At 42.5% G+C, this 50,834-nt stretch overlaps 3 protein-coding genes across 4 annotated transcripts; 1 reads left to right on the forward strand and 2 right to left on the reverse strand.

Moving 5' to 3' along the window:
- The first annotated feature begins 3,709 nt into the window (after positions 1 to 3,709).
- elp1 (elongator acetyltransferase complex subunit 1) lies at positions 3,710 to 22,006 on the forward strand. Of its 2 annotated transcripts, XM_072395144.1 has the most exons (36): positions 3,710 to 3,793; positions 4,442 to 4,627; positions 4,706 to 4,858; positions 4,996 to 5,077; positions 5,811 to 5,891; positions 6,027 to 6,112; positions 6,198 to 6,388; positions 6,455 to 6,578; positions 6,686 to 6,779; positions 7,115 to 7,345; positions 7,424 to 7,594; positions 8,207 to 8,285; positions 8,389 to 8,544; positions 8,668 to 8,774; positions 8,850 to 8,953; positions 9,046 to 9,099; positions 9,180 to 9,285; positions 9,449 to 9,564; positions 9,662 to 9,735; positions 11,281 to 11,359; positions 12,036 to 12,115; positions 12,205 to 12,342; positions 12,580 to 12,665; positions 15,267 to 15,415; positions 15,920 to 16,043; positions 16,198 to 16,295; positions 18,060 to 18,261; positions 18,348 to 18,409; positions 18,493 to 18,555; positions 19,012 to 19,072; positions 19,216 to 19,329; positions 19,493 to 19,592; positions 19,665 to 19,792; positions 21,123 to 21,274; positions 21,769 to 21,844; positions 21,918 to 22,006. In XM_072395144.1, exons 2-36 carry the CDS (start codon positions 4,478 to 4,480, stop codon positions 21,983 to 21,985), a joined length of 3,939 nt encoding a protein of 1,312 aa, XP_072251245.1. In that variant the 5' UTR covers positions 3,710 to 3,793; positions 4,442 to 4,477; the 3' UTR covers positions 21,986 to 22,006. The 2 variants fall into 2 exon arrangements, with proteins under 2 accessions (XP_072251245.1, XP_072251246.1); XM_072395145.1 differs by lacking the exons at positions 19,012 to 19,072; positions 19,216 to 19,329; positions 19,493 to 19,592; ... (2 more) ...; positions 21,769 to 21,844; positions 21,918 to 22,006 and adding an exon at positions 18,651 to 18,880.
- On the reverse strand, positions 21,992 to 31,837 carry LOC140317668 (probable carboxypeptidase X1). Its single transcript, XM_072395146.1, has 12 exons — positions 31,775 to 31,837; positions 31,459 to 31,543; positions 31,142 to 31,301; positions 30,970 to 31,061; positions 29,419 to 29,542; positions 26,532 to 26,728; positions 26,274 to 26,453; positions 24,876 to 25,073; positions 24,702 to 24,798; positions 23,288 to 23,427; positions 22,712 to 22,814; positions 21,992 to 22,438 (listed from the first exon to the last, which is right to left on the reverse strand). The coding sequence occupies exons 2-12, from the start codon at positions 31,534 to 31,536 to the stop codon at positions 22,128 to 22,130; spliced, it is 1,680 nt and encodes a 559-aa protein (XP_072251247.1). The 5' UTR covers positions 31,537 to 31,543; positions 31,775 to 31,837; the 3' UTR covers positions 21,992 to 22,127.
- Positions 31,838 to 38,452: 6,615 nt separating this feature from the next.
- Positions 38,453 to 46,303, reverse strand: smu1a (SMU1 DNA replication regulator and spliceosomal factor a). Its single transcript, XM_072395147.1, has 12 exons — positions 46,202 to 46,303; positions 45,114 to 45,324; positions 44,588 to 44,740; positions 42,848 to 42,958; positions 42,251 to 42,379; positions 42,023 to 42,142; positions 41,812 to 41,928; positions 41,127 to 41,254; positions 40,915 to 41,041; positions 40,670 to 40,837; positions 40,430 to 40,582; positions 38,453 to 39,439 (listed from the first exon to the last, which is right to left on the reverse strand). Exons 1-12 carry the CDS (start codon positions 46,225 to 46,227, stop codon positions 39,341 to 39,343), a joined length of 1,542 nt encoding a protein of 513 aa, XP_072251248.1. The 5' UTR covers positions 46,228 to 46,303; the 3' UTR covers positions 38,453 to 39,340.
- Between the last annotated feature and the right edge of the window lie 4,531 nt (positions 46,304 to 50,834).

Below are 50,834 nucleotides of genomic sequence, written 5' to 3' on the forward strand. Positions count from 1 at the left end.
TTGTGTTAATCTGAAGGGTTAAACTGAAGGCGTGCGTCTGGAAAGTAACAAAACATTCAGCCATGACTGATAATGACTTTAGAGAGAAAACATCTTTCTCAGAGGCAAAAACCTGCTTTTCCAAGAACAAAAATGCTGGATTCCAAGAAAGCATTCAGCACAATCCTGTCAACGCTGCACAGGTTCAAGTGTTGCCAACGGGGCCAGAAGGAAATATTCCCCAAAGCTTACTTTGTCCAGCTGTGCCTTTTTCTACTACCTGTAACATAAATTCAGGATGAAATTCAGATGACAGTTTGAGGTCATTTGGGAACACGTCATCATTTCATTTGTTTCCTCTTAAGTTTATCTTTCCACCTACAAAGTGTCTCAACTTGGAAATGATCTTTTTAACAAATCTTTGAATAAATAAAAGAAATCCATATAGATTAAGATTAAGATTAGATCTATTGTCATGCATCCTCCGCTTTTAACCCATCCAGGGTGGCACCTGTTGACATGCACATGCACATGCACATGCACAGGGTCACACACTGATAGAGACAGATGAACATGGTTGGTTCTGTGAGACCAAAACCCTCCACAGAATCTATGCTAATCTTAAAAAGAATAATCAAAAATCAGTTCAAATCTGACAAACGTAACAGAGAAATGTGTGAACGATAGCAGCTTTATTGGGAATTCAACTGTTTTAACACAGATAATGTGAGTCTGTGATCACTGAAACCATAAAATACACCCAAAAAATCACCAAAAGCTAAAAAAAAATGGTTCCTTTGGCTCCAAATGTCCAAATATAAAACTTTTAAACATAAATGGTCAAAAGAAAAGGTGCACATCTTATTTAATTTGGCCACACAGTTATGTACCTCGATAATCTCTGAACTAATATGAATCTAAATGTCTTCTTACAAATGAATTCTGCGAGAGGAGTCAGAGACGGAGCAGAGTTTACGTCACACTGTGACTAATATAAGACAACTGAGGTAACACCTCTCGTATCTTTCTGGCCCAGAAGGGAAGAAGCAGCTCGTTCCTGGCGATTGTAGCTCTCTGTTTAGCACGAGAACTCGATAGCTTGACTCTTTGAGTCTGCTAAAACAAACAGGTGAGCTGCATGTTTTTCAGATGACTAAAGCAATTTCAGCATGAAAACAGCAGGAAGAAAGCTGTGATGATGCTTCTTCTGCAGTAAAAACTCCTCGTGCTGCAGCAGCATTACTGGAAATGATGGGAGAATCCTTTCTGGTTCGGTCTTTACATCCTGGACACACTTCTGAGCACTGGAATGTTTGAAAATGAAAATGGAAATATTTTCTGTGACAGCAGCGACCTCATTATAGTGATTTCATTCCAATGTGTGCAGAAGAATGAGTGGAACTGCCTTCCTTTAACCCTCTCACCCAGTCTGGTCCTTTAATCACCACAGATCAGTAATTATACTGTGGTTGATAAAATAATTCCAGCATTGGTTCTTTTCGGGAAGTATTTCCATCAATTAGATCTTATTTGAATGATGACTTTTATTTATTCAGATTGCTTAGAGTTAGAACGCATCTGTTGGTTATGAAAAAATGTAATTAAATCATTTAAAAACAGAAGAAATGACTTTACAGAATACAAATATACCAACCTGGTTGCTATTAATCTGAACTGCCTCAGCATCATTGGTCATTTAGTCGTTTTTATTCAGTTCAACTCATGTTTGCTGAGAGGACATCGCGTCAGGAACTGCATAAAACCCACGAAGGGAGGCTAAATCTTTTTGAGTGGATGCTGCTGAGCTCTCAGTGACAGAAGCAGCTCATCTCTGAACAGATTCCCCACACTGAGCGGCAGGAGTTTTTACAGCATGAAAGGAAGAGTTTTCACACACTTTGGAAGCAAAGGTCTCGCTGTCACTGTGCTTTTTGCATCAGGATCCCATCCATTACCCTGTGAGCAATGCTGCCAAACCCAGCCGGTCTTCACTCGCACATCTGGATCATAACAACTGGCATATTAATGAATAACTTCTATAAAATGCAGCTGCTTAACGGAAGTTCTCAGAGTGGAATTCAAACTGTTTTAAACAGGTTTGTCTGACCTTTAAGGAGAGAAAGTAAATGGCTCCATCCACCATGATGAGATCCACAATAACGGCAATGATTAACTAATCATAAAGCATATTATTTACCTTTGTGTGCCAGGTTTCTTTTCTCCCATTTAAGCTTCGCCCTGGACAACAGAAACAACAGAAATCAGGAGGACGGTAACCTTTGCTTTCAGGTTTTTATAGAACTAAAAGACACAGAAAAATCCCTCCTATCTGTGTCTGAACTGAACAAACAGCAGCTGGAATGAAGGAAATCCCTCTCAGATCTGCAGAGAGCTACAAGCTGATCATTATGATCCATGATTATTGATAACAGGCCTCACAGATGTAGGTTAAAAGTATAAAGTCAAAGCATATGAGAACTATTTTAGAAATACAATCAAATGTCTGTGTATGAAACATAAATTAAGCTCAAAGGTGATACAAAGATGGCCATAATAATAACGTGGTTTATTCTTCAGTAAATGAGAAAACAACGTTTCTTTATGACCTGCCTGCTTTAACACAGATAACAGGTGATAAACGACAGCCTGTTGAGATTTACTGAGCAGCAACCGGTCAGCGTGACGTTTTTCTGTTTACGTTTTAAGAAGGCATCACATGGAAATGTGCGTCCCTGAGAAATGTAAAAACCACCAGAAAAAAAGGTAAAACCCTCCTTTTGGTTCTGTCGCGGTCTGTCTGCTCTGTCGCTTTTGGATAGATAAAACGGAGAATGAAGCAGAGATGTGATAAATCGTTTACCAGGCTGTCTTCACGGCTTTAATCCCCGCTGAAACGTCCGGAGCCCTTTGAGCAGCAGCTCACCTGTTGTCAGCCAGCAGCAGCCTGTCAAGCAGCGACTCTGAGACACAAGCCCCGCATCCTGTTACTAAACCAAAGAAAAGCGCGTATTAAAGCGCCAACTTCCGTGTTGTTCTTAAAATAAGAGCGTCCTCCACCTGCATCCATGGACTCTGCTTTTTCTCATTCACTCAGGACATGTCCACCTATTTTTGACGGAACCTTTGAATTGAATTGAATTGAATTACTATTGAGATGTTGCACAACAGTAAGGGCAAAAAAAAAAAAAATGATTTGGGGGCTTTTTCATTCATTTAACGTCCAGTCCATGTACCTGCATATTTTTTGGAGAGTTTACTTTCTCAACTCTGACCTATAAATCATTTAAGCAGAAAAAAGGCTCCTAACTCAAGGGATGAACCAGTGTTGTGTCGACACAGAACAGACAACAGCAAAGAAGCCATTTTAAATTGGATCTTTAGGCACTTTGTTACCAGCAGCCTGTCACAAAGACACATCATTTGTTCCCATTTCTTTAGCTGCATCTATGAAAAACAGCAAAGATAACACAGTTTGACAGACAGAAAAGAGGATTTCTGCAGCAACAAGGTGATTCCCAAAGAGCTATTAGCTGAAAACTTGCAGAAGCAAGTTTGAAACAAGCAGAAAGCTCAGAGTCTAACTAGGATTTTGCCAAAAATGTACAGTTAAAGTTTAATTAAACAGTTTATTTACATGGCACAGAATATTTAGACATTTGACTTGGTGTAATTTCACTCCACGCCGCCAGGGGGCGACAGCGCTCCACCTGCACGTAACTACGTCAGAGGTTGAAGGTCGTGAGTCCGGCAGCGCCACATGCGTGTTGTTGTGTTGTTGATACTGATTATACTGCATCAAAAGCGTGTCTTCACTGTGAGTTTCTAACGTTTTTTTTGTGGTTTTCTCAAGTAGCAAAGCTGCCACTTTTATACATTTAAACATCACTTCGGAACGTCTGTTTTAAAAGTAAGCTAGCAGGTCTGATTCCATTTCCGGACACTCTGTTGTCAAGCGTTTTAAATTTCCTTTTTTTGTCAGATAAACCAAATGAACAATTGTTTTTAACTAGTATAATACACTTTTAGATACACCACCGCTGTTGTCAGGTTGTGTTTTATTTATTTGCTTTGCTAACGACACAAGGTTCTTGAAACTGTTCAGCTGGGTGTTAAAGCCTCTTAAACATCTGAAATATTGAGTATTTACAGTATTTACAACGCTTCTGAAACTAGCAGCTGTTCCAAGTTTAACCACACTGCTGTAAGTAGTATTTACAGCCACTATTTAATATCTGGGAAGCTCATGCTGTATTGAAAATAAATGTATTATAATTATTGTAAGTTTGTCTGATTCAGTGGGTTATAGCTGCATACCTCTATAATATGTAATATTATATAATAATGGGAATGCTATATTTACCGCCTCTTTAGGACATTTTTTAAAGTAAAGCGAAACTGAAAAACTATTTAAATGTGGAGACGTGCTGCGTGTTTCAGTGCTAAACTCATTCTTCTGCCTCAGGTCGTCCTCGGCCCTCGGGACCAGACCTGAGGTGAAATGAGGAATCTGAAGCTGCTGAAGAGCCTCCGGAGCTCAGATCTGGAGGCTCCCGGCTCCCCTCAGTGCTTCTCAGTGCGGGCTGAAACCGGCTCACTGCTCATCGCCTCTCAGTACTCCATCTCAGAGTTTGACCCCCTTACTGGCCAGGTGCAGGACCTGTTTCTTTGGATCTGCAGGTGGCAGATTTTCGTAACACTTGCTGAACCTTCCTGCGTTTTTCTTTAGGCTGTCAGTGAAGCCTCTTTGACGGCCGGCAGCTACCTCCCAGAGGACGGCAGCGGGCTGGTGGTGGGACTGCAGGACCTGGCTGAACACGAATCTGTATGTTTGGCCACAGCAGGCGGAGATGTTGTCCTTTTTAACTTCAACACATGTCAGGTTTGTAGAAAAAGAGTTCCTTCTTTTAACCTCTAAGTTGCAGATTAACCTTTGCTATGAGTGAAGAGTTGTTTCTAAGATTAGAAATAGTGTTAAATTAGGATTATGACAGAGTTTTCTTCTAAAACCTGTGACAGCTGGAGTGTGTTGGCAGTGTTGACAGCGGCCTCACGTCCATGAGCTGGAGTCCCGATGAAGAGCTCGTCATTCTCACTACTGGTCAGTGCGACAACATGAGTTTATTTAGATGAAGCTTTTGATTATAGACTTTCAACATATTTTCAGTGTTTTGAACTGTCAGAGAGCTTTGGCACAAATATGAAGCATCCTTCCTGTTTTACAGTCTTCTTTTAAAAATGGTTTTTAAACACACCGGAAGCACAAATCAGTGCTGGGCTGCAATAATCCAACCAAACTACACAGTTTTTGTCTGAACTTTATCTAAGCACTTGCATTAAAACCTTGAAATGGTGAGGTGCTTTTTTTATACTACTTTTTGTATGTTTTTTTATTTTATTTAGTTTTTTAAGTGAGTTAATCCTTATTTAGAAGTGTTTATTCTTGTGAATCTTTCTCCAGAAATGCTGATTGATAAATTTATTGACCCGTACCTTTATAATGACCTTGTTGTTATATCACAAAATGAGTCATTTTGTCTTTGGGCTCTTCCTTTTCGGCCCGTCTGACCGGAGATGAATGCAAAGTGGCTGCCAGGGGACTCTCATGCAATGACTGTCAGTTGTGCAAATATAAAAGACAAAGAAACTTGCAGCATTTTAAGAAGAGATTTCTAATTCGGAAATCATCGAAGTTTAGTAAAGGCTTCAAAGATTTGTGCTTTTTTCAGTGTGAAGAACTGTTCGGACTGATAGATAAAGCGAGTCTTAAACCTGACACAATATGGAACAATATTAAGGTTTTAATCAATGTTACAAATGGTTTGTGTTCACAGGTCAGGAAACAATCATAATGATGACCAAAGACTTTGAGCCAATCACTGAGGTGGGAATCCATCAGGACGACTTTGGCGAAGGTAAGTAACTTCAAATGGACCTTCTGTGACAATCAGGAGCCACAGAGGTTCATTTATTTAAAGAAATGCCTTATTTTTTAGCTGAATTAGCACATTATTGCCTTCAGAAATGAGTCCATGTACATGTTCTTTCAGGGAAGTTCATCACAGTGGGTTGGGGGAAGAAGGAGACTCAGTTTCACGGCTCAGAGGGGAAGCAGGCGGCTCAGAGGAAGATCCAAGTCAGTGCAGAACCATTTTCTAAGATATAAAAACAAACCTGAAACACTCAAAAGAATGCTCATTCAATTGGAAAATATTCTTCAGGAGATGCAGCCCGCTGTAGCCTGGGACGACCGCAGGCCGCGTGTCACATGGCGAGGAGATGGTCAGCTGTTTGCTGTCAGCGCCATCTGTCCTCAGACTGGGGCCAGAAAGGTCCGGGTGTGGAACCGAGAGGGCGTCCTCCAGGCCACCAGCGAGCCCATCAACGGCCTGGAGCAGGCGCTCTGCTGGAAGTAAGAACGTTTTGATTCTGACACTTTAAGAGAAGAGTTAGTTTTAACACCTGCGTGGCGTTTCAGGCCTTCAGGCAGCCTCATAGCGAGCAGTCGGCGCCACCCCAACAAACACAGCGTGGTGTTCATGGAGAAGAACGGCCTGCTGCACGGAGACTTCACTCTGCCTTTCAGCAAAGACCAAGCCAAGGTTCAGCCTGAGTCTTTTCTGTAAAAAGGTGTAATTAGTTCTGATCAGCAGGGTGTGATCCAGGGGGCGGAGCTATCAGATTGTGACCCTGCTGTGTGTTTCTGCAGGTGAAGGAGCTGCTGTGGAACAGCGACTCCACTGTTTTAGCCATTTGGTTGGAGGACATGACTGCCGGGGAGGACGGAGAGGCCAGCAGCTACAGTAAGCTCAGAAAGATGTTAACACGTGTGCTATGTTTATGCATTTAGCGACAAAGCGACTTACAGGTAGGCATGTAGGGTAAGGGGGTCTTGCCTAAGGACCCCTACTGGAGGTAATACCTTTCATGCAGGGGATTTGAACTCAGGTCTCCCACATGGAAGGTGGCACCACTACACTATCCAGTCCCTTTTACTAGAGCTAGGAGCCATAAATGAAGCTAACTGTTAGCATCTTTAGTTCTGAATGTCGTGGAGATGAAATGAATAACAAGAACAAAATTAGTATATTTAGTGAAATATAGATAAGAATAAAAGTTTGAGGTTCTCTCCCTGCAGTCCAGCTGTGGACGGTGGGGAACTACCACTGGTACCTGAAGCAGAGCCTGGACTTTGGCCGGGACCCTCAGAAAGCTCCAGTCTGCGTCAGCTGGGACCCTGAGCGGCCCCTGCGGCTCCATGTGGTGACTCGCAGCTGGACCAGCGTCAGCTACGACTGGGGCTGGACGACCGAGCGGAGCCCCGGGCTGGACGCCGCGGACAACGCCAATGTGGCTGTGATTGATGGAGGTGAGGCCCAATAGGAGGAGAGATCACTGAGCTGTGATCATTCCAACATGATGTTAATGTTTCTCTGACCCCTTTCAGAAAAAATCCTGGTGACAACCTTCAGGAAATGTGTGGTTCCTCCTCCCATGTGTTCATTTGAGCTCCAGTTAAAGTCACCTGTCAACCAGGTGACCTTCCTGTGTCAGCCCCAGGGAACCAATCAGCTCGCAGCATTCAGCGCCAGTGGACAGATCTCAGTATTTAGCCCACGTAAGTAACAAACTGTTCTAATGACGATAATCAACTTTTACATTTTCCTCCCCAAAAGAGGGTTGGAATGATGGAAAATCAGGAGAGGAACATTTAAAAAGTTGAAGTGCAGCAGAGAAGGGTGTTCAGAGGTCTCCATCAGTGTTGTTTTATATGGCAGCAACTTAACTGATGATGTCACACGGCGTCAGCAGGTAACTCAGGTGGACAACGTGCACAGGAACTCACAGCCAGCAGTTCAACATCTGGGCTGCAGAGCTGCTCCTTCTCAGTGACACGTCTCTGTTTTTTCTGCATCTGTTTGCTATATGCTATATGCTATGTGTATATGCTATATGCTATATGCTATGTGTGTATATATATATATGCTATATGCTATATGCTATATGCTATGTGTATATGCTATATGCTATATGCTATGTGTGTATATGCTATATGCTATATGCTATGTGTATATGCTATATGCTATATGCTATGTGTATATGCTATATGCTATGTGTGTATATGCTATATGCTATATGCTATGTGTATATGCTATATGCTATGTGTGTATATATATATGCTATATGCATCTATTTATCTGCCTTTTTCTTTTACCGGGCATCAACGCAGCTTCGGAGGAGCAGGCTGAGGAAGCAGCCGACGTGTTCAGGACTGTGTCTCATCCTCTCGTCCTCCAGAAAACCTTCAGGTAACAGAAACCTCGCGATGCCGACCCACTGCTGCTCCTTCCCGCCTCCTGTTTCGTGGTTTCATAATTAAAACTCCTTGTTACTCGCTCCGTGTCCCGGCAGTCTGGCCGTCCCTCAGCAGTTCCCCCTGGCCCTGCGACAGCTGCTGTGGCTGAGGGACGATCTTTTTGTGGCCATCGGTTCCGGTCTACTGCCGACCTCCTCCACCCTGCTGATGCTCCACCCTGTTCAGGACACCTGTGACAAGCTTGCTGTCAGGTCAGCGAACTTCATCTCCGTCAGCCTTGTTTTTTCCTGTGAGTTTGTCTCACTTGTTTAGGATTGAAATAGAACTTTTTCACCGAACTTTTAGCCTGTCTCTGTGCTGTTTTTCTGCCTCAGGTCTCAGGTGGAAGTAGACGGTGTCGTGGTCAGCATGGTTCACTGCTTCCAGAGTGGAAATGTGGCTCTGCAGCTGGAGGACGGACAGATCAGGAAGCTGCTCTGGGGTCAGTAAGCAAACAACACTCCTTTGCAGCAGAATGATGTGCTCTTTTGACCTTTTTTTTTACCTTTCTGTGTAGACTGTCCTGAGCCGTCAGTGGAAAACTGGCGTGACTCCAGCGGCTGTAGCATCAATTTTCCTGTTCCCTGCATCCAAACGGCTCTCTGCAGCATCAGTGGAGAGGTAGAAGCATATCGCACTCATATGACTCTTTATCTGCAAGTTCTCGTGCACAACCCAAAGTATTTCTCCTGTTTTTGGCTTCATGTCTTCAGGAATATCTGCTTGGTCTCACGGACAGATCCCACCTGTATGCTGGAGACACAGAGGTATGATGTCCACACATTATTCTCACTTTGTTTAGCCAGCGGGGCTTTTGGAAATTCACTCATGTCTGCTTCTTCCTCAGCTTGCCTCCAACGTTTGTTCTTTTGCCGTCTGCAACGACTTTCTTCTCATCACCACACACTCTCACATGTGCCGCTGCCTCCAACTGAGCGCGCTCACAGTTAAAGGTGAGATGCACACAAACGCATGCCGGGAAGCTCCATTTTGTTCTGGTTAAATACAAAAATAATGCATTTCTGTGGTGCACTGGCATTGTTTTTCTGTCCATGAGGCATTAACAGGATCAGATGTCTTCTTTTAAGCTGAGCTGAATGACCTTTGACCCCTCAGGCCTGCAGGCAGCTTTGGCCTCAGATGGAGGTCAGAATGATGAGACGCTTCGGCGAGTGGAGAGAGGATCCAAAATCGTCACTGTGGTTCCTCAAGACACCAGAGTGGTTCTACAGGTCGGCTTAAACACACACCTGCTGCCAGCCTCACGGTTTCTGTTCTAAAAACAAACCCAGAGTTTTACCTTCTGGTCTCACTTGTGTTCGGTTCCAGATGCCTCGGGGAAACCTGGAGACCATACATCACAGAGCACTGGTGCTGGCCCAGCTCAGGAGGTGGTTGGACAGGTGAGTTTGACATCTGTCATATCTGCTCGTTAGTTGATGTTTTCCCCCCCTCTTTTCCCTCTTTTCTGTCTTCTCAAACCCCAGCTGGTCGAGGCGGATGGCCACCCTTCCTGGTTCTGGTTCTGCCAGAGGTTTCTTCCTGAGTCTGGTTCTGCCAGAGGTTTCTTCCTGAGTCTGGTTCTGCCAGAGGTTTCTTCCTGGTTCTGCCAGAGGTTTCTTCCTGGTTCTGGTTCTGCCAGAGGTTTCTTCCTGAGTCTGGTTCTGCCAGAGATTTCTTCCTGGTTCTGGTTCTGCCAGAGGTTTCTTCCTGGTTCTGGTTCTGCCAGAGGTTTCTTCCTGAGTCTGGTTCTGCCAGAGGTTTCTTCCTGGTTCTGCCAGAGGTTTCTTCCTGGTTCTGGTTCTGCCAGAGGTTTCTTCCTGAGTCTGGTTCTGCCAGAGGTTTCTTCCTGAGTCTGGTTCTGCCAGAGGTTTCTTCCTGGTTCTGGTTCTGCCAGAGGTTTCTTCCTGGTTCTGCCAGAGGTTTCTTCCTGAGTCTGGTTCTGCCAGAGGTTTCTTCCTGAGTCTGGTTCTGCCAGAGGTTTCTTCCTGGTTCTGGTTCTGCCAGAGGTTTCTTCCTGGTTCTGGTTCTGCCAGAGGTTTCTTCCTGTTAAAGGGAGTCGTTCCTTTCCACAGTCCCTCAGGCTCAGGACGGGAGATTGGACTGAAGACAAGTTTGGGTCCAATCTGTTGGTTCCCTTAGATATTATTTTTGAATTGGCTCTATATGAATGAATTGGATTATTTTTAAATTAATTAATTGGATTTCATTGGATTATGATTACAATGAATTGAATTCCAATTGGCTTGAATTGGACTTTATTACTTAAGTGCCTTGAGATGACAATTGTTGTAATCTGGCGCTTTATAAATAAAATTGAATTGAATTGAATTTAAAATGGTTTTATGAATGGATTTAGACAAAAAAACGCATCCATCCAGACCTTTATTTGAATCTAAACTTAGTAAACTTGTAATGTATAAGTATAACATTCTGTTATCGTGTTAATAAGCCAACAGTAGCGTGTTTTAACAGTTTTTCTTAGATGCTGAATCATCCTCCAAAGCCAGCAGATTGAATCCTTTTCCATCTCCAGTAGTTCAGTCTCAGTTCTCTGAGAGCTGCTCCAGACACACGACTGCAGTTACGTTCAGTAACCATGGCAACCTGTCAGGACACAAGCCTGTGAGCTATGGCCACATGAAGGGTGGCTGATAATCAGGCTGTTTTTTTTTTTATTTTTCACTGGGCTGCAGAAATCTGTTGAAGCTTCCAGTGTCCAATCAGTCTCATAGACTCTTAAAGTTGATCAGTCTTGTGTGTTTTTGTCCATGAGCCGGTTTCAGAGCCTCCGTGTGGGATGTACTCGCTGAGCTTGACCCGATAAATACCTGAAACCACGACAGAGGGATTTTATGTGGGACTGAATGTTTATTAGACACTCTCCACTTCTTTGAAAAGCCAAAGATTGGCAGCTTTTTTGATCTGTTTTATGTTTTTGTTGACAGTTTGTGGTTCAGACAAACCTTTGAGTGCATGAGGAAGCTGAGGATCAACCTGAACCTCCTTTATGATCACAACCCAAAGGTATGCATGGATTTCATCACGTTTCTTATTGGCAGCTCTCATTTAAAGATAGAATTTCATCACACCAACTTTTTTTTTTAGCAAACTTTATTAAAAAAGTCAGACGTTACAATTACTGAAAACATTAATATAATACAAAACAATGCCGGGGGGGGGGGGGGGGGGTTAGTTCATAAAAATGTCATATAAAGTGAATAACTGGTGGTTTTGATGGCTTTTCTGTTTATAGAACGTAGGATTGTTGTAATTTATTGTTTGAGCTCCTTCTCAAAAATGAAAAAAGATGGTTTGTGATTAGAGAATTTGGATTTGTGTTTAAGGTATTTAGCAAATAAAACAAGCAGGTTGATGATGTAATATTCACAACATAAACATGAGTCTGTTTCCGTTTGTCTTGTCAATCAGCGACGATTCATGTCAACACTGTCCCTTTAAATCTGTCAGAAAATGATGTATATTAAGTCGTATCGCATCAAATCGTATCAAATCGTATCGAATTGTTTGCTGAATGCCGTATCGTATCGTATCGTGAGATTAGTGTATCGCTACAGTCCTATCCATGATAGTGGGACTCTAAATGAGAAATATCAATTATCTAGTCATGTTTACAGATGTTTATAACTGTACTAAGACTGTGACAAGAATAGAATTGAATGCTTTCAGTCTTCTTCTTCAGGCTTTCCTGGAAAATGTAGCGACCTTCATCACGCAGCTTGACTCCATCAACCACATCAACCTCTTCCTCACCGAGCTGAAGTAAGGCTGAGTCGTGGTCAAGCGAGTGGATTCTCACATGAGCAAAAACGGCTTGTCTGGTAACATGTTTGTTTTCCTGTGGAACCCAGAGAGGAGGATACGACCAGCAGCATGTACCCCCGTCCTGAGAGCAGCCCAGCCCAGCCCCAGGCTGCCTCTGGGCAAAAAAAGGTTGATGTGGTGTGTGACGCTTTACGGAGCGCCATGGAGTCCATGGATCCAAACAAGTTAGTGATGTTTTCATGTCAATTAGTGTGGCAGACAGTAGTTTGATCGTCAGAAACATAATTGCTCTGTTTTATATTAATATTGTGCATCCAAATAATTTTATCCAGACTTAATGGCTGAAAACACAGCTTAAACATACTATACTATAAAACCAAGGAAATGCAAAGCGATGATATGGAAAGTGTGCAGAGAATTTGTCATCAAATAGCTCTGAACTCTTCATGTTCTCCATCCAGATTCTGTCTGTCCATACTGACGGCTCATGTGAAGAAGACGGTTCCAGAGCTGGAGATCGCTCTGCACAAAGTCCACGAGCTTCGAGGTGAGTCCACTTCGGACACACTGATGACCTGCAGGAGCTGCAGGACCTGCAGGAGCTGCAGGAGCTGCAGGAGCTGCAGGATCTGCAGGATCTGCAGGATCTGCAGGATCTGCAGGAGCTGCAGGAGCTGCAGGATCTGCAGGAGCTGCAGGAGCTGCAGGATCTGCAGGATCTGCAGGATCTGCAGGAGCTGCAGGAGCTGCTGGAGCTGCAGGAGCCACAGCAGCCACAGCAGCGACACACATAAGCATTCACTGGCTGAAATAAGTACCGTAAATTCCAGACTATAGAGCGCAGCCGCACCCTCTAATTTAAAAAAGAAAATCCATTTTGTAGATATTTACACAGAAAGATGTTACACGTGAGGATTTTAAAACTTTTAATTAAATGTGTATGGTAACATAAACAAATACATGCTGCGAATGCTTTTTTTTCCAGAACAGTGCCTGTAACACTGATGGTTTTAACTTAAATACCTATCGCTAACGTACAAATACGTGGCGTAAATGCTTTTTTACCAGAACAGTGCCTGTAACACCGATAATTTTAACTTAAATACCTATCGCTAACGCAGAAATACTTGGCGTAAATGCTTTTTTTACCGAACTGTGCCTGTAACACTGATAATTTTAACTTAAATACCTATCGCTAATGTACAAATACGTGGTGTAAATGCTTTTTTTCCCGAACTGTGCCTGTTACACTGCTGGTTTTAACTTAAATATCCATCGCTAACGCACAAATACGTGGCGTAAATGCTTTTTTTCCCGAACAGGGCCTGTAACACTGATGGTTTTAACTTAAATACCTATCGCTAACGCAGAAATACGTGGCGTAAATGCTTTTTTACCAGAACAGTGCCTGTAACACTGCTGGTTTTAACTTAAATACCTATCGCTAATGTACAAATACGTGGCGTAAATGCTTTTTTTCCCGAACAGGGCCTGTAACACTGATGGTTTTAACTTAAATACATATCGCTAACGCAGAAATACGTGGCGTAAATGCTTTTTTACCAGAACAGTGCCTGTAACACAGATGGTTTTAACTTAAATACCTATCGCTAACACAGAAATACGTGGTGTAAATGCTTTTTTTCCTGAACAGGGCCTGTAACACCGATAATTTTAACTTAAATACCTATCGCTAACGCACAAATACGTGGTGTAAATGCTTTTTTTCCTGAACAGGGCCTGTAACACCGATAATTTTAACTTAAATACCTATCGCTAACGTACAAATACGTGGTGTAAATGCTTTTTTTCCCGAACTGTGCCTGTAACACTGATAATTTTAACTTAAATACCTATCGCTAACGTACAAATACGTGGCGTAAATGCTTTTTTTCCCGAACAGGGCCTGTAACACTGATGGTTTTAACTTAAATACATATCGCTAACGCAGAAATACGTGGCGTAAATGCTTTTTTTCCCGAACAGGGTCTGTAACACAGATGGTTTTAGCTTAAATACCTATCACTAACGCACAAATACGTGGCGGAAATGCTTTTTTTCCTGAACAGGGCCTGTAACACCGATGGTTTTAACTTAAATACATATCGCTAACGCACAAATACGTGGCGTAAATGCTTTTTTTCCTGAACAGTGCCTGTAACACCGATGGTTTTAACTTAAATACCTATCGCTAACGAACAAATACGTGGCGGAAATGCTTTTTTTCCTGAACAGGGCCTGTAACACCGATGGTTTTAACTTAAATACATATCGCTAACGCACAAATACATGGCGTAAATGCTTTTTTTCCTGAACAGGGCCTGTAACACCGATGGTTTTAACTTAAATACCTATCGCTAACGAACAAATACGTGGCGGAAATGCTTTTTTTCCTGAACAGGGCCTGTAACACCGATGGTTTTAACTTAAATACCTATCGCTAACGCACAAATACGTGGCGTAAATGCTTTTTTACCTGAACAGGGCCTGTAACACTGATGGTTTTAACTTAAATATCCATCGCTAACGCACAAATACATGGCGGAAATGCTTTTTTTTCCTGAACAGTGCCTGTAACACAGATGGTTTTAACTTAAATATCCATCGCTAACGCACAAATACATGGCGGAAATGCTTTTTTTTCCCGAACAGGGCCTGTAACACTGATAATTTTAACTTAAATACCTATCGCTAACGCACAAATACGCGGCGTAAATGCTTTTTTTCCTGAACAGTGCCTGTAACACCGATGGTTTTAACTTAAATACCTATCACTAACGTACAAATACATGGCGTAAATGCTTTTTTTCCCGAACTGTGTCTGTAACACTGATGGTAAAAACAATCTCAGACTGATCAGAAACTGCATCATATGCATTTCTTCGTCTGTTTTACATGTTGAGGCTGAGAACAAAGGACCGATTTACAATAATTTAGTGTAAGTGTGTTTGATTTATCGAACAATTTCAGTGGACCGCTGTGAACGATTCGTTCATTTTATTGGTCTAATGTTACGAGGCAAAATGTTTTTGGCTCAAAGCCTGGAAGAAAAGTAGCGGCTCATAGTCTGGAATTTACGGGATTCCTTTTTCATTCATCTGCTTTCCATGTTATTCCATTGTTAAGTCGTGCCTTTGTGTGTAAGCAGAGAACCCTCCAGATGCTCCAGGTGCTGTGAGCGCTGAAGAGGCGTTGAAGTACCTGCTTTTCCTCGTCAATGTCAATGATCTGTACGAACACTCTCTGGGAACATACGACTTTGACCTGGTTCTCATGGTGGCTGAGAAATCCCAAAAGGTACGAATGAAAGACAGTGTCTTATAGTACTGTTGCATCATTAAGAATAAAACAATATGTAAGAGAAGTATTTCAACTACACTTTTCATAACTGAAGTGATGGTTAAACGAAGTGAAAAGCTCCCGAACCTTATTAGATACTCAGCTCGGATGTAAGACCTCTGCTAAATAATGAGGTTTCTCATTTATTACTGTTAGAGGTTTGCTTGAAATGAAAAGTTATATCAGAAAAGAACATGCAAACACTGAATATTATAACGATACAGATCTCAGAGCCGCTCCAGGATGTTTACCGCTGACCAAATGCTAACATATCCGCTGCACATTTAAAGAGAAACAGGAAGCTTACTGCATTGTTTAGTATTGAGATAGTTCTGTATTCTACGTGGCCTCATGTAAAAACACCAGGATTGCTTCTCAGTTCTTTTGAATCAAATGAATGAATGAATCAAAAATAAAAATATACGCTGTAATCTGACAGTGAAAGAGTGTATTTCTCTGCAGGACCCCAAAGAGTATCTGCCTTTCTTAAACATGCTGAAGAGCCTGGAGCCCAACTACCAACGTTACACCATCGACAAACACCTGAAACGCTACAAGAAGGCCTTGATCCATCTCAGCAAGTGTGGTCAGTCTGAGTGATTCTGTCAGCTTTGCCTCCTCTGTTCCTCACACCTTTAACACAGTTTATCTGTTAAAACTTAAAGATTGTCACATCTGCTGAGAGTGGAGGGCGCTAATATCCTGTAAAGGTTTAGTTTGGATTTGCTTGTTGTGCTCAGGAGAGGAACATTTTCCTGAAGCTCTGCAGCTGGTGAAGGAGCAGAAGCTCTACAGTGAAGCTCTGAAACTGTACGCAGCAGAGAGTCATCAGTACAAGGTAACTCTCAGTGGGTTTATATGATGGGATTAACTGGATTACAGCTATTTGTAACAGCATTTGTATTTGTTCTCTGCACAAGCTTTCAACACAGTTATATTTACACATAAAGAAACAAGTCTAGTTTCCTTTGCATCACAGTAATGTTGCATGAATTAACAAATAAAAGTGTTAGCTTGTGTAGCAGTAAAGGCTTGTGTTGTCAATATAGGTGCAACCCTATGCAAGCAGCCTAAGCTTCTTATAGAAGTCCAAACATATGTCAAGCAGCCATCATTAAAGTCATCCATCGCTTATTTTCATCCTCACTGAGCAAGGAGGCAATGATGGAATCATGCCTCCTTTGGCGTTATGTCTGCCTTCCGGCTACTCGTTTGACTTTAGATGAAGCAGTTAAATAGCACAACTCTGACAAGATGAACAGGGAATCGGTTTAAATGTCACTGATAACCTTCCAATATGTTAATCTGCAGTCAACAATGTGTGCGCTGGTACGTTAATCAGCTGAGAAGTCGATAAAAAGCAGTAGATCATGTAAGGGGACACTGGCAACACTCCTATAAACACATTAAAAAGGATGCAGTCCAGTCTGAATACTATTCCAAGGAATTTTAGCACTTTAATCTTAGGCCCTGGTCACAGTAGATATCATTACTTGTCCTTGTCCATATGCGTCGTAGGCCCAAGTTGGCTCTATTACCCACGAATACAAGAATCGTAAAGGCTATTTCCAGGCAAGTTACAAGTCATTTTGTTGCTAAAAATCTAAATTTTAACTGTAAAAATCAGTGGGTTTACATGATGAGATTAACTGGATTACAGCTACAGTTGGGTTCTGCTCCTTATCTGAGGGTAATTATCCTTGGATATATGGCGGTGAATGAATGGAATCACTGGCACAAAGCAGGTCATACCCCGGTACCATAGGTGGCGCTGTCCCCATTTCAGCTATCGCTAATAGAGCCACTTCCTGTTGACGTCTTCACCACCAACAACAACAAACTCAGGCATTCAGAAAGATGGCGAACGCAGAGCGAGATGAAGCTGCGTCCCTCTCCATCTGTGATGAGCTGGTTATGGCACAGACGATGCACAACGAAGCATTCTCCATCGCGTTGTTTCTTTCTTTCTGACGGCAGCAACAGGAATATCGTCTCCTTCCACTTCCGGGTGACGATCGCGGGAAAAGATCTGGAGCATGCGCAGAACGCTCGATCCGATCCGCTGTCGTTTTGGATCGAGTTATCTCGGGTCTTAATTAGATCGAGAGTAACCGATCCGATTCTTTTCAGATTAAGGTGTCTACATGAGCTGAATGACTCAGTCTTATTGTAATTTAACCATTAATCCGATCCGATGGGACTCATGTAACCGAGTGTTAACATGTTCTGTGACTCTTTAACTAAACTCGGCTGTTTTTAAGTCACAGATATACATGCTGTATTAATGCAGCTGTATGAGGATAATTGCAAATAACTTATCTCGGGGTCGTAACCCGATCCGATCCGATTCTTAGTCAGATTAAGGCTTCTCCATGAGCTGAATAACTCAGTTTTATTGTAATTTAGCCATTAATCCGATCCGATGGCGCTCATTAAACGCAGTGACTGTGTGTCGCCTGTCAGTCTGTTGTTGTGACATCATGTTTAATATGTCACAAACAGAGTAATGCATCTTTCTGATGGAAATGACTTAGTCAAAGATTTTATATCGGCATCTAAACATGACTTTCACCTTCCCTGCATTTTGCCTTTCGGCCTCCAGTTTCTCAGCTGTGCTTACGCCGAACACCTGGTGGAGCAGCAACAGGCAGAGCAGGCTGGCTTGTTGCTATGGCGATGTGGAGAGCCAGTGAGGGCGCTGCAGGCTTTCACCGGCAGCTCCAGTTGGAGAAACGCCATCTGCGTGGCACAGCAGATACCGCTGCCGCCCGACCAGCTATCTCTCCTGGCCAGAGACCTGGCAGGTAACCATGACAACGGGAAGTCAGATTGACAGGCAGAAATATCTGGTATGAGTCCCACTGATTATTTCTGTTTCTGTCTCTCGTAGAGAAGCTGACTGAACAGAGGCGGTACTCAGAAGCTGCTCTGTTGTTGGATCAGTACGCCAAAGTAAGATGAACAATTCATCCAAATCACTGCTGGTGGATCAGATTTTTGCTTTGACAAATGCATGTTTTTTACATTTCCAACAGGACTGTGAGGAAGCCATCTTGGCTCTGATCACTGGTGCAGTCTGGGAGGAAGCACTCAGATTGGTCAGTAATCTGCTTTTTGCTGTTTCTTTCTCTTTTTAATGCACAGAATCCTGTTCCTGTAGTTTATTATAACAGCGTTTATTTTATTGTTTTAGATTTACATTCACAAGAGGCAGGATATCACTGAGTCACACTTTTTGACCAGAATTTATAATTTGACGCACATATAAAACAGGTTTCTGCCTTATTTCACCTTTGTAATATTGTTAAAATCAACATCCTGTCTCAGGATCTGTTCCTTCAGGACTGAACTACTGTAATTCCTTATTATTGGGCTGTCCCACAGACTCTCTGAAAAGCCTCCAGCTGATCCAAAGCCCTGCAGCCAGAGTTCTGATGAGAACTAACAGGAGAGATCATGTTTCTCCAGTTTTAGCTTCTCTTCATTGGCTCCCTGTTAGATTCAGAATCATGTTCCTGTAGTTTATTATAACAGCGTTTATTTTGTTGTTTTAGATTTACATTCACAAGAGGCAGGATATCACTGAGACCAACCTGAAACCTGCACTGTTAGATGGTAAGAATCATTCAGCCATGTGAGTAATGTGAGCGCCTTAAATGGTGGTAAGTTCAGTTACTGTGGAAGAGAGAATCAGAACTCTTATTTCCTAAAAGATGAATGAAACGAGGATGCATTCAAGGACCTTTGTCTCGTTTCAGCCGCCAACAGTCAGACGGTCTTCCTGGACACTCAGGTGGCGACATTCACGAGGCACAGGAGCCGGCTGGCTGCAGTTCGTGAGCAGAAGGAGAAAGCCAGGCTGGACATGCTTGGTGAGAATCAGTCCTGACTTTCTTTTCCCATTTAATCCACTTCAGGGTCCAGCTGTCGTTGGACGAGAGGCAGGAAACGCCCTGGAGACAAAACTGTGCCATCGATATCGCATTTTCATCTCCAAGTATCGCAGTAACCGTCTGTCTTCCTCTTCCTCATCAGATGAAGATGGTCTGGACTGTCCTGATGCAGAGCTTTACTCCGAGGCCAGCAGTGTGATGACCGGTTCCAAATACTCCCACAGTAACTCCCGCATCTCCTCGTAAGACCGACACGCACAAACTAACAGATATGTCTGTACGTCAGAGGTCTAATGTGCTGCTCCGCCTTGCAGGAGGTCATCCAAGAACCGGCGAAAAGCAGAAAGAAAGAAGCTGAGTCTGAAGGAGGGAAGCCCGATGGAGGACAGGGCCCTGATGTACGCTCTGAGTGACATCATCACCACCGTGGACAAGATGAGAGGTACAGACACGCCTGCTTCGTGTGAATATGCTGCTGATTTAAATGTTCAAATTAGCCCTCATTCTTACAGAAAAACCCTGTTTTGTTTTAGTCACACCTCTCGTTTGCATCGGTTTGTCCTGAAATACATTCAGGTTTTATTAAAGGCTGAACACAGGCTTTAATAAAACCGCAGGGTTTCCTTCCAGGGGGAAGATTTTCACTAACTCAGACTCACATCTTTGCATTGACTGAAGAAACAGAAAACTTGGCTTCTTACATCATACTTTGAGCCTTTAGTCTTTAGTTTGACGTCAGAATATGCACTGAATTCTGCTGTGTTGACATGGCAACGGGGGGGATCCCAGCAAGATATTACTGGTATTAACCTTGTTGATTTGTACATAAATGCAAAGTTACTTTCTGACTACACTTAAAGGGAACTCCGTTATTTTTAAATCTAGACCTTATTTCTGGCATGAAATATGTTCATCTACTCACTGAGAACAGTTTGGTGAAAGTCGGCGTCCTTCAGAAGATATTTAGATAACTGGAGATCCATATAACGGAGTGAACGGGGCTTAGAGGATGCAGCCTCTAAATAAGGCATTATCTGTCTTTATTTCACCAATACTTTAAGAAGAATGAATGAATGAACGTGTGCTATAGCTCTGTTAGCTCATAGCTGCTGTGGTGTTGTTATTGGCGGCTATCGGGGGGCTTATAGAGGGCTTTCTGCTGGGATGACATCATCGACCCGCCGCTGCAGCACAGTTTATTCACTCCGGTAAGAACGTCCATCTTACTCAAAGTCGTCGTTCACGTCGTCAAAATCTGATAAATATCCTGCCATGTTGCACAAAACTATCAGCAGCAAACTCTGTGTGAAGTTAGCCGACTGTCACAGAGCACGGAGTGAATAAGCTGTGCTGCAGGGGGGCGTGTGGATGAAGTGGTCCCAGTAGAGTGCCTGTGTAGAAATCCCTCCGTTAGCTCTCCTTTAGCTGCAAGTAGCCACATAACAGCAGCTATGAGCTAACAGAGCTATAGCACACGTTCATTCATTCATTCTTCTTAAAGTATTGGTGAAATAAAGACAGATAATGCCTTATTTAGAGGCTGCATCCTCTAAGCCCCGTTCACTCCGTTATATGGATCTCCAGTTATCTAAATATCTTCTGAAGGACTCCGACTTTCACCAAACTGTTCTCAGTGAGCAGATGAACGTATTTCATGCCAGAAATAAGGTTTAAAAATACCGGAGTTCCCCTTTAAGAGCGGAGGTGTCAGAGTGTTATGGTGTTCAAAAACATGCACTTAAAACCTAAACCTGTCCTTCTATCCCCCACAGAGGAGGTCCACAGCCTGCTGAAGGCCTTGGTGCTTTTCCATTTTGATAAGCAGGCAGAGAAGCTGCAGCTGACGTACGAGGAGGCTCTGCAGATGATTGAGGCAGCTGTTCCCGAGATGTGGCCCGAAGGCCTGCAGGGCAGCCAAGCTCCGGTAAATCGAACACCTCATCATCATAGAAATGCCTTCTCATTTCAGTTAGATCACACAATGTTGTGTCAGTAATTAGTTTAACACAAACAGATCTGTTGGGTCGATTATTTACAGCTCAATAAAAGCTGATGATGGCTTGCAAACCACCGGGTAAACTAAAACAAAGTGTTCCCTTAAGTGGTTCTTAAAAGGCTGTCAATAAGTCAGCCAAGTTAAGATGCCGAGACGGATAATATCCCCTTTGATTCCAGCTTTGTGTTTTTCTTTTTAATGGCTGCTCTGGACTAGATTTACTCATAAGTTTCTCAGTCAGATCCAAAAAAAACCAAGATGCTGAGGGACAAACTCCAAGATTCAAAGCTTCAGTGAACAAATTAGAGTTAATCTTATAGATTCACTGAAATAAAGAGGTGTAAATAATGCCAAAAAAAGAGTTGATACCATCCAATCCCTTTATTTCTTTATTTTTACATCGTTTTCTGCTCTGACTGCAGCTCACGGGGCCGAACTCCACTGCAAACAGCATCATGGCTTCTTTCCAACAGCAGCAGAAACCTGCAGCTTCCCAAGGTCAGTGGAAGTGATGGAAGCTTTATTCATCTCATGTGATCCATCGGTGTTGATGGGTTTCTTCTTTCTGCAGAACCTGAGGTCCCGGTGGCGCCGAAGATGAGAAACAACGTCAAGTGGAAGCTCGCTATTATTCACTAAGTGTAAACAAAGTCGTTTTATATTTCTAACTGTAATAAAGATTAAATGCCCCCTCTGTCCTGATATCACATCCATCTATTTCCACCCCCCCCGGCTGGTTTATCTTTGATAAATAACCGGTGGCTCTCCTTCTCTTGGCGCCTCATGGCACCTTCTTGGTCCGTTTGGCGGTGGCTGCGGCGCGCCTCTGGTTGATGACTTTGGTCGTGAAACGCAGCTTTCGCGTGCGCAGCCGCCGCAGCCTGAGCTGCACGTCCTTTGGAGGTTTTCCCCCTTTTACCCGGACGTCTTTCAGCCTCGGTTTGGGCACCCTGGAGAGCTGGAAGTCGCAGATTGTGGGGTGGTGGTCGTACATGACCCAGCAGGTGCGGGAGGAGGGCAGGTAGCCCTCGGCGCTGACAGTCACCTTGTACTCACCGGGATTCAGCAGCCGCCAGTAGTCACCATCAGCCACTGCAAGACGGGACCAGAAGACAAAAGCACTGCATAGATGTTACAAAGCCACTGTGGTGGAATCCTACAGCATGTTCTGGATTTAAATGGAACATTTCTTCTCATTCAACAGCCATAAATCGAACATTTGCAGAACATTCACGCAGAATTGTGCCGAGAAGCCTTGAAGTACATTAAATAAATAGTTTAAAACTCTTAATTTGTTTGATGAATGACTGTGTTTACGTGTTGCTTTTAAATTAAAACGACTTGATATATAAAATGAGACTGCACCTGATCGAATGTGATGATCAATGTCTTCAACTTTGATGATGGCATCAGCTATTCCAGCCCCTGTGTTTTTATCCCGAATCACACCCTTTATTCCACGATGAACCTGAAACAAAAGGTTTTTGTTAGAAAAAGTCTCCTAAAATCAGGCTCAGAGTCGCTGGATTAACACAAAATATTTATTTCTTGCAAGAAAGAGACAAGCCGGCACAACCTGTCAGGAGGCTGCTCAGAGTTGTCTGACTAACTAAATGGTGCTAATGCTATTTATCTTGTTTATGCTTGCTGGCCACACAATGTTATGGGAAAGGGACGTTCAATGTTATGGGAAAATACATTACTCGCCCTTTAATGTTATGGGAAGACGAGTTCAGACAGTCAAAACACTTTTGCTTGCTACATAGTATAATGAAAACCAAAAGACAGGAGGAAACTCTTATTCTTGCAGCTTTTCTCATAGTATAACTCTATAATTTTTCTAACAGTTTTGTTCCACAGAACTTGAAGACAAATTAAAGATGAAATTGTATGAATGTGCCGGTAAAGACGGAGGAAGAGCTTGTGTTTGTGCTGCCTGACCTGCTCCATGTAAACCAGCAGAGACTCCCGGTTGTTCTCCCATTCGATGGGAAGCTCACTGGCATGAGGGAACTTATCACAGGACAACTCCACCGTCACCTCAAAGCAGTTGGTGTGAAGGTAGCTGAAATCATTCATACCTGCAAGTAAAGACGATTCAGCAGCTCAGGCTCCCAGAGATGAGTACTTTTGCTCCATTTAAACCACAGCATGTCAACCTTTTTGGCTCAATCGAGGGTGAATGTGACTTATTTTAATCTACTATCATCAATAAATAAGATAAACTGTTCTGTTAAAGCTGAAACATGTCAGCAAAGTGGGATACAACCCACTCAGATGTTTAACCAGCTGTTTTTTACATGTCTGGGACATACTTCAGGCATCACAGCTGTTTATAAATGTTATTCACAGCAGCAGATGGTGATCCATACACGTGAAATCCTCCATAAAGTGGCTGATATGGATTCTAAACTCAAGTTTAGAGGTTCGTCTGAACGGTGGCTATCAACAAACTCTAAAACTAAACTTTATTATCATGTCACTGTGATTTAAGTCACACTTTTAGACCAGAATTTATCATTTGACACACATATAAAACAGGTTTCTGCCTTATTTCACCTTGGTAATATTGTTAAAATCAACATCCTGTCTCAGGGTGATGCAGAGAAACTGCTCCATGCATCTGTTACTTCAGGATTAAACTACTGTAATTCTTTATTATTGGGCTGTCCCACATATTCTCTGAAAAGCCTCCAGCTGATCCAAAACCCTGCAGCCAGAGTTCTGATGAGATCTAACAGCAGAGATCATGTTTCTCCAGTTTTAGCTTCTCTTCATTGGCTCCCTGTTAGATTCAGAACAGAATTTAAGATTCTTCTCCTCACATATAAAGCTCTTAATGACCGAGCTCCATCACATCTTAAAGATCTCACAGTTGGATGTTTCCCCAACAGAGCACTTTGCTCTCAGGCTGCAGGTTTCCTTGTGGTTCCCAGATTTTCTAAAAGTAGAATGGGAGGCAGAGCCTTCAGTTATCAATTCAATTTTATTTATATAGCGCCAAATTACAACAATTGTCATTTCAAGGCACTTGAATAATATAGTCCAATTCAAGCCAATTGGAATTCAATTTATTGTAATCATAATCCAATGAAATCCAATTAATCAAACCAATCTGTTGGTTTTCTTAGCTAGGATATTATTATTTGAATTGGCTCTATATGAATGAATTGGATTATTTTGAAATTAATGAATTGGATTTCATTGGATTATTATTACAATGAATTGAATTCCAATTGGCTTGAATTTGACTGTATTATTCAAGTGCCTTGAGATGACAATTGTTGTAATTTGGCGCTTTATAAATAAAACTGAATTGAACTGAACTCAACAATAAAAACGCACACGTTCTTACTTCCTGGTACATTGTGCCAGTCAGCTCCATTGATGATGTTGTTATATCTGAGGAAGTCGATGTTGTGGCACGGCCGCCGGTTTGGGTTTGACATCGCCTGGTTATATGAGACTGAATTAATATCTTAAGTCCACCTGTCACAAAACATCTTTATGAATGAGTGTGGCGGGCGACCTGATTGGTGCTGGCGTAGGCTGCGGCCAACCAGCGGAAGAAGCTCTCATCAGGAGTGGGCGTGTGCTCGCGAGGCGCCCAGTCCCGGGTCATATCATACGGGTAGGTGACCACCAGCTCGCCTCCGTGGAAACTGGCTCCCAGAACGAAAGGAACATTCTGCATCCAGCTGATGACAGCTCGGGTCTCAGATGCCACCTGATATTGGAGTTGGAAACTTTGAATAAATCAATAAATAGATCTATATTTGCTGAAACATTTAAATAAATAAAGGTTGGCATGTCTAACAGAGCAAAAACAGGATCCGTCTGTCAGAACCAGACAGAAGCAATCAGTTCTGACCAAATACACACAAGGGCAAAGGTCAAAGGTCAACTTTGGGATTCAGAAGAAACCCGTAAGTTTCTGGAGTAAACACACCAAGGTCACCCTCACTGTCCAATCCACAGACCTCTGGAGAAGATTGCTGACTTATTTCATGTGGATTTAGGCAGAACTGACTGCTTTTTTTTCTGATGCAGCTGCAGAAAGCGCTTAAGATAATCCTGGTCTACCTAAATAAATCAATGAATAGATCTATATTTGCTGAAACAATTAAATAAATAAAGGTTGGCATGTCTAACAGAGCAAAAACAGGATCCGTCTGTCGGAACCAGACAGAAGCAATCAATTCTGACCAAATACACACAAGAGCAAAGGTCAAAGGTCAACTGGGTCAACTTTGGGAGGCAGAAGAAACCCGTAAGTTTCTGGAGTAAACACACCAAGGTCACCCTCACTGTCCTTCCTCAATCCACAGACCTCTGGAGAAGATTGCTGACTTATTTCATGTGGATTTAGGCAGAACTGACTGCTTTTTTTCTGGTGCAGCTGCAGAAAGCGCTTAAGATAATCCTGGTCTACCTAAATAAATCAATAAATAGATCTATATTTGCTGAAACATTTAAATAAATAAAGGTTGGCATGTCTAACAGAGCAAAAACAGGATCCGTCTGTCAGAACCACACAGAAGCAATCAATTCTGACCAAATACACACAAGAGCAAAGGTCAAAGGTCAACTGGGTCAACTTTGGGAGGCAGAAGAAACCCGTAAGTTTCTGGAGTAAACACACCAAGGTCACCCTCACTGTCCTTCCTCAATCCACAGACCTCTGGAGAAGATTGCTGACTTATTTCATGTGGATTTAGGCAGAACTGATTGCTTTTTTTTCTGGTGCAGCTGCAGAAAGCGCTTAAGATAATCCTGGTCCACCTACATATTCACATCTGCTTCACTCTCAGGCCACATCTGTCAAGGTGCTACTTACCACCTTAAATAGCACCGTAACAGGTAAGAGATAAAAGAGCATGATATGCAGCTGATTTTATGCATCATCTCACTCGTGTGTGTCACCTACAAACGCCTCCTCCGAGGTGTACTGTTCAGGGATGGGGAAGTAGTGGTTGATGAGTTTGGAGCGGTCTGTCTCCAATTCAATGGCGGTCCACATCACTGAGTTGAGATCAGCAAAATTGTGGTTCATGTCGATGCCTTCGTAGCTGTAGCGTCCCAGAGCCCAGCCTGCCAGCTCTGAGCCCTGTGGATGGAAGGAAATTTGATTTGATTGTTATTCAGCGTTCATATCTGAAGCTGTCGTTGAGCTCTCAACATGCACCTTTTTAAACGCCATCTCGTATCCATCGGGGTTCATGGAAGGCAGGAGGTGGATGCGAGTTTCTTTGACCAGGCGGACAATCCGCTGGTCTCCTCGTTTGTACTCTTGGCATATGTACTGCATCAGATTAAGCAGAAGCTCGCGGCCCAGCACCTCGTTCCCGTGCATCCCTGCAATGTAACGGAACTCTGGTTCTCCTGCAGGGGGCGCCAAACGCAGACGTTTGAATGCAGTTAAAAACGTGGATTTTGACTTCAACTTTGTTTCAACAAAAAGCAGAGTACAAGATGCCCCAACTGAGACATGCATTTCATAATTACAAGATTTTACACTGTTATAATTGGCTTTGTTCTTAAATATTATGTATTCATATTCTGTATTTTACTAAATAAACCTTGCTGGTACTTTTCCACTCTGCTCATACAGCACAATAGATGACCTTAAATGGTCCAAGACCTTAGGATGACATAAACAACTGGGTCAGACTAAACATCTCTATTGGAGTAGATAGGTCTGGTACATTAGATCCGAGCCTAAAACAGTTTATCACATCCAAAGAACACAACAAAGACAGTGGTTGACCTGCTCAGGCCACTAAAAACTGGCCAATTATACTCTGACAAGTGTGAGTACAACCTCTGTGAGATAAAGCTGAATATAAATATGAAATATTTCCAGATATCGGGGCTCGGCCTGACGGATTTCCTGCGAGTCCAGCGCTGCAATATACTTTACTATGTGACCACTAATAAATACTTTGTTTAATAAAAGATTTCTCCAGCTTGTTCTTGGGCTTCCAATGAAAGAATCGGACTAACAACACAATGATTTATTCTAGTTTATTACATCACAAGACGCCCTCAGTTCCTGGGTTTTCAAAGCATTATCACACAGATATCAGTGTGTGTCCTGTCTTTTTTCCACATACGTGCACACATGCACTGTTCTGGCAAGTATCTCTGAAATCTCACACATGCTGCCGTTTATGAGGAGGAGTTTCAGCTCACTTTGCTGCTGCTGCAACACCGAGTCTCTGCTGATTGAGTAATTAGCGTGTCTGATATGCAGGTCTGATTAGATCTGTGCCGTCTGTATATTCAGATTCATATTAAAGTTTGGAAAATCTTTGAAGCTGACAAATGAGCGTAACAGAAGAGGAAGCTGATAGTCCAGCTGCTTTAGGGAGCATCAAATATCATGATAACACTGAGGGAAAAAGGCATTTGTAAGCATATTTACTTACAGTATCTGAAATATATCGTCCCTGTATGCTTGTCCTACATGGAGTACCAAGAGCAAACAGCTTAGTGTTTCATTTAGTGTTTCCTATGCTTTTATTAGCTTAATTTAACCCCCAAATGGACTTAGAGACAGAAAAACGTGAGCATCAACAGTTCTATCAAAGCTTTAGCTAAGAAAATTTAAAGCAACATTCATGATGTCATATAACTTAAAATGTCCAGAGTTCAAACTGTTACCACTGAGATGATAAATACAAAAGAACTGGGGTGTGAGGTCATTGCATTTCAGCAAAGTAGAGGGAAAAACTTCCTCTTACTTCCCACACAAAGTAAGACAATTATCTCCTTTCCAAAAATTAAACAATCCCAGAAAATGTTGCAATCAAAAGATCTTTCTGTGTCTGCATTCAAACGAGCTGAATGAGCTTTAGAAGATTAAACCTGATAACTGAACAATGTATTATATTCTAATACTGTTGCAGGTCTCCCGCAGCTCATCTGTGGTGCCTTCAGGCCTTTTGGCGGGAAAACCTCTCCACTCCGCTGCCATGTGGGCTGAGCTGAAGAAGCCAAAGAAAACATTTGTACACCTCAGAGCAAACCAAGAGGAACAGCTTTATGTTGAACACAGCTCTGGACTGTTTGCTTGGAAAATACATTGGCAGGTAATGTACAGGTTCCCTCTAACCATGTGACCCGCAACAGGAAAACTCCAGGTTGAGTTAAAGAATTTGTCATTTAAAAAGTTATTCTGAAAAACCTGATAAGGAGTTGGTCTGGATCTTTGTCCTCTGGGCTATCAGCTCCAATATTTACAGTATCAGACAGAATAAATTAATAAATATGTTAAAACACTGATATAACTTTGGTTGATGAAATGATGAAAACGAGATCCCAGATGTTTTAGAGATAAACAGTGGTGAAGGTTTTTATTGTGGTGCCAGTAAACGGTCGGGTCAGTAAACTAAAGTGACCAGACGTCCCTTGACCCCGTTTTGGGTGACCTGTCCCCGAAAATGTACCCGATTTTGACACTAAATGGGGGGAAATGCGCGCAGACTCAAAGTAACACCAGTTTTTACGGTAGCCCTTGAACGCATCGCCAGAGACGACGTCGTATGACGTTCAGACGCAGCAGCGTCAACAACAACAAATAGGCGGGAAAAGGGAAAGAAAAGGAGACCAGTGGCCGCGATAAATGGTATGTTGCGTATTAACTTATTTATTTTGTGTGAAATGATGTAATATTAAAGTAAGTATGATTGTTTTTCTGAATTGAAGACCTAACATAACGTTATAAAAGTCAGTGAACGTTAACATTATGGCACTGTTTTCATATCCGTCATTAGTGAAGCTCATTAGCATAACATTAGCATGAGATTTCCAGGTGATGACATGCTTTTCTCATGTTCTGCTCTTATTCTACCCAGGCTCCGGAGGTGGAAGTGGATAAATGAAGAGATAACTGTAATATTACTATTTTTATTTTATTTCCACCTTTTGTGTAATAAAAGCTGGTTAAGATAGATGAAAAAGTACTTTTTTAAAACATTTCATAATGATGATATTTGATGATTTTTCACCACTGCAATGAAAATGTCCCTGATTTTCATTTCAGAAATCTGGTCACCTTGCAGTAAACTCACCCACTTCGTGTTTTCCTGGGTTGTCTGAGATCTCCATGACATAGAGCTTCAGACCAGTGTAACTTTTCCCGATGCTGTAGATGCGTGTGATGTCAGGACACTCCTCATTCACCGACTTCATGAGCTGGGAAATCAACAAAACCCAAGTTTCAGATGTTATCTGGACCAATTATTAGTTTCCTTCATCTTATGGTAAAGGCCAGCTTCATACCTAAAGCAGAACCTGGCAAGTTGAATGAATTCGGTGACTCTGTCAGTGGGTCTAAATGATGAGATTAACTGGATTATAGCTATAGTTGGGTTATGCTCCTTAGCGGCGGGCGTCAAAGACGTCATCCCAGTAGACGAGTGTGTAGAAAGCCCTCTATAAGCCCCCCGATAGCCGCCAATAACAACAACACAGCAGCTATGAGCTAACAGAGCTATAGCACACGTTCATTCATTCATTCTTCTTAAAGGATTGGTGAAATAAAGACAGATAATGCCTTATTTAGAGGCTGCATCCTCTAAGCCCCGTTCACTCCGTTATATGGATCTCCAGTTATCTAAATATCTTCCGAAGGACGCCGACTTTCACCAAACTGTTCTCAGTGAGCAGATGAACGTATTTCATGCCAGAAATAAGGTTTAAAAATACCGGAGTTCTACTTTAATGTAAATACAATCTCCATCATCTACAAATGCAATGAAAAACAAAAAACTGGGATAAACATCTGCAGGTGTGCTGAGTTTGTGTTATTCATGCTAAATCTCATCATTGACTCCAGCTGTGTGCAGTCTTACAAATAGATTTCCTACGAATCACTTTAACTTCCTGCGGATGTGATGACACACGTCCAACAGTTGCTGTTTGGAGTCATGTTATAATAAGGCTTACATATCAACAATGATGGAGACTTACTCTCTGTCACTAAACAGCTAAACTGTTGACAGTGTAAGCAGCCAACAGAAAGGATTTCCACCACAACCCAAACAGTGCAAAGCCTGAAAGGGGAGATGGCAAACTTAACATAGTCCATGGGAAGCAGCACCACAGCACTGACTCAACCATTTACCACTGAGGTTTCCAAATTAACTTAAATCCATGTCAAAACAAGGTTTCAAATGGCGTCTTCCTCTGTCGTCAGCTTGTGCTTCAAGTAAAAAAGGACTTGACTTGTTGCTGTCAAGCCTTGTTTCCTTCCAACAGGAAATCCTTCATGACACCAAAGCTTTACTACTTTTTACTGTTTGAGCTTCAGTTCAGCAACACTGAAATTTGCTCTTCAGTCTGCTTGAGTGCAGTGATCTCAAACCTAGAAAAAGAACCGGCAACACGTCTGAAATCATACAGGGAAGCTTGTTCACATTCACTGTAAATCTCAATGTAAATAAGCAACAGCAAAACCAGCGACTTAAGAGCCAATTTTTACTGTTTGGCTACTGAAAACAGATCAAATATACAACAAACAGGACTGTGGATGTTAGAGTGAGGATGATGAAGGCATGAAACCAGAGATATTTTTAACTTTGCTTTCTTGGGTCAGTGCTTTTTGTCCCACTCTGTCTTACCTTTCTCATCTCCTTATAGTTGTGGTGCCTGAAGTCCAGTTTATCTTTGGATCCTGTCGGCTCCGTCTGCCATGCATAGATGTTATCGGGATCTGTTGAATGGGAAAGTTGAACGTCACGGAGGCACAGTGTAAAAACACGAAAACCGCTTCCCGCCGTTGGCTTCCTTTACCTGGAGTGGCACAGCCCAACACCTCAGCTCTGAGGCAGATGTCTCCCTCGGTCCCGTTCTGGTACCACGTCTGAGGGTTGATCCGAATGTAACGGGCCACCGTGGACGAGTTAAACAGCGTGAGGACGGGAGTCTCTGCATCTTGGTTTCCTTCAAATTCCTGCAGGACAAGCAGTTTGTGAAAGTGGGTTCATGTGAAGATGGGAAACCTCAATGTTTGTCACACTTTGATTGGTTATTTTTTGCTCCAGAGATGGATTTTCCGCTTTTCTTTACGCTGCCCGGCTGAGACGATCCGATCCGAGATGTTCACTCACCGCCTCTTTGCTTCCGTTCATGCATGGCTTCCAGACCAGAGAGTCGTTACTGAACTGAACCTTGTAGGTATGCACCATGTCCCAGCTGCAGGTTAAACGAGCATTAGCAGCTAAACTTTTCATTTTGATTCAGAGATTCAATCAAGACATCGTCCGGATTCACAGAAAGGAAACGAGACAAAGCAAAGAACTGGTGCTGGATTATGGTTTGTGTCTGAAAGGCTTTTTATTCGTCTTAGATAACTAAAAGAAGAGTTGCAGAGGACAGGAAGAGTAACAGTCCCAGTTTTCATGCATTTCACACAGCAGCACTGACCTCCAGATGGAGTTCCGTCCCTGCAAGATGACACCAGTGAAGCGGGTCAGTCGCCGGGCGTCGACCTCCAGCCACTGCTTCTTATCTCTGTACCGAGCGCACCAGGCCCCGTCGTAAAGGTCTCCGTCCTCTATTCCAGACTGCAGCAGGCAGGAAAACCCCACAAATCAAATGCACGGCAACAGCGCTGTCCAGTAAGATGGAATCGACTGGATAAGTCTTTACCTGGATGTTGAGGCGGCCCCGGTGGGGCCCCAGGCCTCTGCGCTTGTAGGATGAAGCCCTCAGCTGAGCGTTTTTCACTCTCAGTGATTCCAGGCCCAGCGGAGGACATTCTGACACAGTCAACAGGTATTTATCTTATTTATCTTTCTGCTCTTCCTTCTATGCCTGCACCCTATCTCTGCTCTGTCCCCTCTGACAGAGTCGGACTCCTGGGTTCCTTCTATGTAGCTTATTGTTAGCTTTTTATAAAGCTGTTATATCTTCATTTGTAAGTCGCTTTGGATAAATACAGAAACAGAAACATTTATCCACCACCTGAATGCAACTCTTATCATATCATGAACACAGTGGGTAGAAGCCAAAGGAAGTTGGATCAAAGGCTTCCGGCAGAAGACTTTTTGGTGTATTACCACCTTCAAACTGATATAAATCTTAAATTGACTTTGTATTAGACAAGAAAGCCTTTCTGTGCACATCTTCAACCCATCTGTGGAAGCTGTGGGAGAGATAATATCAGATGCTTTCTTACTCTGGTTGCTTCCACGATCTTTACTTATAATTTAATCCTGTCTTTACTGAATTACAGCAACTTTTGATGGATCATTTTTTGCTCCAGAGATGGATTTTCAGATGGAGCCTAGGACAGAATGAGCAGGTCCACCTGGAGCTGGTGTCGTTTCCTTAAGTCACCCAGAATCCTTTGCTGCTGTTTTGGAACCTCAGACAGACGCTTATTGTCTGCAGGGTTCAGCTCTGCTAAACCGGCCTCTTCCTGTCAGGAAGCTGTTCTGGCTGCTGAGGAGTCAGGCCAAGGTATAGAAGCAGCTTAAATGAATGCTAAACATAGGTGGCTTTCCCTGGAAAACCCCTTTCCCCATTTTTCCTTGTAGTCCAGCAGGATCTTTTTAAAGTTGTTTGTGACTTGGAATTTCTCTGTGGTGCTGCCGACCTCAAACAGCAAATTTCAACCAAAGTCCTGAAACGAGTGAAGCTGAGCCAGAGAGTCTTGGCAGATTGACAATGCTGGGACAGGCAAGGACAGGCAATTAATGCCCAAACAACCCACAACTCAGCTGATACACCAGGTAAATACAGCTAATTCCAGAAGAAGACAAAATAAATCACAACTGTTCGTGTTTTGCTGTGAAAAATGTGATTTTATCACAACGAGAGCATCATTTCCTCTCTTTAGAGTTCTCTGACTGACACTGAAAACCTTGTCAATTGTCTAATATAAGTTAACGAATGTGTAAAGATTATTTTTGTCACAGTTTCATGCAAAATATTTGCCACACAGCCCGTTTTCCTCCGACTGCGTTATCACTTCTCTGCAGTTTTTAATGTGAAACTGCATTTCTGCATCATTATCCAACAGACTGGATTAACTCCATAAATCCCAACCTCAATCTGTTCCTAAAGCTCACAAAGTGGCTGTGGAAGCTAAACCTAACCAGAAGAGTGTGTTGCCTAAACCTAAACAAAATAAACCAAAAGTAAAGAAACTGTCCTGATGCCACGTTTCTGACCACTTTGATCCTCAAACTGGTGCAAAATATCAGAACTCCTCCCAGTTTGGTAATAAACAGTAAAGACAGGAACAAACCACCTGAGCTCAGAAACATTAGCTAGTGAAGTTTTCTGTTTTTAAGATTTAAGATTAGGCTTAAAACTTTCCTTTCTGATAAAGCTTATAGTTAGGGATGGCTCAGGTGAGCCTGAAACATCCCATAGTTAAGCTGCTATAGGCTTAGACTGCTGGGGGACCTCATCTGTCACACCTTTCCTCACTTTGCTCTCTTTTTCCCTGTTTAACTTCTCAAATGATTTTATGTCCATGTGACTTTATTGTGGTTATTAACTTGTGTTTCCCTGTTCCAGCAGGTATCCTTTGAATGGTGTTATGGTGTTTTTCCCCCCTCTTTTCCCTCTTTTCTGTCTTCTCAAACCCCAGCTGGTCGAGGCGGATGGACACCCTTCCTGGTTCTGGTTCTGCCAGAGGTTTCTTCCTGGTTCTGGTTCTGCCAGAGGTTTCTTCCTGGGTCTGGTTCTGCCAGAGGTTTCTTCCTGGTTCTGGTTCTGCCAGAGGTTTCTTCCTGAGTCTGGTTCTGCCAGAGGTTTCTTCCTGGTTCTGGTTCTTCCAGAGGTTTCTTCCTGGTTCTGGTTCTGCCAGAGGTTTCTTCCTGAGTCTGGTTCTGCCAGAGGTTGCTTCCTGGTTCTGGTTCTGCCAGAGGTTTCTTCCTGGTTCTGGTTCTGCCAGAGGTTTCTTCCTGGTTCTGCCAGAGGTTTCTTCCTGGTTCTGGTTCTTCCAGAGGTTTCTTCCTGGTTCTGGTTCTGCCAGAGGTTTCTTCCTGTTAAAGGGAGTCGTTCCTTTCCACAGTCCCTCAGGCTCAGGACGGGAGATTGGACTGAAGACAAGTTTCGGTCCAATCTGTTGGTTTCCTTAGCTCGGATATTATTTTTTAATTGGCTCCATATGAATTAATTGGATTATAATTACAATGAATTGAATTCCAATTGGCTTGATTTGGACTTTATTACTTAAGTGCCTTGAGATGATAATTGTTGTAATCTGGCGCTTTATAAATAAAATTGATTGATTGATCGATGAAGTGAAGTCTTTTTCAGCCTGAATCTAACACCGACAGTGTGTCATGACGAGGTTTTGCCACCGTATGACATCTTTTGACACAACTATAGCCAGCAGTGACTCTGGAAAAACTTCCACATTTGCTTTAAACTCCTTATTGCTACACACTGAAACTTTCCAAGGACAGAAGTGTATTAGAAGAGCTAATATTCAAGGCGCTCCCATTTAAACTTGCAGCCTGTTCTTTCATATCACTGTTAATCTCGTTCCAGCACTGCTGGACAGGCCTCAATGCATTTTAATGAGCATCAGCTCTGATGTGACATGACGCCTGGCTTATTTAGCATTTATTTTAGCAAAGCCCTGACAAGACAATCTTTGACCTTTCCTGCTGGACATACACATTATATACACAAACACTGTATAAACACTTCCTCGGTCTGTTAAATTTGCAGTCCAGCAGACACACGTGCACATATACATGCAGATCCTTTCATATAAGAATTTACGACACATTATATGCACACACACACACGACAGAGGAGCTGGAAAATGGCAGAAAATTGCTTCTATTGTGTGTTGCACTTGTGTTAAGAACAAAAGAAGAGCTACATATTACAGCATGCACCATGAGGGTGACGTTTTTAAGGGATCAACACAAACTCATCACACACGGACGCTTGATCAGGACCATAAAGTACCGTTTAAATAGCACAGGCTGCCCCACAAGTGTCATTTTTCAGAGGCAGGGCCGTCCCAGTGGACCTATAAGTCCCTCAGTGTCTGACACAAGCACCGGGAGACCACCGGCAGGACATGTCGCCGTGGTAACCCAGACTTTTTCCATCAGGCTGCTGTCTAACTCAACGTTAACGCTGTAAAACGGCATTTTTACACGCATGCAGTTTCCTAAACATGACCAAACAGCGAGTGAAAACTTTAAAAGGTCAAATATAAGTATAACAGTAGAAGTTCTACTGAATATATGGTTGAGCTTAAAGGGGAACTCTGGTATTTTTAAACCTGGACCTTATTTCTGGCATGAAATACGTTCATCTGCTCACTGAGAACAGTTTGGTGAAAGTCGGCGTCCTTCAGAAGATATTTAGATAACTGGAGATCCATATAACGGAGTGAACGGGGCTTAGAGGATGCAGCCTCTAAATAAGGCATTATCTGTCTTTATTTCACCAATACTTTAAGAAGAATGAATGAATGAACGTGTGCTATAGCTCTGTTAGCTCATAGCTGCTGTTATGTGGCTACTTGCAGCTATAGGAGAGCTAACGGAGGGATTTCTACACAGGCACTCTACTGGGACCACTTCATCCACACGCCCCCCTGCAGCACAGTTTATTCACTCCGTGCTCTGTGACAGTCGGCTAACTTCACACAGAGTTTGCTGCTGATAGTTTTGTGCAACATGGCAGGATATTTATCAGGTTTTAACAATGTGAACGACGACTTTGAGTAAGATGGATGTTCTTACCAGAGTGAATGAACTGCACTGCAGGGGGGCGTGTGGATGAAGTGGTCCCAGTAGAGTGCCTGTGTAGAAATCCCTCCGTTAGCTCTCCTATAGCTGCAAGTAGCCACATAACAGCAATGAATGAATTAAGGCTAAAAGGGAACTGAATGAATAGAAATGGGAAACTTGACCTGACAGAGCATCCATATGAGCTCAGACTGTTGTCTTTTCAACGTTAAGAGTAGAATTAACAGCTGGATGAAGATTTTTGTCTGAATCCTAATCTCACCCCCAAAGAAATAGTTTTAATCTAGGTCCTCAATCAGGGTGTCAGGGTCAATCTGATGGTTTTCAAAAGGGAAATGGCACCTTGCCCCTGCAGAAGGAATTAGGAAGGAAGGATTCGTCTAAACAGCACATTAAGTTGATTTCCTAATAGTTAAATAGTTTAGATATACAGAGTGTCTCACATCAGTGCTGTGGTTAGTGTAGGAAAGTCAGAGAAATGCTTTTTTTTTAAGTGCTGATTTAGAAAATAGCTTTATTTGTTGCTTTTTTTTTTTAAGTGTCCCAGTTTGTTTCATTTTTCCTTTAAACCATTTCAAGTTGTAATGTATTTATGGAACAAATGAAAGACTCAACTGGGAAAAGCAACCAAACCTATTTTCCACTAAAACCTGCTGTTTCCCTGTGGGCTAAACCCGGTACATACGTGGGTCTGGTTCTGCGGGTGCAGGCGGGCTCACGCTCTTTTTGACCGCAGGCTTTGCTTCCTTCACAACCTTTTGCTTCTTGGTGAGGACTTTGGGTTTCTGCGGGACGGTTTGGGGCTTTTTTGCTACTTTTCTGTTCCTCGTTGACCTCTTTGCTAGAAAAACATTTCATGCAGAGCGGACCGTGATCAGCTAACAGAACATTTACTACAGCCTGTGTGGTGCTCATTTACAGGTTCAACATTTCATTTTGGTGGTCACTGTAAATCAGGTTTAAATGGTCTAATGTTTTAAAGAAAAGCTTTATTTTTATCATGCTTTTGGATATTTTAGAAGCTGAAACTTTCATTAAAGCGTGTAGTAAAGTACAAAGAAAGTCCAGTTTTCACCTCCCCCGACCCTTGGACACTGACCAAAGACATACAAAGAGCAGCTCTTTGCACATCAAGCTGCAGATCGTGACATATCTTCCCTGAACCTCATGATATGAGGTGATATTTTACATGAAGTGGTAACTTTTACCTCCACAGTTGCTGTTAACAGCCAGTGCACAAGCAATGAGAAAAGTGCAAAGTTGCAATAATGCATTAGAGTACAAACGCCTGCGGTAAAGTTTATCAGCGAGGGGTATTTATTCAACATTAACATGTAGGAGATCAGTGAAAACAGCATAATATAAGCATCGAATTATGAAAATGTTTGACATCCACTCACCTAATTCCTGAGGACCCTCCTCTTCTTTTCCTTCTGTTTTTCCTTTAGTTTCCTTTAGTCCTTTAGTTGTTGACTTATTGGAGCTGGCTGTGACTCCTGAGGTGGGAACCTTTGTGGCATTGGTTTTCCCTGCAGAAAAAAAGCTCTCACTTGTAGTAAAAGCTGCATTTGCAGCTACTGTGGGTCTCTCTGCTCTTACGTCATCAGCAAATCTGCTAGAAGCAAAAGCCAAGAGGATGCAACCTGAGAAAGTCAAGGAAATGTGGAGAAATGCTCCCATAGTGCATCTCCCCAGCAGAAATACCTCAAAGACTAAACCCTCATTCAACAGTCCTGACCTTCTGCCTCCTGCTAAGTTCACATCAGTGCAAACTGTTTCCTTTCACAGACAGGATGAAAAAATAAAGCTCAGTTTAGAGCTTTGCTGTAACACAAATGAATTAGACTGAAAGGGTTTAAAAGGCTGATGTTTAAACACGCTTTGCAAATAAAAAGGGTTCATCGATAAGATAATGCATGAGATACACACCCTGCCTTCAGCTGGAACTGAGCTTCGTTTACCTGTTTTTATCCTATGATCACATGCTGATAAATCAGAAAAACTAATGATCACTTTTTTCTCCCAAAAGACTTTGAGAGGCAGGAAGAATTAGAACTAAAATCTGTGCAGAGGTGTGTCACTTTCATATGGATGCTGTCGATTTCAGCTTTATTTTGAAGGCTTTGCAAACATCCTGTTGCCTTGCTGGCATACTTGACCCTCGTCTCTGCTGAGCTTCTGCACCGAGCCAGTTTATTCAGTGATTAAATTCCAACAGCCCTCCTTTTCATCAGTGTGCAGATCTCTGCAAAGAAGGAGAGGCGATGGATAGAAAAGCCTGTTTAAAACCCTGGTTTAAAGGTGGTAATAACCAGAGAAAATGCTGTAATAATAATCTGTGGGAGTGTATTATGCATGAACAAGGGCCACATTTCACAGGTTAAATAGCTTTAATGGCACAGACATGTTATAAGAGCCATTTGTACATCCAGTAAGTTACGGATCATTTGAGAAGTGTGACACCAAATCAGCCAAATTACTACAAATGAAAGTAGAAAACAAAGAAAACAAGAAATCCCAGCACATTCAGTCTGATGCCAGAAGCTGGCGGACAGTCTGACACTCCTGAAGTTAAAGGCCAGCTTCAGATCTCTGCTGACAAACGACTTTGAACAGTTTAAGGCATCGTGACCTTTTTAAAAAGGAAACCTTTCAGTCCGGCTGTTAATGAGAGAAAACGACACGTGACGACAGACTATTCAGCCGGGAAAAAAGAAGAAGATACAAAATATATTTACAGAAAAATTTTAAAAACAAGAATCAGTTGTAGATTCATCATCTGCAGCAACTCGCCTCCTCCAACAGAAAAGCTTCAGATGTCTTTAAAACAGACTGGAAATGTGGTACATCTGAGTGGAAGAACCCTTTCCTCAATGTTTCTGCACATGATGACACACAAACTTACAACAAGCATCACACTAAAGCAGACGCTGCTTCATACGCCGCACATCAGACTGATAAAACCAACTCACAGACTGAAACTGCACTGTAAAAAATGTGATAGAAAGTGAAAAACCTAAATCCAAATGTTGAATGTTGTTCAAAGTGTGCAAATCGACCAGAAGTCACAAAGCGGTTTGCTTTGAAGGATACAAAAGTCCTGAAAACCTGCACAGTCTGTTCCGCTGATGGTGCTCCTCTACAGCTACACCTTTCGGTCCACTTGTAAAATGACAAAAATTAAAGTAAAAAATGGTGGAGTCACGTCCAGAAAGAGGGGAGCAACTGCTGAGTGAGAACGTCCATTCTGCTCCGGGGATTAAGGTTTCCAGAGCTTCAGCAGGCCGTCCTCACTGTATGTGGAAATGAGGTTCTGGTGGGGGTGGTGGGCAATGCCGATCACATCCTTCTCATGGACCTGGGAAAGAAATGAGCAGAACATGAGCTGCTACCTGGAATATAAGTGGAGCTTAAAGGGGAACTCTGGTATTTTTAAACCTGGACCTTATTTCTGGCATGAAATACATTCATCTACTCACCGAGAACAGTTTGGTGAAAGTCGGCGTCCTTCAGAAGATATTTAGATAACTGGAGATCCATATAACGGAGTGAACGGGGCTTAGAGGATGCAGCCTCTAAATAAGGCATTATCTGTCTTTATTTCACCAATACTTTAAGAAGAATGAATGAATGAACGTGTGCTATAGCTCTGTTAGCTCATAGCTGCTGTTATGTGGCTACTTGCAGCTATAGGAGAGCTAACGGAGGGATTTCTACACAGGCACTCTACTGGGACCACTTCATCCACACGCCCCCCCTGCAGCACAGCTTATTCACTCCGGTAAGAACATCCATCTTACTCAAAGTCGTCGTCAAAATCTGATAAATATCCTGCCATGTTGCACAAAACTATCAGCAGCAAACTCCGTGTGAAGTTAGCCGACTGTCACAGAGCACGGAGTGAATAAACTGTGCTGCAGGGGGGCGTGTGGATGAAGTGGTCCCAGTAGAGTGCCTGTGTAGAAATCCCTCCGTTAGCTCTCCTATAGCTGCAAGTAGCCACATAACAGCAGCTATGAGCTAACAGAGCTATAGCACACGTTCATTCATTCATTCTTCTTAAAGTATTGGTGAAATAAAGACAGATAATGCCTTATTTAGAGGCTGCATCCTCTAAGCCCCGTTCTCTCCGTTATATGGATCTCCAGTTATCTAAATATCTTCAGAAGGACGCCAACTTTCTCCAAACTGTTCTCGGTGAGTAGATGAATGTATTTCATGCCAGAAATAAGGTTAAAAAAAAAAAACCAGAGTTCTCCTTTAAAGGTTCTTACTGAACCAAAAACACTTCTGTAAACGTGTCTTAGTGCAACAGCTAACCTTCGCTCTGGATGCTACAGTAACGTACCGTCAGCGTTCTCTCCAGCTTGCCGGTCACCGTGCTGAAGCAGTAGAGCACAAAGTCCTCCCCAACGCAGTAGATCCACTCTCCACGCGGTGACAGCGTGCAGCACACAAAGTCGCCACCTTCCCTCTTACCGGAGCTGAAGCTCCTCACAATCTGGCAGCAAGCAGAGCCCAACACAGAACACGTTAACGCCAGAGGCCGGGTGCACAGACTCCATCCAGAGCACAGACTTGGACTCACCTGCCCCTGCATGTTCATGATGACCACCGTGTTGGAGCGGTTGCACACTACAAAGTGCTCGGGGTTCTTGGGCAGCAGGATGACGTTGTTGACCGTGATGTCGGTGCCGGCTGAGGTGCCGAGAGGCTTAAAGGTGCTGGTGCACTCGGTGGTCTTCACGTTCCACACCTGCAGCAGAGAAAGGAGTCTTTATGAGAGGCGTGAGGCAGCTTCAGGTCCAAAAAAAGGAGGGATTCTCCTCTCACCTTAACGGTACCGTCGGAGGAGGCGGTGACGATGTGGTGGCCGTCTGGAGTGAAAGTCGCCTCGTTGACAAACGAGGTGTGACCACGAAACTCCTTCAGGGATTTACCAGACTTCAGCCCGTGGATTCTTGTGCAAAACAAAGGAATGTTGTAGAAAAACTGCCAAACATCCAGATAAACTTGGCATAAGAAGCAGAGTTGGAGTCGTTTACCTGATGGTCTGATCGAAGGAGGCGCTGAGCAGCTGGCTGCTGTCCTTACAGAAACTGACACAAGTTACTCCTTTGCTGTGGGCGCGTTCGAACCTCCTCAGACACTGACCGCTCTGGATCTTCCAGACCTGCACACACGTTACGGCGAGTTTAACGACGAGATGCCCAACAGCGCTGCAAACGGTAAAGCCTCTCTTTAACCGGGGGCTCACAACCCGCCGCCTCTGCTGCTTTAAGCAGCCAAAGGGGCGGGGCTTTCATATCTGTACATCTATACATCGACTCCTGCAACAATAAGTTTCTCCTCCATGGTTTTTTTCTGCCCTTTTCCACCTTTTTTCTGCCTTCGGAATCCAGATCGTCTGCATCGCTGCTCATTTGCATAAAGTTGAGCTTCTCTCAACTTTCGAAGCTCACAACGCTCATGAAGCTTAGTTCACATTGAAAATGAATGGCAGCTGGCCGCCTCGGCCTCTCAAGACGCTTTTGGTGTGAGCGCCCGGTAAAAGAGACTTTAGAGCCCGGTTAGGGTTCAAATATGTCAAAATAAACACATTTTATAGTATAAAGTATAAATGACAGGTACACTCGTTAGTTAGAGGATTTTTTTGTGGGTGCATACAGGTTGTAGAAAGCTGCAGTCTGTATTAAATCAAACAGGGACAACAAAAGAACGAGGGGCCACCTTTATCTTTCCATCCTGGGCTCCTGTCGCCAACATCTCTGTATCCCGACTGAAGCACATGCACAACACTGCATCATCCATCATCATGAAGTTATCCTGAGCCTGATATTTCAGATCCTGCAAAAACACAACACATACAGTTGATAGAGGTTTAAAAAAGAAGTAAATTTGAGGTCACATTTAATCAGAAAGTACATTTTTCTTTTGCTACCTTTCTGATTTTGCCGGTGGTGAAGTTCCAGACCTCAATGAAGCCGTCCACGGAGCCGGTGACCAGATACTGACCATCGGGGGAGAATCTGGAGCACTCCACGTGGGATTTCTGACCAAACTGCGCAGAGACAGAAGAGTTCAGACATTAAACGTTTAAATGAACAGTGTGGAGCAGCGCAGTGGCAGTTTAACACTTTCCACAGCCACATTTAGACTTTGTGGGTACCTTGATGTGCCTGCTGAGCTGCGTGGGGAAACGCTCCTCCTCCACGTCCTTAACGGCAGCTTTACCCCTGAACAAGTCGATGGTCATACCAGGGGGCAAGAGTCCCTGATGCTGCTGCCACTTCAGGGCCTGAGAAAGGAAAAGGAGCCCAGAGACCATGATCAGCCGACTGTCGGGATCTGCAGCTTAACTAAAGTCTGTTGAATGATCATCAAGGACCAGAAGGTTGCTGCTGGTACAGATAAGTCAGGAGTAAGATTCACTTAGCCCCTTTACTGAGAAGCTGCACCCGCAGGCCTCAGCTAACTCACCCGCAGGCCTCAGCTAACTCACCCGCAGGCCTCAGCTAACTCACCTGCAGGCCTCAGCTAACTCACCCGCAGGCCTCAGCTAACTCACCCGCAGGCCTCAGCTAACTCACCCGCAGGCCTCAGCTAACTCACCCGCAGGCCTCAGCTAACTCACCCGCAGGCCTCAGCTAACTCACCTGCAGGCCTCAGCTAACTCACCCGCAGGCCTCAGCTAACTCACCCGCAGGCCTCAGCTAACTCACCCGCAGGCCTCAGCTAACTCACCTGCAGGCCTCAGGTAACTCACCTGCCCCAGCAGAGCCATGAGACGAGAGGGCGGGACCACGCTGACCTCTCCTGCCAGGGCCTGAGCGATGGCCGCCCGACGCTTCTCCTTACTGCTGCCATCTGGGTACGCCTGGACAGAATTTCATCAACATAAGATATATCACAACTGTTTTGTTTTAATCGCACATGTTACGTTCTTGCACAGATAAAGATAAGAAGGTGTGTATTTAAGGCTTATTTCAGTCTGCCTTCATACATCCTGATGTATCCAAAATCCTGGGCCTCTGATTGGTCAGTTTCAGTTGCTTCGTAGGGCTGCCACGATTATATCGTGCGTCATTTTTTTTAAAAACTTTGTTTTTCTCTCAAAGCTGCTGCCTTTCTGTCCTTGACACACATGCTCAGCAGTGGTAACCGGGGTCAGCCGTGATGTCACAGGAAGTTAAACCAGACGGGCTCTGGTATCATGGCTACCCGGCTACGGAGCTCAAAAGTGTGGGAGCATTTAAAGAAAACTAAAGACAAATGTGTGCAATGCAGTATCTGTACAGCAGAACTTGGCTACAACAACAACGATGCACGAGCACCTGAACAGGAAGCATGTTGTTGTGACTGATTGTGAAGAGGGACGTCATCTTGGTAAGCTAACTGGCTAGTTAGCTGCTAAAGTTAGCGTAAACAGAGAGTTAACTTGCTACTTACTCATATTGATAGCTGTAAACGTTAAGATTAGCGATGACAATGGGATTAATTAGCCTTAGCACACATATTTCATTTGCTTTCTGTAACATTATAATAAAGATGTGTTTGAATAGGAACGCTAATGTTTTCTAACGTTACGTTTCAGTGCTAAAACAGTACGTTCATCTTCAATGGACGGCTTTGTTTCAAAGCTAGCTACATGCACACCTCAGCAAGCAAATGTCCTGACTGAGTCCAAACTGAACATGTTGGTGTTATATTTAAGTCAGTGAGACCAAAACTTTTAGTGAATAATTCCTGAGTTTCAGGTGCCTGCCTCATTTGATTTAAATGCAGCTCTGTTTGATGCCAAGGACAAATGAAGGAAAGAAAAACCTAAAAAAAACCTTAAGTATTTATTTTTGTGTGTTTGCTACAGACTTAAATAATTGTTTGTTGCAACAAGCTGCATATTTCATTAAAGGGTTAATGAACTATGATAAGAATTGTCTTTTTTGTAATTAGCATCTACCTTAAACACTCCAAGCTGAAAGCTAATGATGGTTATATAAGAGCAGCAGCATCCTGGTGCAATAAACTGTATGTTTTACTTTCAATATACGTATGATCCGATTAGTCGACTAATGAAAAAAATAATCTGTGATTAGTCGACTGTTAAAATAATCGTTTGTGGCAGCCCTATTGCTTAGTAAAATGTCCTGGAAGGATCTGAAGTGCAACCATGATAAGATGTGGCCAAACTCTCTAACTGTTGAGAAAAGAGCTTCAATACTTTATCACCTTCAGCAGAGGAAACACTGAAGCATCCTTTATGACAGAAAAGGAGATGATTCAGGACCAGAATTCCTTGCAACTGTCAAAGTGACGCCCATAGAGCTGCATTAACAATTTATGTACATGAATAGAAGATAAGATTCTATAAAAATGAAGCAAAGGAAAAGAAAATGCTGCTGATTAAGTAAGAACCTGAGCAACGGTCGCCAGAGAAGCTCTGAGATGGACAAACTCAAGTCTCTCAGTAGTTAGGAAGCAAAATTAATGAGTGCTTTGGACTCACCTCTCTGGGATCGAAGTAGGAGCGAGCCAGCAGGTTCTCCAGGTGGATGTATCTCTCTGGCTGAGTCTGTTTCAGCATAATCATCGGGTCGGTCTGTCTGAGGAGTGAACGGGCGGCACCGAGCTCTCTCAGCTCAATCAGCTCCAAGACAACCTGGTCAGAAAGATACACTTTAATAGAAGAAAACATGACTTCAGATGTGATCGAATAGTTCCTTTCATGACTAGATCTGCTGGAATAAGTAACGACAACAGCAGAAAGGGTTATACTTCCCTCCAACTCCAACATTTCTGGTGACCATCTTTATTCAGGCCACAGGTTGCAGCACAGTGAGTGTTTTCCTATAAAAACGATTATCTGCCAGCTGGGTTTTCCCTCCACTGTGAATTTTGGTCCTCAAATAAAAGAATGTGATGATATTCCTTCTTAAACTTCTTGTGGATGCTCTTGGAGTTCAGGAGGATCTCAAACTACTCTGCGAGGCACTATGTCAGATGGACAGAGTTAAATACCGTTCAAACCTCACCTGTTCGTAAAGGTCTATCAAGGTCTTATCGGGCAGTTTGAGGGACTGGATGGCCTGCAGAACAGTATCCCAGTGGCCACTGTTGATGTCTGCCACAAAGCTTTCTATGCTGTCCACTGTGTTCAGAGACACTGTGGTCTCCTCCTGCAGTGTGGCGAGAGTCCGGTGCAGACTGTTTTCCTTCAGGTACTGCATAATCAGACGGATCACGCTGTGAAAAAACACAAAATATACAGGTTACCTCCTCCATCACAAGCCAGTTTGATAAATTACTTCATTCCCAATCATAAAAAATGTAAACATGGTACATTTTGATGTTTTTAAAATAAAAGAATAGTAAATATGCTGTGGTCATTTTAAACTTTGACATATCAGAGTAACCTGAACCCCTTCAGAAATCAATACCCTTGTCATAAATGCTTAATAATTAGAAATAATTTGGTTAAAACCCGCTTTATAAAGGGGACATCACTGTTAAAACCTATAAAAAATGTTTTCATCTCATCTTAACAGCACAAATTATCTGCCAAAGCACTTCTAAAAGAAAAGAAACAAGCTTAAAACAGTCCGAGTCAATGTGTTATATATTCCAATTCACTGAATCAGACCGAAAACACCATATACCACAGAGAGATGTGCGCGTACTCACACTAAAGTGAGCACATTTAGTCTGACAAACACTTAAATAAAGTCTTTCCTGACTTACTTACATCCCAGTTCAGAGCAGAATCAACGGTACCTGAGTGCTACGTTGGCTAATGCTAACTTTAACTATCTTATCTATAAATTCCGATTACTGATATTAAACAATATATATAGACAGAGCGGATGAATGGGTTCATATTTCAAGTGACACTGCTCCACTTTATCCTGAAATATTTTCCATTTCTACATTCTTAAGAACACAATCAACGTCTCCACGAGTAGAAATACAAGTTAGCTTACTAGCTATAGCGCTAACGTTTGTGTACTTCAGGTAAGGATGAGACAGGCCTCATTTAAGATATTATCACTAAATGTGCAGTTACTTAACGTAAATGTATTAAATTAACAACTATGCATTGACAGTTATTTAAGGTAGTACTTACTCTGCGGATTCCACCTCTAGAGACATGATTGTTTATTTAAAAACAGCAGCCAAAGGACGCTTCTGCAGCATAAGTTAGAAACACGCAACCGAGACAGGAAGTTCTGGGTGGAGCCAAACGCTTTCAAAATAAAAGAGTCCAGTGGAATAGTTTATTATTTGCTCTGGAACATCTGACCCGGAAGTATCTGAGAAGCAACCAAAATAAAAGACGTTTGAATTGCCTGAGCTAAGGAAAGGAGCACAAAAAACTTCTGTAATCACCCCTTCTTTAATAATATCCAGAGCGTTACAACAGAAATCGTATAATGAGTTACACAACGTGGAATAAAGAGTAAAGGTTGAACGTTTTAAGTGCTTTTTTATGGAATGCTGAATGGTAAAATATATGGTTTGGAATTGGAGAATTTAGAATAGTGAATCTGATATTTAGCCAGTCAAAGTAATGCATGTTTTCCTCAGTAGCTCGGTGTGTAAAAAAAAGAACAGAAAAAACAGTATTTTGTCTCAAGATAAAAACAAATCAGAACAAACAAAAGAAGAAACAAAGAAGCTAAAAAAGAGACAATTTAGGACAGGACCTAAATGAATGATAAAGGTTACAGGATACATAACACCATCCTTGACGAGAGATGATTCTGTTCCACAGTTCCTTGCAACTTTTATCCAGTCATACTGTGATTCATGTGGAAAAATGTTATATATTTGAACAGTTTCCTTTTTTATTTACGATCTTTGATAATTAAATAATACTCTAGATGATCTCTAATATGATATAAATAGGATAATCTAATGTAATAACGTGATACGATTGCAACAGACAAAGTATCTCAAGCACTTTTTACAGAATATTTACCGAACATTTGTAGTTTCAGTGTTGCAGAAACACATCGCAGCTCAGTGTAAGTGTGGTCGGATGTATTTTCCAAAGTCCTTAAGAATATTTCCTGCCACCTTTCCTTAACCTCGTGACTTTTTACACGAGGTCAAGGAAAAGTGCAGATAATTAAACAACAGATCATTTCTTTTTAACTAGGAGACCAGACCCAAAGTCTCTTTTGACATAAATTTTTATTTATATTGAGGGGTAAATATAAAGGGCAGTTGGATACTCTTGATGCAGATGTTTTGAATACATAGACAGCGTGAAAAGGATATTATTTCCCATTAATACAGTCAAGAGCACTTTCCTTCCCAGAACTGTGAGAACACTGAATCCTCCAGATTTCACAGAGATGTAATGTGACTAGAAGATTGAGCATAAACATTTTAGTCCAGAAAAGGTTCAAGGATTGAAAATATTACAAACGCAACACAGACAACAAAAAAGCAACATTAAGCCTAAACTGTGCAACGTTATCTATTAAATTTGAGTCTACAACCATTATTTGAAATAAGGATAGAAGGCCTATAATCAGACTTATTTCCCTGCAAGCAGTAAAAACCCAAGATATTTAATGTTTTAAATAAAGATATGAAATGTTTAAACACAGTGTTCTTTACATAAAGATTAGAAAGGATTTGCATATTTCTACCTGTACAGGGCAGAATATCACTAAACCATTTAAGGAACATTAAAGAGCACAGCATCAAAAGTTTATAAAACAAGGACATGGACAAGGGATAACTGTGGGAAACCTTTGTCAAGCCCCACAATAAAAACAGAGGTACATTCAAACTTTACTGTGCAAAAAGCACTCTTATATTAACCTTTCCAGAGACTGCGTCGACTTCTCTGGGCTCAGAGGCATCTGAGATGCACCATCACACAAAGGAAATGTTTATTATGGTCGGATCAGTCAGGGCAAAGATGAAAAGAAGCATCCAGACTGTTATCAATGAGTCCAACAGCCAGGCTCTGGGATGGTGTGGTGTTGTATCTGCTCACTCTGTGGTGGCATTAATATGGAAACGTTGACTGAAACTTTAGAGCAACACATGCTGCCTTCAGCACATCTTTTCCAGGCATGTTTTCAAAAAGGTTCAGAACCACATTCTGCACATGTTACGGAGGCACAGCAGAAGAAGAAGAGGGTACAGGAACTGGACTGACCTGTCTCAGTTTGTAAAGGAAAAACATGACAAAAACAATGATGCTGTAATGTGGCACAACTTCAAACATCTTTGCAGGAAGACTGGAGCAGAATAACACATGGATTTCTTTAAGAGCTGACAAACTCACTGCTGTAACATATTTAAAGTGTTGTGGAAAGGAAAGGTGTCATTATAAAGTGGTCAGTGTACCATTATGTTTAAATTAAATGTCTAAAATTAAAAAACAGACGTATATAAACAAATTAAATGAAGGAAACAAGACAAAACTAGAGATATCTTCAGTTCATACTGCCTGGAATTAGATGAAAGTCAGCGTAAATGCAGGAATCCTTGTTTGTCCACCAGCATCTCACCATCCCAACAGGGGGCGCTATCCGCACACCTATGACTGAGGCCCTCTTGACTCCCTTCTCTCTGCCAGTGAAGGTCTTTCAAGGTTATGATGATGTGTGGTGCAGCACCACTTCAATCTGCAGGGTTTGATTGTTTTGGGCAATCGCGGCGTAATCCCACTGTGAGCCCCATCCACATTGGAAATGAATTTGGCAACCAGAACACAGCAGACCCGGCTTGGTTTCATTTGCCTTTGCAGATGGAGAAATATATTGGGAAGTGATGAGGAGCAGCTGAGAGGATGGGGAGGGGAGGAGAGGTGTTTTCACACAATAACATAACACCACATTCCCTCTGAATGCATTAACAAGAAAGCAGAAGAAAGACGTCAGTGTATCTTCTGACACGAGAGCGCAGGGGCTGCTAAGATAATGCTTTCCAATGAGGTGTTGCCACCACACTTGAAGAGTGACAGCAATACAAAAGGCTGTAATGTAATCCCTTCTCAGAGAGAAACCCTCCAGAAGAAACGTATCTTTTCTTTGGTCTGTCAGGAAGAGAAAAACATTTAGTTTATAAAAGCAAAAATGAGGAGGGGGGGGGGGGGGGGGGGGGGGTGTTCTGTCCTGTCTGTGATCCTCATCGTGTCTCTTTTTTCATATCAAAAACACACGATTGTCAGACAACATGAGTCAAACCGATCAGCTGTTCTGTACAGTAAAAGGTTTTGAGCCACTTCTTCACATTATGTTTCCCATCTTTTAAAATCATCTTCAACAATAGTTCTCCAGGCTTTCTGAAGGTCTTTTAATGTTATGATGTCTACAAATAACAGTTTTAAATAGTATATTTGAGCACTTTGTTACAGCAACACATTATTTTTCCTCATTTCCTCAGTTGCATCTAAAATAGTCAAAACTTGGCATATCTCAGCATGGTGTGCAGTGTGTCCTTAAAACATTTGAGGAAACTGGACAAGTGGAGGACAAAAGAAGAAGTGTCAGGCCTAAAAAACTATCTCCAGCAGATGAACAGGATCTGAAAGAGATGTCCTTAAGAAAGAGGAAAAAATCCAGCTGTGACCTGACAGGACCTGAGAGATGCATCTGGACCTTCAGCTGATCCATCTACTGTTGGCCCAAGCCTCATCAGAAATGGTCTCCATGGAAGGGTGGCTGTCAAGAAGCCGTTCTTAAGGAAGGGAAACAGGGAGAAAAGGCGGAGCTATGCCAGATGACACAAGAAGTGGACTGAAAATCAGTGGCAACAGGTCTTATGGAGGGATGAATCCTCCCCAGAGCCCGACCTCAACATTATTGAAGCAGTGTGGGATCATCTGACAGAGAACGGAACAAAAGGCAGCCCACATCCAAAGAAGAGCTTTGGGATGTCCTTCAAGAAGCCTGGAGAACTATTCCTGAAGACTCCTTAAAGAAATGACAGAAAGCTGGTCTCAGAGGGTTCAGGCTGTGTTGGAGAATAAAGGAGCTCAGACCAGATATTCACTTTAAAGCTGCTGAGAACTGATAAAAAACTCATTTTTTGCCTTATAGACTGTATTTCCTTTTATTTTGGCACGTTTAAATGATTTGCTGCATGTTTTCCTAGTAATATATAAAGATTTATTCTAAACCACATTTATAAAAACCATCAAACAGTTCAGTGTTTCTGTGTTCTTATGCAAATAATTTAAAATGCTAAACCGGCGAATGCTCACAGCTCTCACAACAACAAGCCATAGTCTTGTTTTAGAGATGAAGAGATGGATTAATCAGGCGGTGACAACATGGCAGAGTGTGGAAGCAGGAGAGTACGATGAGGCTGAGGAAGTTTGTCAGAATAAAGGGCATCAAGGGATCAAAACAGGGTAACACCTCTGGAAATGGAAAGTCCAGACTGTAAAGGTTACATCAGACAGCTGCCTAACTTCCTAAGTTTTCAGCCTGGTTTTATGTGTGCTGTGGGTATTAGTTCACATTTTTGTTTTGCCTCTATTTTTCCGTTTTTGTTCAGTGTTTTGAGAGACAGATGCACCTGGAACTTGCCAGTTATGACAAAACACTGCAAACAAACTCCCTTGGGACCAGATTTCTAGTTTTGTGTCATAGCTGAGATTCAGTAGCATTACTTTTTAATGGGGGAAAACAGGATAAGAATAACTTATAACAGTAAATCTTGTCAGATAAAGCGAGGATTACAAGAGCAGTGTTGCTGGAGGAGGACGGATTGGCTTTAAGAGATTGGAA

The sequence above is a fragment of the Leuresthes tenuis genome, unplaced genomic scaffold, assembly GCF_036924035.1.
Source record: "Leuresthes tenuis unplaced genomic scaffold, fLeuTen1.0.hap1 SCAF_11, whole genome shotgun sequence".
NCBI classification, from domain to species: Eukaryota; Metazoa; Chordata; class Actinopteri; order Atheriniformes; family Atherinopsidae; genus Leuresthes; species Leuresthes tenuis.

Excerpts from the sequence above, each read along its gene's own strand:
- elp1 (XM_072395144.1), top strand. The coding sequence starts at position 4,478 with ATGAGGAATCTGAAGCTGCTGAAGAGCCTCCGGAGCTCAGATCTGGAG. Across the intron at positions 8,775-8,849 it reads GATCAGGAAGCTGCTCTGGG|ACTGTCCTGAGCCGTCAGTG; the intron begins GTCAGTAAGCAA and ends CTTTCTGTGTAG. Across the intron at positions 12,666-15,266 it reads CAAAGTCCACGAGCTTCGAG|AGAACCCTCCAGATGCTCCA; the intron begins GTGAGTCCACTT and ends GTGTGTAAGCAG.
- smu1a (XM_072395147.1), bottom strand. The coding sequence starts at position 46,227 with ATGTCTCTAGAGGTGGAATCCGCAGA. Across the intron at positions 45,325-46,201 it reads CTAGAGGTGGAATCCGCAGA|CGTGATCCGTCTGATTATGC; the intron begins GTAAGTACTACC and ends GTTTTTTCACAG. Across the intron at positions 42,380-42,847 it reads TCATGGCTCTGCTGGGGCAG|GCCCTGAAGTGGCAGCAGCA; the intron begins GTGAGTTACCTG and ends TTCCTTTCTCAG.
- LOC140317668 (XM_072395146.1), bottom strand. The coding sequence starts at position 31,536 with ATGGTGCATACCTACAAGGTTCAGTTCAGTAACGACTCTCTGGTCTGG. Across the intron at positions 24,799-24,875 it reads CCTACGCCAGCACCAATCAG|GCGATGTCAAACCCAAACCG; the intron begins GTCGCCCGCCAC and ends TCATATAACCAG. Across the intron at positions 22,439-22,711 it reads TGATCATCACATTCGATCAG|TGGCTGATGGTGACTACTGG; the intron begins GTGCAGTCTCAT and ends CCCGTCTTGCAG.